Source organism: Dermacentor andersoni, chromosome 3 (assembly GCF_023375885.2).
Source record: "Dermacentor andersoni chromosome 3, qqDerAnde1_hic_scaffold, whole genome shotgun sequence".
In the NCBI taxonomy this organism is placed as follows: Eukaryota; Metazoa; Arthropoda; class Arachnida; order Ixodida; family Ixodidae; genus Dermacentor; species Dermacentor andersoni.
In genome coordinates, this window is record NC_092816.1 from 139,803,119 (window position 1) to 139,875,207 (window position 72,089).

The 72,089-nt window shown below is 46.1% G+C and overlaps 1 protein-coding gene across 1 annotated transcript; it reads left to right on the plus strand.

Annotated features, from left to right (window-relative positions):
- Window positions 1–10,440: 10,440 nt before the first annotated feature.
- On the plus strand, window positions 10,441–26,928 carry LOC140216548 (uncharacterized). The gene is made up of 6 exons (XM_072286918.1): window positions 10,441–10,504; window positions 12,631–12,866; window positions 13,206–13,386; window positions 18,506–18,643; window positions 25,913–26,022; window positions 26,441–26,928. Exons 1-6 carry the CDS (start codon window positions 10,441–10,443, stop codon window positions 26,684–26,686), a joined length of 975 nt encoding a protein of 324 aa, XP_072143019.1. The 3' UTR covers window positions 26,687–26,928.
- The last annotated feature ends 45,161 nt before the right edge of the window (window positions 26,929–72,089 follow it).

Below are 72,089 nucleotides of genomic sequence, written 5' to 3' on the forward strand. Positions count from 1 at the left end.
CTAGACGCATGACAACCCCATTCTTGCATTCTTCAGACTTCGTAACAAAGCACCCCGCGAGAGAAACTTCGATAACGACACTATAGCGGGATCAGAATTTGCGCGAAAGCCATCTCACGCATTGGCGTTCGCAGCGCAGTACGGTACCTACCAACAAGCGTCATGGCACCGACGCAACTAAAAACGAAAAAATAGGGACGCGAACACCTTATCACTTGCCCTCGCTGGAGGGCTCTGGCAGAAAGATAAGAGAATGTGGCTGCCTTTAGTTTTATTTAGGTGGCTTAGTGGCAGCAGTATCAGCTTCAGAAGTGGAGTTCAGCCAAAGTTCGTAGTTTCGCACAGTGATGTTGCGATAGCAGTACCTTGTATCTGAAGATACACAATACATTCTTTCATGTATATTAAATCCAGATAAGGATACATGTCTTACCAGACGTATCGTAATATAGATACAAGATGTCCGAAGAGTTTCTAAGATAGTGTCACGTGGTAGTGACGTTGAAGAACACAGTAGCACTACTGTGAAAGACAAAACTAACTTTTATTGGGCGAACCTGTGCCCACAAAAACAGGCTACACTTATAGCACAACGATAGCGGCGAACACGGTCGGTGATCGTCGAAAATCTGATCAGCGGGTCAAGCGCGTCGGCTTTTATAGATTAGTCGTCGAATGTTTCAGAGTAACCGCAGGGACCCGCGTGTCTTCCACAAAGTTCTACACTATTCGCGTTGCGCATACATGCAATCAGATTACACAAGTTGCGGTGAAAGACAGTGGACGGAACCATCGATAACATTCCACAAACTTCTTTTACATGCAGGCGCGTCCTGCGCTGTGCGATAACATTTGTCGGGCGGTGAGAAGTGGTCGCCCGACAAAGATAAAGAAGTACACGTGTCCATAGTATCTAAGATACGTGTATCTTCGGTACTGCCAAGCGCTACGTACCGACTGTGCGAAACGGGCCACGAAACAAGGAAGTCATTGTTTTTGTTTTCACTTAGCAATCTATCACGGTCAACGTGTGGCATTACGTTTATACATTATATAATAACACAATATATTATTAATTTTATGCGCGAATAAACAGCTAGTGGAAAAACTGAGTATTTCACCTGACGTCGATTACTTTCGCCTGCGAAAATCACTAATGTCGCACATGATTCATGTTTACCGAGAAATCGCTCGACCTTAATTAATGAAAGCAACCAAGAGATGCCTAACTAGGTCAGTGGCAATGGCACGTAACTACAATTATACAGTCGATTGTGCGTGCGAAAGTTATTCCACGGCTATCGAATTAAAAACAAAAAAAGTGCGACCTGTCGCGTGCATCGAAAACGGTGACCTCCGCCGCGGCGCCTCCAGCCGGCACTGTTTGTCTGGGATCGGCACAGAAAATGCGTTAGGAACGCGCTTGGAACGCCGTCGCCCGACGCGTCCTGTGCCGCGCAAGTAGCGCCGTTCGGCCCGGCCATGCGGTTGAGAATGCAACTGTCACGGCTGTCACGTTCACTCCCATCGCAGCCCTATCCAGCGGCGGCGGTTATTCAGTGTCAGTAGCAATCAGTAAAAGCGAATTCTGCCACGAACAAGCAAAATGTGCAGATTCAGGCCTAATGGTCAGAGCATCGTGCTGTATTGCTCAATCAAGAAAAATTGGCAGTGGCTTAGCTCGGCTATGCCAGGATATACGTAGCGAAAGCTAAGGCATAGCATGGTTAGGTTTGGTTAATCTTGATGGCAAGTCCAGGTTAGTCTGGCTGTCTAGCTATGTTGCGGCGTTTGGCCAGTCGTTCGGCGCGCATTTCGTCTGTTTCCTGGGCGATTCGTTTGCTCTTCATCTCGTTCCGATGTCGATTCCAGGCATCCTCCTGCTTATCTGAATTGTCGCCGTCCATACTGCCGCCTCAACTGTGGCTGCGGCGCACGCGAGCTCTCCTTTTCAATCCTCCGACATGTTATCAGGCATACGACGCAGCTGGCGAAGCGAGCAGAGGCGAACACAACGACGAGGAACGCGGTGTGACGTCATGTGCCTCCTCGGAGCACGGCCACGGCGAAATCGCAAGTTCACGGCCAGTAAAGCTATCGCTTAAAAAAAAAAAAGGCATAGGGTTGTATTGTTGCGAGACAGAGGTTCGATCCCACCATTCAGCATGTAACTTTTTTAATTCTTGAAAAGGCTCCAATTAACGCGTGTCGTGAAGTGTCTGCTATGAGGTCAAGAATGCTTCACACTAACAAAAGTCGGATAGGCTGCATCAGAGACGCAGCCGCAGGGGAGTACGTGAGACATATTGCATTTGCTCCAGACAGCGTAAGGGTACTAAGGTACAGTAATCACATAACTTTTACACAAGTTACGTTTATTTGGGTATTGGAAGGGTTACATGACCAAACTGCTACAGCTACAGTGGCTTGTCTTACGATCTAATTTTGCGATGGTGCTCGCTCCCTATTCCTAGTGGGCCAGTTTGTTTTGCAGGGGAGTTTGGGCGGGAGCATATACAGGAACACTACCCTGCGCCGATCGGACCCGCCGCACCCGCAGTCGAGGCTCCGCCACTTGCTCAATATCCTGTGCATGCGCTCCCTTTGAATCCGGGCACGTTCCGCCGTGCACGGTCAAAACGGTTGGATAGCCCTCCCTTTTGCTGCCCGAGTATCTTCACACCATTTCTGTACCTGTCAAGCGCGCGGGAGGGGGGGGCATAGCCCAGCAATGGCGCAGCTTCTGCAACAAATTGCACACTCCTATAGGCCCTGTGAATCCTGATGAGCACTAGTATGAGTTTGATCAGTTATACCTACTATGGCATGGTGAGCGCTCGTAAACGCGAGCATTCCTGCTCGGATAGAAAAACGCACTGCCGAGCTACACCTCTCTGAAAGCCGCGCGCGAGGCTAAATTTAGCATCGATTGCGTCATGCGTGTCTTATGACATGCATGACATAGTAATGGCTTCTTTCCTCTACACAACGATACCAAAGTAATTTGCGTGGGTTGCAAAGGTATAAGCGACGATGCTATGACGTTTTCGTTACATGCGGTTTTAGTAAGCGACCCACTGTGACCGGTTTTAGAAGACCGTTCACGTAAAAAAAGAAACTTTTCTCCGCGGTTATACGGATACGCATCCAAATTTCAAATGAATGCTCGGGAAACAAGCAGCGCATTTTTACCGCCTCTCTAACTGCGGTAGCCGTGGCCGTTTCAGGCAAGCACAAGCGCTCACGGGACCGGGAGTCTCTCCGATGTGGTCCGTTGTCTGGAAGGCACCCGTTTGTCGCATGGAGCGGCGCGGATGCTGGGTGCGTGACGGTCGGAAGTGGAAGCTCAGAAGGCGCCGGCCCGACTAGGAGTAAATCTGTTTCCATGGGCGGCTGTGGCCTGGCAAGATCGGGTTCACCATTGTGCGATCCCTGTCTGGTTTCGGCACTGTCCCAGGGCACGGCTGCTCCTGCTACCATTGCAACCGCGTCTGCACGCTCTGCTCGTCCCATCTGGGCGGCATCGGCTTGCGAGGTCTTGCCTGCGGGATTGCTTGAGCCCGTGCCCCTTGCTCGCGTGGCGGCAGTGGTCGTTTTGGGAGGCAGAGCGTCGGTCGAAGGCTTCGGCATCGGTTCCAGCGCCTTGGTTGTCTTTTGACGGCGCTTTCGGTTCCGGGTCGCGTCGCCGCGTGTTTTCTTCGCCTTTGAGTTGGACATACTACGTGGCGTTGCCTCGGTGAGAGCTTGCCAAAGGCCAGTAAGTTGGGTTGGTATCGGTGTCCGCGATAAAAATGCGATGTGCGCGAGGGTCGAGCTGCAGTGGGCGAGCGAACCTCTCCACGCGAATTCTTCTTTCTCTTCCGTCCAGTTCTTATCCCACCCAGAGGAGCAAATTTGTTACGGACCTTTTCGAAGAAGTCAAAGTGTTCTTCTTAGCAGAGGGTAAAAACAACTCAAATGTTCTTAAAGCGGAGCTTTCTTTGCCGACTATTCCATGGTTTCGCCTGGCTAGGTCGGTCGGTCGGCCGTGTAAAGTCGCATTCAGTTAGAAAAAAAAAAAGAACTATGCACATTCAACGCACATGGTTGCATTTTTTTGAAGCGAAGCTTTCGTGTAGCGGTTAATGAAGTGATATGTTTGCTCATTTCTTCCTGCGTCTTTTGAATAAAGTTGCGCGCACATGCGCTCTTACGTAACCGTGCTGCGCGACGTGGCAAATCTTATATAAGCTTCTATTTTGTCATTTCTTCTCATTTACTTTGAATGCGCCGCCTGCTTCTTGGACAGTCCCCTATTGTAGGTATGTTGCATTCTATGGATATCATCATCAACATGCGGCAATAATCTCAAAGCTGGTGCTCGCACGTGATGTACCTCTCGCTTCTTGGTCAGACCTCCGATGACCGCATGTGCTATTGCATGGAAATTCACTATAGTAAGTGGCACGCTCCTTGCCCGGTGCCACCTCGTGCTTATGCGCCATAGCATGGAAATCATAATCACCATCAATACACGGCCATTAAGTTACTAGTTGGTGTTGGCACCGTACGTACAACCTGCTTCTTGGGCAAAACGCTGTTCTAGGTACGTGCCACATATAGTATGAAAAGCATCATCATAATCAACACCATCTGAAAGTGCTAGTAGTTGGTGGCATAAGAGAATGTACCTGTGGCTGTGGCGCGCTACGCGTTCTGCATAACAAACCTTTCCTATATATTATACTGTTTTCGTTTAACGTTACCTTAGCGGAGTTGGGGGAAAGAGCGTTACCGTTCCGCAAACGAACTTTGCAGAAAGCGAGTTTTAGTATAGCGTAATAGCGTAGTTTACGCGCGGGACGCTATGCCATTACGCTTTGGATTTCGCATACGTAGTGAACCTAAGGTATTCTATCTATTCGCCAAGCTTTGCGAGAGCGTTCGGAAAGTGCGAGAGGTAGCGCAATGGTATCCGGGAGCTCGTTGTATTTGTACTTTGCATATCCGCCCATCGACAGCGAAATCAGTGGGTCTCTTCGATAATGGAGTCCCAGACTGTCTGCAAACCGTCTGCGGCTTCTGGTCTGCCTAGCCCTGAAAGAAGAGAGCGTGACAGCCACGTGGTCCAGCTGTCGGGGACTGTCCAAGGTTTCGTTCGAATGCACTGTGACCGGAAGTCGCTTTCCTGGCTGCCGTGGTCTGCACTTCGCTACTAAGAAGCGGGCGGTATAGCGAAACATTCCTACAACGCTAGGTTGACCAAGAAGTTGGCGGACATATTGTGAAAAGTGCAGCGGCGCAGCGGTGGCGTAGAGGTAGAGCATTCGCCTCACATGCAAGAGGACCATGGTTCGAATCTCGGTGCCGCAAAATTTTCCACCGAATAAAAAAAAAATCCGCGTGTTGATAAAATTGCATAAACAGGCCTGGAGTGCGGCCTGACCCCGGTGACCAGAACCGGTAACGCCCTCCTTCACCAGAGCAGGATTGGCCACCCTGGTGCAGTACGTGGCCACCACCTCCTATATGAAATACCAGAATCAAACCCCGGCCTTCAGTCCCCAGCGGCTGCGAAGCAACTGACCATGGCGGCGGTCAGACCTGTGACGCAGCAGAGGGTGCTAAGATTCCCTGGATCCGGACAGGCCACCATCGGAATCTGAACCTGGCAACGTTTAACGCTAGAACGTTATCTAGTGAGGCGAGTCTAGCAGTGCTACGGGAGGAATTAGAGGGCAGTACATGGGATAATAGGGCTCAGTGAAGTTAGGAGAACAAATGAAGCATATACAGTGCTAAAAAGCGGGCACGTCCTGTGCTACCGGGGCTTAGCGGAGAGATGAGAACTAGGAGTCCTGATAACTAGTCCTGATAAATAAGAATATACCTGGTAAAATACAGGAACTCTATAGCATTAACGAGAGTGTGGCTGGTCTTGATGTGAAACTTCACAAGAGATGCAATTTAGGTCGTACAGGTCTACGCGCCTACATCCAGTCATGATAACCAGACAGTCGAAAGCTTCTATGAAGATGTGGAATCGGCGATGGATAAAGTCAAAACGAAATACACTATATTGATGGGCGACTTCAATGCCAAGGTAGGCAAGAAGCAGGCTGGAGACAAGTCAGTGGGGGAATATGGCATACGCACTAGGCACAGCAGGGGAGAGTTATTTATAGACTTTGCAGAAACGAACATAATGCGGATAATGAATACCTTCTTCCGCAAGCGGAATAGCCGAAAGTGGACGTGGAGGAGCCCGAATGACGAGACTAGAAAAAAATTAAATTATGGGGGTTTTACGTACCAAAACCGCGCCAAAGATTTGAAAAATTATAGACCAATCAGCTTACTGTTCGCTGCCTACGAAGTATTTACTAAGGTAATCGCAAATAGAATCAGGAACACCTTAGACTTCTGTCAACCAAAGGACCAGGCAGGATTCCGTAAAGGCTACTCAACAAAAGACCATATTTACACTATCAATCAGGTGATAGAGAAATGTGCGGAATATAACCAACCGTTATATATAGCTTTCATTGACAACGAGAAAGCGTTTGATTCGGTCGAAACTACGGCAGTCACGGAGGCATTACGGATTCAAGGTGTAGACGAGCCGTATGTAAAAATACTGAAAGATATCTATAGCGGCTCCACAGCCACCGTAGTCCTCCATAAAGAAAGCAAACAATCCCAATAAAGAAAGGAGTCAGGCAGGGAGATACGATCTTTCCAATGCTATTCAATGCATGTTTACAGGAGGTATTCGGAGACCTCGATAGGGAAGAATTGGGGATAAGAGTTAGTGGAGAAAACCTTAGTAACTTGCGATTCGCTGATGATATTGCCTTGCTTAGTAACTCAGGGGGAAGCAGGCGTTAAGCACTCCCCTACATGGTCCCATCCTGAAGACAGTGCAATGCTGGGCCAACTCGCAGTGGAGGTGCAGTTCGCCATTATTAAGGGCCCCACATACACAGGTGCAGAAAACTAATGTTTAACAGTCTCGGAAGAGAACAGCAGTTTACGATAGCTAGCGAGACACTGGAAGTGGTAAGAGAAGTGGTAAGGACAGGCAGTGGCCGCGGATCCGGATCATGAGACTGAAATAATCAGAACAATAAGAATGGGCTGGGGTGCGCTTGGCAAGCATTCTCAGATCATGAACAGCAGGTTGGCATTATCCCTCAAGAGAAAAGTGCATAATAGCTGTGTTTTACCAGTACTCACCTACGAGGCTACGGGGTACTCACCTACGGACCTGGAGGCTTACGAAAAGGGTTCTACTTAAATTGAGGACGACGCAGCGAGCTATGGAAAGAAGAATGATGGGTGTAACGTTAAGGGATAAGAAAAGAGCAGATTGGGTGAGGGAACAAACGCGAGTTGATGACATCTTAGTTGAAATCAAGGAAAAGAAATGGACATGGGCAGGACATGTAATCAGGAGGGAAGATAACCGATGGTCATTCAGGGTTACGGACTGGATTTGAAGGGAAGGGAAGCGTAGCAGGGGGCGGAAGAAAGTTAGGTGGGCTGATGAGATTAGGAAGTGTGCAGGGGCGACATGGCCACAGCTAGTACATGACCGGAGGAGGAGTAGATTTTTTTAATGAAGAGAAAAGAGGAGAGGTCATCCTGGAGAGTGTGTCTCTAGCCTGCTACTCCTCCCTGGGGAAAGGGGAAGTGGGAAATACAGAGAAAGGTAGGAGGCGGGTGATTATGTTATGGTACAATGCGATACTATACACACGTTGTCCAATATGCGGATGCGCACTGAAGGCGCAATACATGTAAGAGTAATCTTGTCCATACAGAAAGTAATCTTGACACAAAAAGCACAGGGGCTCGGCCTCTCTGTACCGACGTGGGAGCGGCCCGCATCAGTCCCAGACTGATCCCTCAGGACCTAAATAAAGTTATTCATACCATACCATACAAAAAGTTATTGTGCAAACACATTTCGCACTAACTGCTCGTTTCAGAGCTTCTAGAGGCGATCGTCTAAACCAGTCTCACTTAAAAAGTTCAATAGTGATTTTATGGCACGTTGGGCGAAGTCAACACTCCTCCACGCGCCCAAAAGCTTTTCTTCTGAAAAGGGGCGGGAGTCCAAGGAGTCAACAGTAGATTTGAGTGTTCTTCGTTCGGCCGCATATTGAGGGCACATGCAAAGTACGTGAGCTATTGTCTCGAGAGTGTGACAGACGCTACATTCAGGGTCCCGTGCTTGTCCAATCTTGTGAAGGTATCGGTGGGTGTATGCCACACCCAACCGTAATCGATGAATGAGTGTTTCCTGGCTTCTCCGCAACCGAAGTGGAAGCCGGAATTGTAATCCAGCGTCGAGTCTATGGAGGCGCTCTTGTCGATGTTCGGGGTTGTCCCAATGTCGCGCCGTAGAAGATTTATTAGAGGTATGGAGCAAGGCGTTAATGTAATACCGGGAAAAATGAATTTTTATGATGGTTCCGTCAGTGTGCGCCTTTTTTGCTTCCGCGTCAGCCTGTTCGTTTCCAGCAATTCCGCAATGGCCAGGAATCCACTGCAGCACGATGGTATGCCCGGAATGAGACGCCTCAGCAAGCAAAGACATGATGTCATAAACCAGAGGACTATATGCGGTTCTATCATTGATATAATTGCTGATGAGTTGCAGTGCTGGTTTTGAGTCACAGAACACTGTCCACTTCTCGAGACTTTGTTGCAGTATGCAGTGAACTGCTTCTCGAACTCCGGTCAACTCAGCTGCTGTAGACGACGTCCTGTGTCCTATCTTGAACCGTTGTGCGATCCCCATTCCTGGTACCGTGTAGGCCGCCGCGGAAGAGGTCTGTGTCACAGAACCATATGTAAAAACACATTCGTAATATCCGCACATGTAAGCAATGTATGATAGCGCGAGATGCTTGAGGCCAGCAAGCGGCATTTTCGACTTCTTCGTTATTCCAGGGGATGAGAGTCTCCCCGTTGGCTTTGGCATCGTCCAAAGTAGAACTTCGGATATGTCATACGGTTCGAAGTCCGACGGCAATAAGTCTTGTTGCGACAACACGGCTTCTGAGTAGGCGGACACAGGCCGTACGCTTGTGACGTTCGTGAGTGGATGATTCCTGTGTCTAGTCAGTAGCCTCAGATGCACTCGCAATGGCTCATGTTGCAGAACTCGAGCTGGGCACGCACGTGCCTCTGCAATAGTGCCCCAAGTAGACGCACATCGTGGTAGTCCTAGGCAAATTCTCAGTGCGCGAGCCTGACCACTTTCAAGTGTGCGTACAGCAGTTGTACTAATCCGAGAAAGTACAGGCGCACTGTAGCGGTAGTAGCCAACAACAAGTGCCTGGTAGAGCTGCAGAAGAGATGATTTGGATGGCCCCCATGATTTTCCAGACATATGTCGAATGATCTGAGTAAAGCTGTCCAGCTTTTTTCTTAATCCAGAGAGGTGCTTCGACCAAGATAAGTCACGGTCGATGATGACTCCGAGAAAGTTGTAGTGGGTTACTGAAGGTATAATCTTCCCATCAATTATAACGGGGTAGCAGGCCATTGACTTCCGTGTAAATGCCATGGTTGCACTTTTTTCCGGTGAGAGCTGCAGTCCGCGACTGTTTAGGTATGTCGACGTTATTGACACCGCGCGCTGCAGCTTCGTTTGCACTTGCAAGCGCGTTAAGCTGACCGGGGTAGTTGGAGAAGTATGGGAGAGGCCTTTGCTCTGCAGTGGGCGTAACCAGGCTGATGATGATGATTGTGAAAAAAACAACTATTTCCTTGAGATGATCACCGCGTGTTGATGATTATGATTTCCGTGCTATGGCACATATCCACAATGAAGAAGCCAAGAAGCGTGCCCGCGTGTTGATTATGATGATCATTTCAATACTATGACACATAGCCACAACAGGCGATCGGCCAAGAAGCGGGCCATGTATATAAAATAAATGGGAAGAATAAGCCAATATAAGATTTCCCACATTACGTAGCAAGGGTGAGCGAGATCACATCCGCGCGCTGGTTTCCTTTACACCGAAGACGAAGGAAAGAAATGGGCTAATTTATGGCACTTCATCAAAACTTCGCTTCGCATAGATTCCAATATGCGCATTGGATCCGCAAAACGTCTTGCTTTATTTTTTACTTAAGACACAACTTAATTACATCATCCGCATCTGTTTAATCACGCTTTTAAATTTGTCTTCATCGTTTCTGTTACGGTGCTTGAAAAGTGGGCTAAATTATTGTATTTTGCCTGCGCCACACGGTCCTTGACTCGAGGTATATGTAGGCGTTGCCAGCGTTTATTAGTATCCATAAACGCTCCCTTGATCCATCTCCATAAGCGGGTATGCTCCATAGTTTGAGATCATCATCATCATCATCTTCTTCTTCTTCCCTTCTTCCGATGTGACCTTCCCACCAGACATGATTTTATGGCTATGCACTGCTTCTGCCATGATCATCACGGCCGCTGGAGGAACAATCATCAAACCCGAAGACCCCGGCGCATACAAAATTGGTGGGTCTTGCGTGCTTGTCTTGTCAGTTGCCTTGTTTCGAGAAACGCTTGGCACCATTCATTGTCACAAATTTGAAATGTGAGTCCCAGGCTCTCTCTTTCTTATCAGCTTGCAAGATCGCAAAGATAGTTGTAGAAAAGCCTCAGTTCGAGATTCACGGCGCGTTATTTGCAAGCTTGACTGCTATATACGCCATTGCATGCCTGATCTATGCCCATAGTTTAAAGCGCTATAATACCGCGTCGCTGGTGAGTGGAAAAGGAAGGTTGGCAAAGTTGAAGTCCCTTTATCATCCCCGGCCTGCGCTCTTTGAGATCTTTGTGGCAACACGTGTTAGCCGAGTGTTGTCTTTCCGTTGGTGGCTCAGGCACGAGTTGTAGTAGAAGGAGGTTGCTTAATCGAAGAATAATACGTTACATGGTAACACAGGCAGGCTACGCCACACACGCGAAATCACACAAGCATTGTCACACGTCTTCTTTCTTCACCGATCAGTCGACAACTACTACGTGGGTCCCGGACCTACTAGTGCAGTACATAACGAGCGCTTCCAGAGGGAGGGTGCTAGTGACATGCTAACACGAGGAACCCTCGCCAACGCCCCAGCTTCATACAGCACCGCAGCGATATCTGGTCAACTGATCCAGATCTAAAGTAGTGGTCAGTAGTTTGTTTCAATGGTTGAGATTTGGATGTGCCACCTGTATTCTAGTGTAGCGGTCCTGGAACAGAAAAGTGACTAATTGTGCGGCCCGGTGGCCTGGGTCTGGACAATGGACCAGTGATGCAACCCTATGGTCAAGGTCTGGAAAAGTGTCAGTCATATAGAAAAGTAGGGTCTTGACCTGGTCCAGATCTGGACAAGTTAGCAGTGGTGTGTGTCTGTAACCCAGTTCTGAACTAGTGAGCGATCTCGTTCAGTGGCCAAGATCTGGACAGCTGATCAGTGATGCGATCTGGTGCGTAGGTGTTGACCAAGGACCAGGTGATCTAGATATGTGGTTCCGGTCTGGACCGGTAACATACGTTCTAGCTGAACGATACACATCTTACAAAGGTTGATAGGCAGGTAAGGAACACAAAAAAAAGTCGCAGTTTCGCCTGAAAGGCGAAGCACTAATTGCGGTAGCAAATTAGTGGACAGCTGTACGAAGCAAGAATAGTAGTCTTATCGGCCGTGTAAACTCGTAAGCATAGGCATACTAAATAATTTAACAACCATGCCTGTCACGCACGCACAAGCAAACATGAACAAATATCACTCGATGACCGCGGAAACTCGCTGTCAATACGCTGGAGCGAGGAAGATCGGCAGCAGCAGCGAGCGAGTTGATCTTCGTGCTGCGTCTCGCATCAACGTGAACTAAGCTGCGGAAACACAGCGCGTGGTGGACTTGTCCCCGTCGCAGATGGCTTTCAAGATAAAGCGGCCCGGGCCGCCCGGAGTAGAACGGGCACCTGGAGCCTCGCGCGACGAAAGACGGCATGCTTCCTCCCCACTTCCCTCCCTTGCTTGTACGAGATAGAGCCGCGATCGCCCGCTCACCCTCGTGCGTTATCACTTGCGCATACGTTATACGGCGCGCGGCAGAGATTTTGTCGCCCTTAGGCTTTATACGGAACCTCACGGCGACGAATGCTCCTGGAGTGTCCATATAATTGCTATCGTAATAAAACGTAAAATTGTCTGGTTACATTTGCGCGCTTCCGATAGTGGGAAAAATTCATATCCATGCGTCAGAGTAATATGTGTCCCCGCGCTTCCGCAATGTCACGTGTTAAGAAAATTTGGGGTTTAACGTTCCGTAACGGCACAGTGGGTTATGAGGAACGACGTAGTGGAGAGCTCTGGGTTCTTTTTTACGCACCTGGGGTTCTTCAACGTGCTTACAAAGCACAGCAAACGAGGGTTTTTACATTCAGTTTGCATCGGAATGCGGTTGCCGCGGCCGGGAATTGAGCCCTCGACCTCGTACTCATCGACGCAATGCCATAGCCACTGAGCCACCAGGGCGGGTCACGTCCCGTGTGAACAAAGACGATACACATTCACATTCACGCCGCGCCTATATCGTGCCACTTAAGCGGCGGCAACGTCCCCGATTGCCTTGACCGGTCGTTGCAGTTTCCCTGAACGACCACTGCGACAGCAAGGACCACAAGCAGAGCCTGAACGACACATCGGCGACCCAATCGGCCGGCATCCTGACGGCGTCGCAGCTGCGAGACTTGCGAGGCACAGGCGAGAACGGGTGCAGCTTCGAGTTCTCCGCGCCGGGGAGCTCGGGCCTCATCGTGTCCGTGATCGAGATGAACCTGCGCATGGGCCTGCTCAACGAGTCTTGCATCGACTACATCTCCGTGAGTGCGCCCCCCTTCCTCGCGTGATCGAGGAACCAACGGTGCAGGATGTTTGCAGAAGTGTTCCTGATTTCGTGGAACAGTCGTGAGTGTCGACTTGGTTCTTTCGGACAGCCTGATGTCGGATTAGGTCCGTTGAGACTTTGGGCTGGCATCCTGCTACGTACACGCAAACAACTTAAGAGTTGCAGCCCCCTGAACGCTGTAAATCTGGTGAGGCTATCAAGTCGAGTAACATAATCTGCGACCTTGTCCTAACCTCCAGTACATATTGACGGGGTCAATCTGATCTCGTACTGCCGCCGGCAGTGTTGAACCTATAGTCCCTTCGTTTCGCAGGTGATAACCAAGTTCAACTTTGGCTCGGACAAGGACGAGCGCTGCGGCCGGATCACGAGCGAGCAAAACTACCACTTCGCCACGACGCACTCGCTGCAGCTCAAGCTCTTCTCCAAGACGCCCCTGACGAACTTCTTCGACGACTACATCCTCGCTGTGGTTGCAACCAGCTACACGGAATGTGAGTGGGCGCATGTCTCTTAAAGGGGCACGCGAACTGTGTAGCCCCTGGAGTATGCAGCTGTACAGAGTGCGATAGCATTTTACGCCGTCTACAGGTAGGCCGCGCAGTTTGAGTCGAATTGCTTTGAGCTTGCGTTGTCAGGTGCACTTGACGATTCTGTTCGTACTTTTCATTCTGCGGATGACTTCCAGGGTGCCATTTCATCAACGACTATATGAATGTTACCAGGTAAGCTGTAAAGCTCACTCAGTATACCGCTTGCACTAGTGCCGGCGATCCTATGTCCAGCAAAAGGAAGTCCTTAATTCAATTGAGTTCGAGAGATGCTTAGTGAAAGGAGTCGCTCGCTAGTAATCTATATTGAACCGTTCGGACGACGAGTGTGCGCGACTCCAGCCGACAGAGAAGGGAAGTGCTGGCAGGCGCTCGGTCAAATCTACGTCGCTTCGTGAACTCTCAAAGGGGCCTTGCTTCTCACGGCCCTTCTGCAGGGGCGAGTTTAGTCCATATGTGCTTGCGATCGTTGTTCGCAGGGTTCGCCTGTATTCATTTCCATAGCCAGCTCCCACAGCTCGGTATGAGTACCGCCACCGAGCAGATGCACTGAGGTTTTCATAACTATATTGTTGCTGATTTTGTGCCGGCTATCAGCATTACCATATACTGTTATCGTTTCACTATTATGCACACTGTGGTACCACTCGTCAACGTATTCTGCCCTTTGGGCTTTTTACTTCAGGCATGGGAGGCTGCCATATCCTCGTAGATAATTCGGTGTGCGGTGGTGGTGCCAATCTCTGTACGAGTATTCGTTGTAAAGCGACGAGTGAGGCGTTGAGGACGCCTAAATTGCTTCGTTATGTAGACGAATGTATTGTACTTGTCTTCCTTATAAGCGCAATGCATACGAAAGATAGAAATTCGGCCGGGACCTACCTATGCCTTCGTTATGCAGGTAATTTCGTTGTGGTGGCTTTTTTTTTTAGAGGCGTTCGAGTGTACGCAAATTAATTCCAGAGTGTTGCAGACTTTAATAAAAGTGAGCCTACGTGGTAGGATAATGCCATGTGTTTTTTATGCTGTCTTCACAATTTCAGAATAACTAAATAATGATTTAGTGAACAGTATTTCATTTCGCACTTCTGTCATTAAAAAAAATAACCTGCTCAAAGATGATGAACAAGTTAGTTAATTCCTGAAAACTTGCAAGGAAGAAAAAAATGATTATTTTTGTCACTGCTAACGGAACGATCAGCGCGTGGAACATGATGTCAACGTGGTACTACCTTCACGAAAGCGGCCATGCGTTGCACGATAGGCAGCATGCTGAACTAAAGTGCAGCAACTTTGTATATGCAGAGGCCTAATTTACCCGCAGATTCATTTCTGACGTTCTTGTTTGTTTTTTGCCCTTTGTCATCACTGACCAGAACTAGCAAAAAAAAGTCGCCTACAGAAATGTTTACACCCAGCTTGTCTGTAAGGATTGAACACTCGAAATTCAATGTCCAGACTCTGCTTTCATTCTTTTGATGGGAAAGGTTGACTACTGCGTAGCATATATAACCAAACTTTTTGAATTTAGGAAAGAAACCATAGCACCGTTACATCAGTGTGACGTCGCGAATTCTAACGTATTTTCTCGCATTTGGGCGGCTTTAGCAAAGTTTACAAACTTGCTAGGTTGAGTCTTTGCTGCCTCTACAGTTAAGTGCGGTCCTTATGTATCGGTAAAACCAGACCCACACCGACGCTGTGAAAATTCATGGCATCAGGGATGCGTGGTGCGGGAACTTCGAAGCAGCGTTGAAATGAATGAGCTGCCACGAGTGATGGGTTGCTCAGCTTACGTATATTATTATCAATTAACATAACAAGGGCCAAGGATCACTGTCGGACAATAACACTGAAGAACTTTCTTGTTTTATCCTCGGAAAGTTCTGGCAGCACTTGTCACAAAAGAAAATGCATCCAGGCTTTGTATCAATGATATCTTTGTAACTTGCGACGCAGAATTCGCAGATAGGCTCAACCACTGCTTCTGCTCATTATCCACACACGATGACGGTATAAGCCCACACTTCTCAAGTTACGAGCACATTCTGCCAATGGGTGACGTCAGTACGGCATTTCTCAAGAAGGTGTATTGGCATTTTTGGTTAACCTACACTCCAAGAAGTCACTTGGCGCTGAATGAATCCCGAATGCCTTACTTTTCCGGTATGCTGAGTGGTGCTCATACTACTTAAATAATATTCGAGAAATCACTGTCATGCGCATAAGTCCCAACCAGAACGTAAGTACGCAAAAGTCATCCCGATGCCAAAAACTGAAAACCGGTCCCTACTAACATCATATAGGCCCATATAGTTACTCAGCACATGCGCGAACGCGTTCGAATGCATAATTTTCAAGCACAGTTTCATAAATTTCTTTTTTCCTAAACGATAACGGCATAATTGACCCCAGAAAGTCTGGTTTCCGGCGAGGTTTCTAGACTGTAACTCAACTGGTATAAACGATTAATGAAACAGCCACGGCTCTAGGCAGGCAAAGTCAAGTTGACATAATATTCCTCGATTTTGAAAAGAAAAATGTTCGACCATTTGTCCTACTCCAAATTGTCGCTGAAGCTAAAATCCATTAAAAAAAAACAACTTAACCGAAAGAACCTTACTTAACTGGATTCACGCTTATCTTGTCTTTGCGGAAACAGTGTGTTCAGATGAACGATCGATGTCGCTTCGATCCCCTATAATGCATACTTAGGAATCCCACAGCCGCTTTTCTTTTTCGTCTTCGTCTTCATAAACGATATCGCCACCCTTGTTCGCATCAAAATCAAGCTTTTTGCAGATGATTGCATTGCGTACCATGAAATCCGCAATTCAAATGACCAAGCAGTTTTAAACGTCTCGCTATCCAGAATACAAACTTGGTGTTTGAGATGGCAGATGCCCATTAATCTCAAAACGTGGGTAGCGATGACTATACCACGCAAAAAAGAATCCTTTAATCTTCACCAATAGCATTAACAACCACTGTTTGTAAGTAGAATCCACTTACAAATACTCGTGAACAATAATTACGTCGGATCCTATGCGGAAGGAGCATGTAACATACATTTATAACAAAGCAATGTAGGAACTTTGATTTCTAAGGCGGACATTAGGAAAAGCTTGACGTGACCTGATCTGACATGTATGGCATACAAGACATTTATTCGACCTTTACCAGCGCACGCAGTTATTGTCTGGGATCCACACTCACAAAATAACATCATTAAACTTAACAAGGTAACAAAGAAAACCAACTAGGTTCATCTTTAACTCGTACAGCTGGCGCACGTCCCCATCATGCCTTCTAGAAGCCGTAGAACTTGAAAATCTTGCATTAGTGCGTTACCAGGATAGATTGAGGTTTCTTTTTCTATTTACTTTATAAACACCAATTAGGCATAGATAAAAGTGCGTACATTTCACCGACTAACCAGCGCTCCACACGCTCGTACCGCACAAAAAACGTTAGACATTTCATGCAGGACTAAAGTATTTAAAAATTCGTTCTTCCCGCATACAGTTTCTGAATCGAGCGCGTTGTTCATCAACAATGTTAAATGCGAAATGGCTTCAACATTCCTCTGCACACTAGCACATAAACCGTAACTCTGCTGTCTTGCCTCTACTCGCCAAAGCGAAAATAATTTTCTGTGTTGTTTATTGTGCAGCTTTGCAGCAACACAATATTGAGTGTGTGGTATCTCGTCTATTGTTTGTGGTAGTTCGAAATGCTCCCTCCTACCTAAGGCCTCGCATTGAGGCTGACAGTACCTTTATATAAATAAATAAATAAATAAATAAATAAATAAATAAATAAATAAATAAATAAATAAATAAATAAATAAATAAATAGTTGATTTGACTTGAGTGCGTCTAAACAGACCAAAGAATCACGTATTACACGGTAAAAAAGAGACAAGACAGTGCCCTTTCTTCCTGTGTAATACGTGATTTTTTTAGCTGTTTAGCCGCAATGAACTTCGAGGCAGCTAGAGTCACCCGCCAGTCTTCCGTATTCATGCATTTTTCTGGTTTACTAAACCAGAAGTGGTAGAGCGGTATTGCAGAAATGTAATCTTTCGATAGCCGAAATGGAGGCTTAACCAGGGAGACAACTCACATTTCTGTGTTCAAATGCATGTAAAACCCAGAAATGCTCCAGTTAGATAACCGCTGAACCGATTTCAATGAAATTTGTTGCGTTTAAGCTGGGAAACTGAATCATACCTGCTGTACGAAGCAAGAATCTGATTTAGAGCCTCGAACGCTTGATAAAATGTCGGAAAATAAATAAGGTAAAAAGATTATTGGGGCACAATATTCGCAAATGTGTAACTCCGTACCAGAAACAGATATCGCAGTCATAAAACAAAATCTGTTACATAAGGTAATGCGGGAAAGCGTGACATGTAAGGTTACAGTTTACGTCAAATCGTTACTATGCTTACGAGTGCTTTGCGCAAGTCTTGCTCAGAAATTAAGTACTTACATTAAAGTGGTGTATAAGACATACCCGCTTTAGATGTCTCAATTCGCGCAGTTTACAGAATTGTGGCATTCTTATCGCTTAGGTACTCTGGTGTAAAGTGATCAGCTGTCGTATTTTTTCTTGCAGTTTTGCAAGATATTTGTAAGAAAATATGGATGAGAAAGAAAAGAAAACGTGCTACCTACAGTTGGTAGACAATTACATTTACCTTTAAATCCAAAAAAAGTTTTGTTGAAATTAGTCAACCGGTTGCCGAGTAAAACGCCTTAACTTCTTATTGCGCTTCAGTGTCGTTTTAATCTTCTTGTGGCCTCGAACTGTTGGAGGGAAAGCTTAACAATAGTCCGCCTGTAACTGCGTACTGCTTTCTGTCTCGCACACACGTCACGTTTCACTAAGGCAAATACTAATTCGAGCTAAAGTGTTAGATTAGTGCTCGAGAATCTCTAAGGCGTCAATACTCACCGCGAACATAGCCTTTATAATCGAGAAATTGAGGTAAATGCAGGACATGGTTAGAGGCTCGCAATGGCGACTGACCGACGCGCACATTACCGTCGCCGCGCAGCCCAGGACGGCGCCTGCGGACCGGACGAGTTCCAGTGCACGGCCGGTGACCGTTGCATCTACAAGGGCTACAGGTGCGACAACGTCAACAACTGCGGCGACAACAGCGACGAAGCCAAGCTGGGCAACTCCATGTGCCGTGGGTGTCGCGTCGTAATATGTGTGCGCGAAAGTGTGGCCGTAATATCGTGTAGCGATTCTATTCCAATGGTATTCATTTACGCGCATCGTCAGTCGTTGGAGTGGCGCCCCGCTCACGTTATCGCCGGGATCGGCCGGCCGTGGACGGCGGACAATAAGAAAGGCATAGAATCAAGCCAAAGGAATCCTTACGTTCTACATGCCTATGTCAGCCGAATTATGCAACGATGCATTTTGCACAATACTCTTGTTTTCGTACTAGCATCCGTGGCGCCACATGTAAGGTACACCGCTGATAACGGCCGCGCGGTGGCGCCTGATTCCGTCATGATTAGGTGCGCAAGATTACGTGTAACCATACTTCCCGTTTATGAGGCAAGGAGTGGCCGGTGCCATATCTGTGCGCCAACATGGCCTCGTTCTCAAATGTCAATAAAGAAAAGATAGGGTACAAGAAGTGTGCAAATTGAAAGGAATCTTCACAAAATATGGCTCCAAGGCTGACCAAATGCACTCGCTAGGCCTCCCACCGCTAGCTTAAGTAAGTGACGTGGCTTGTGTATAAGTTATTCCAAAACGAGCCAAATAATTTATCCGAAAATCTTTTTTTAAAGCAGGCGAAAGTCTATCTTTAAAAGCAGGCTCTGTTCATTTTGGTAATATTTATTACTAAGGTAATGAGTATTTTGCTGTGTATTTGCTGCTAACGACAGCCACACGCGCACCATCCAAGGTATATGTAAACTGGTATAGCGAAGCTTCCATAGAAGCCCACATGTCAAGAAAATAGCGGCTCGTTGCAACCGTCGCCATCTACGTATCGAGGGGACCACTAACAGCAAGCAAAAATAAAAATAAAAAGTGATGTCACAACCGGAAATGGCAGTGACGTCAATATCTTATGCTGCTTGGCGCGAATCTTTGAATTTCTTTAGCGTCCGGCATTTCGACTGCTACGCCAGCAATTATTTTTCTTTTGAGGCTGAGGCAAGCTTGCGACGCCTCAACTGAAGCGCCAGCGTGTCATTAAACTATAGGGGTAGCGTACATCTTAATGTGAGCATAATTAGGCTGTTATTGACAACAATTGCTCCAGTAGGTTCCTTAGGGAGGTGAGCGATAGGATGGAAATAAATGACAGTGCCACAGAGGTTGTAAAAGCGACTTCACTTTTATTAGTCTAGAATAATTTAACCAATATAATTGACCAAACAACACACGTACGCTTCAATGGATGAAAAGTAGTACGACCAGCACACAGTCATAATGTATGTAGCAACATATGAGAAAGCTTTTCATAGAATCATTCACAATTTCGTGCGACGACATGCATTGATATCCATCAGTTATCAGACAAGGCAACAATGCCCCACATTATCTCTAAGACATTCGACTTAGTAATTCTGCTGCCCGTCGGACACTCAGTGCCTGATACGGAAAGCGAACGAACATAGCGCGACGTTTCTTCGCGGAGCGTTCCGCATTTACCGTCACGACGAGCCTCACAGCGCGTCGCATGCCGCAGCGTGAACTTGCACGATAACAAAAAAAAAAAAAAAAAAACCTGCACTTACACCTTTCGCCAATGAATGCCCTGTGCTAGGTCGGGGAAAAGTTGAAGTGAAGCGTACGCTACACTTTGAACAAACACGCAGGCAAATAAAAAGAACTCGGATGCAACCGCCGCGTTCAAGTGAGTAACGCCATTCCGCCTGGCATAATAGCTCGTTTGCACAGTTTTGCCAAGTATTGCGCCAGAATCACTGGTTGGTAGGGGTCACCAAGAACAAACTAATAAATGGTGACATAAAAGAAATTGACATTCGTTGTTTTAGTACAGCAAAAATATTTGAGACGGCACATTTACTAGTATGACAGTATCTTAATTAAACATTTTCGAACATTTTTTTTACACAGGTTTTCTAGTTTTACCCCTTCACATCGTGGCGGTTCAATGGTGCGCCACAAACTGATATATCTGGCGATAGGTTTCGGCACGCTTTTCACTCCAAGCTTCACAGCCTATTTCGATGTACCTTGCACCATCTTTCATCGTTCTTGAACTTTATGTTAAATAATCTCAAAGAGGGGGGGGGGGGGGGAGGGCGCTATAGCTGTTGCTGCAAGTGTAGGTAAGAGGCTTCAGCGGCCTTGAAAGATTGCGTATATCTGATGTTACGTCGGCTTGCGGAACCACCACTTCAGCATTCTAACAGCTATCTTTTGTTTGTCATTATGAGCACTAGTGACAATTGTGTTCCTTGTGTCATCGCATTCCATAAAAAAAAGAGGGACAACCGATTCTTCGCTGAAAGCAACCACCCCGTTTCGCTGACTTCCAAGTGTTGACAAATGCTTGGAAATATTACTGCTCGTTTTGTTAACTTGAACCTAACAACTTGATTAGTTTCCCAACGCGGTTCTCGCAATGGTCTAATACAAGTGTCTGTGTCACACTGGGAATCTTCGTTTGCGATCGGGCCCGATCGGGATTGAAAATGCATCATGTAACACACGCAAAAGCGTAAGGTCCGTAATCATCTACAAAACTTGTAACAACATTCATGAAATCGTTGCTGCACGAGGCTATTCCTCACTGACTATACTCAGGTTGGCCTCACGATTCTTGAATTTAGCAAAATTTTTAAGGGCTTTGTCCAATGTAAGCCAGTTACAAGGTGACATTATGTACGGCTCCCTTCATTTATTATTGTACGCATTGCGTCGTAAGAGGAAGCTTTAGCTCAGTGCTCCTATCTAAATACATGGGAACGGAGAAATAACTTTCTCGGCAACCACTTTAAATAGTTTAATGAGGTTACACGCATTTAAAAGAAAGAGTCAAAATCTAGTCACTGTTGGAAGCGAAGCTTTTATTTAGATTGTTTAATATTTATAAAGAATGTTGAACATAGTAAAATTTATAAAAACGAAGCTGTCGAGTAACTCAGCAATGAAAAACGCTATCATAATTGTCTAAACTGCAGCTAACAATAAATCTGAAGCGCTCACGTTTGACGCAGTATACTCCGCTTTGAAGCATACCACTAATATCTGAGTAGGATTCTCACGAAACTCTTGTAAACATTGTAACAAATTCACATAAACTGTAAATTGATGTATAAATTGGTCCATTATAGACACTCTAACAAGTGCAGTTTAAGTACTGCGATGTCTGTCTTTAGTGCAGAGTTACAGACTTGTAAACTTTATGCCTGTCTCTCTCTTCTTTCTTCCTTTCATTTTTTTTTAGAGTTATCGATTTCTAGCTGTTTCTTTTTAAAGAACAGGCCCCAGATAATTATTGTGCTTCCTGCAGTCACTAGATTTTAACTTTTTCTCTGCAATGCAAGAAATAGAATTGAAAACAGTCTCGCGGTTGTCTCAAGAGCGTTTGTGCGTTTTACATATATTTCATCAGGCGGTATCAGTGTTGGCCCCGAACTAAATGTTCCTCTTCAGAAACCTATACTGGTTCCTAAGGACCATTACATCACGGGGTTGCCAAAGTCATTCAGTGGGTACGAACTGAGAAATTGAGGAGAATAAAATAAATGTAAACAAAATAACAACAGTTGTTGATCCCCATATCAATGTCCTTTTCATTGCAGATAATTGTGCTTTATTTAAAAAGTCCCGTCTATCAAGCTAGTCTGAACAATAGGCCGAAAGGGACATATACAATGTCGAGCGTCATGCTGCGTCACCTTAAAAGTGGAATAATTAGTTTTTCTTCTCGTTATTAAAGAAGATCCGCCATTACACGTAGTACAACACGAAGGGTGCGGTGATAGGGGAGATAAGCTTTCATAGTTTATATGCACCGCGACAAAGCTTGCTCATCTACAAATCCGTTTGCTAGTTATAGAAGCGAAAACAATTTCTTCGTGTTTAGGTATCTGGACGGGCAACTGAGGCTAAGGCCCAAGGTGAATTTCCTACTCTTTCACGCCACACCTTTGGTTATTTGTTACGATATGCTAATATTCCGCAGCGTGTGGTGGAGGAAAAAAATCAGGCAATGAAGAAAAACGAAGATCGTACTGCAGCCTCGTCCAGACTAGCCTTTGTAAATAAACCCTTACCGTGAACGTTAAAATATGGTTGTCTCATATATGGTTCCATGTATAGCCTGACCCTGACTTGAAATGTGATTTCGGCAACGCATAGCATACTTTTATGTTGCATGCCATATCAGCGTGTAAGCACGTAGCACCTTTTTGCTGCAACATCTACTGGGCGTCCCAGTTATCTTGTACGAAGATTAAAGAAAAAAAAAAACAGGAGCTCTAGACAAATCGCACCGACTGCGTAGTAGCGGAAGTCGTGTGTACTTACAGCTGGTATTTTTTCATCACGAAGTAAAAATTAATTAATCTTATTGAGCGAGATTCTTTTATTGTGTGAATCACAAATATGTCAATTACAAAGTTGTAGGGCGCCTTAAGTAACCTTCGAATGAAGCATTTATTTCGTGCTGAAGTGTGCCTGGTAAAAATCCCGCGATATACGCGAAATATGTAATAGATGCGCGCTCGCCCGCCGCTACTCCAGCGCGTCCCAGCGAGCTTTGAAAGGTATACGGCCGCATTCGTTTATCGCCGCGTCGTACGAGGCTTCGCCATGTAGGATGACTCGAGAGGTTTCGCGACCTAACTAGCGTGGTGCAATCGGCGTCAGCATCTGCGGACGCGAGAGTGTTGTGCTCGATCATGAGGCACTCGGGATAGCTTGAACCTTCGCGTATCATGAAACGAAGCTACAAAATAATTTCAACCAATGCTAAAAGAACAGTGCGCAAAAGAACACGAAAGAAGAAAAGATGCAGATCTCGGAAGAACATGTAAGAGCTACTCAGCAGTTTGTTTCATTAAAAAATAAACCGAAAGCCCGTAAGGCGTCTCAGCCGCCCACAAAGAAACATCCAACGGTGCAACGGGTTTAGCCATTTACCCCTTCTATCTCCTGAATTCCGGAAAAGAGGCAAAACAAAGCAGTTTTTTACCTATTTCTATTTTTGTCACAAGCTTTTTTATGTAAGGATAGGGTGACATCATGAAGGTGTGTTAAACAGTCACGTTTTTCGCCAGTTTTGAGCTGTCATTTCCCATCCCCACTTATAGCATGTGCTCAAACGGGTCACCGTCTGAAGCAATATAATACTTGTTTCTTACCAACACTTGTGCTGTTTCAGCTTTAACCAACGACGTTGGAATCTCGCGGCAGACTCGGCGTATTTTTGCATCTAGGGCGTCCGGTGTGCTAGTTTCGCTGCTATTCACGCTATCTTTCACGTAGCCCAACAAGAAGTCCAGCAGTGTCATGTCCGGCGACTTTTCAAGCCAGGGTACGCGTCCGTGCCGGCCAATCCAATCTTCAGGAGAAAGCTTGTCGAGCCATTCTCGAGACTAAGTACTATTATGTGGAAGGGCACCATCGTGTTCAAACCAGATGTTCCGAAGATGTGCAAGTGGAACGCTGCAACTGACGTCGTTCACGGGGCCCTCGAGGATGTCGTTGACGTAGCGTGGCGTCGTCAGTGTGTCGTCAAAAAAAGATGGGTCTGATGATGTTGCCATCAAAAATGCCGCACCGCTCATTAAACGATCACTAGTATTGGCGTCACGTTTGTGCCAGCCAGTGGGGATTCCTGTCACTCCAGTAGTGCGCGTTGTGAAGATTAACTTGTGCGTTTCTGGAGAAATTAGCCTCGTCTGTCCAAAGCGTGCGAGTGAGAAAGTCCGGTTCTTCTTCACATTTCGTGAAAATCCAATTGGCAAAGTCAAGAGTGTTTTCAAAATCTCGGTTTTCAAGTCTTTGATAAAGATGTAGTACATGGTACGGGTGCGCATGACCTTTATTTAAATTATCCTCCCCTCTGATGACCTTGAATTTCCGGCCTCTGCACTGGCGTCGCGCACACTACCGTGAGGGTTAGCAGCAAACAATGTCAAAACATCCGTTCCCGCTTCTTGAACTACCGTCGCAGTCCTGTGCCGCTTCTTCTTGTGAAGCTACTCGTCTCGCAAGGGACTTCGTACGTTCTAAGTATTACTGACGGACTAGGGCTTCATCCACAATGCCACATCCGGAATAGCTTGGCTACCTTCCTCTTGTCGCCGTTGCCGCCCCCAGAGCCATGATCATTTTAGCCTTCTGATCATTCGTGGAGGGCATGACCGTCTTCTTGAAGAGCAGGCCATTGGCGTGGTACGGTTGAGATCTCCCGTTATTAACTACGCACTGACACGTCAAGCAAGAATGATTTACATCTTTACAGCTTATCCTGGCCGTACAGATCAGTGAAAATAGCCTGCGCAAGGTTTGTTTCTATTGCTCAAGGGAACAAAACGAACATACGTTCCGGGCCCGTCTATCGACAGAACAAGATGAGTGCGCGAAATTACACTCACAAGAGCGCCGTCACGGCTTCACGACTTCGAAATACCCCCCCCCCCCCCCCCCCCACTCCACCCCCTACGGCTCCGCTACGCTTGTCAAGTGCCTGCGGCGTGTTCTCATGATGCCGTGAATATCACATAGTGTGAAGCCCTGTATCGAGCTGCCGCCGCTAATAAATCCGTGTATCCGTGGCTATTCGCTTGGGAGCGCTTGTGCAGAGGCGCGCGAGCGCGTATCTATTTCGTATTTTGGATGTTTCGCGCGCTTTTGTTCTTTCTCGGAAAAACCAACGAGGCAAAGCTGAGAACGAGACAAATGCTTGATTCGGCAGTTATTTGAGGTGCCCTAGAACTTGTCATGGATATGTTCGCCATTCAAGCAGTCATTAAAAAGTTCACTAATTAAAAACAAATAATACTACGTGATGAAATAAATACTGCCTGTAAGTACACGCGACGACGGCTACTATGCAGCCGGTACAATTTCTCGAAATCTCCTGAGTTTTTTAAAAATCTCGGTACAAGTTTCCTGGGACACCCGGTATATTGTTGCCCTCGTATGAATTAAACAGGCAGTGAAGTCGGCCGAGTCATAATAAAAATAATTGCTATGTTTAATTCAAATGTAGAAGTATATAACAAAGAAAAGGGACAGGAGAGTTGACTAAAAAAACAACTTGCCAACTTGCCGTAGGTGGGAGCCAAGCCCACATGTTCCGCGAAGTGTTAGCCAGCGCCACTGGCTAAGTGCTAAATAGGCCCTGCATGTAAGGAAACAAATAAATTGCTTCACAGAATGCACGTTTCACGTTCACGTTATGACAGCACTTTAGCTCTCCTTTTTATTTATTTCTTTTTGTTTCCAGTGATGCCACTCAGCTCCTTGGTCCTGATTATAGCTGGCTTGGCCGATTTGTTGCTCACTTGGTGCATTGTACTCTGCTGCTGCCTCCGATCGGCCCTCACCAAGCAAAAGGTAAACTACATCGGATTTAGTCGTACAGTGTTTAATGAACCTCTTCGCTTCACAAAGGTTCCAATATGTTTGTCGGATCTGTACAATTTCTTACATTTTGTAACTTATTTATCTTCCCTGAAGCGAAAAACATTTGTGAAATTTCTTCCAGTAATACGCTTAACCCGGTTGCCAGATATTTATTTGGCAGTGTTCCAGCAGAATGATTACTTAAGGAGAGATGACTTAAGTAATTTTCTTACTGCGACCGACGGCGACGTTAAGTGCGCCTGCGCTTCCTACCGGTCCTCTTGTTGATTCAGCCAGTTAGTTCGCGGTGCCGTAACGGCGACGATCGAAACGGTAACGGGAACCCTGAATCGACAGGCAGACGTGTAACAACGCGGTGACACTTGGCTTCCTCTGCACTGGCGCGCAGGTGATGCAGGAGGACCGCTGGGGTGCCCTGGCCCCCGAGAGCGGTGCAAGCCCCTCGGAAGGAGAAGACGAGAGCACCGACGCCGACGACGAAGACGACGGCGGCGGCAGCGGCGACGCCGACGCGTCCACCACCTCGAAGCAAGAGAAGACCTTTCGCAACCCGCTGGCCGCCTCTTTGCGCAGCAAGGAGGACGACGAGCACGAATCGCCCTCTGTGGCGGCCGCCGCCGAGGGCGATTTGTGACTGCCGTTCGAATGGCTTTTCCCGCCTGTTTCACGCACCGAGCACAGAAGCTCGCAAACGTGAACTTTCTTTTCTGGTTAATTCGTACTATGACGCAGTATGCTGTCGTGAAGCCCGATTCGGTAGCGATATGGAAACTCTATATGAAATACTTTTTTTTTGGCCAATCTCATTGCGCCTCAATTTTCGTTGTATCTCTGTATTTTGTACTGCCACGAAATATAACGGTGTTCCCTCTCGCATGGATTCATTGACTGTGTTCACTGCACCAAGATCGCCGTGTTCGGCACTCAATTCAATATGTTGTGTTGCTATACGTATAGCGCTGCCTACATTTTAACGTGAGAGCGTTAAGAGGAAGCTTTAGCTCGGGTGCTCCTATCTAAATGCATGTAAAAGGAGAATTCGTTTTTCTCGGCGACCACCGCATCGAATTTGACGAGGTTTGTTGCATTTAAAATAAAAACATAACATCTAGTGACTGTTTGTAATGTTTGATTTAGGTCGTCAACCTTTTATTAAAATCGGCAAATATCGCAAATTTTCAAGTTTAGAGATCTGTAACTCAGCAATGAAAAATTATATCGCAATTCTGGGAATTGAATCTAATAGCACATGTAAAGCTGACACGCTTCATATGTTACACTTGAATCCGAAAAAAAATCTCGTAATATGAAAATGCAACTTTTGCAGAACCCTTGTATACAACGTAACAAATTCCCGTAAGATATAAACTGACATACCGAATTTCTCCGCTTTGAATGATCTAATGGATGCCGTTTACAGAACCGTTATATCTATTCATGATGCAGAGCTATTAATTTGTAAACTTCGTGCTTCTATTTTTTTCGAACTTTCGAATATTTGAATATTCTTTTAACAAAATTCAAGCTCTAAATCGAAATTCTGCTTCCAACTGTCCCTAGAACTTAACGTTCTCTCTCAAATGCAACACATTTCATTAAAATAGGTCCAGGGGTTATCTCAGAAAAACGTCTTTGCATTTTACATGTATTAATAGGCCCCATTGGAGTTGGGTCCGAGCCACGGTGTAAGACGTAACTTCTTACACAGTGGCGCACAACCTACAGACATGATAGCGTGGGATTGTACGAGAATATACGAGAAAACATAATGCTGTTACGCGAAAACTAAAAAAAAAAACTACAAAGCCCTTTTTCAGCGTTTCTATTTTTCACAGAGCGGCCATGGCCTCCCTCACTTGCGCGCGCAAATGTCAAAGGCCATAAAGCTGTGCGCCCGGTTCCTCGCAGCACCTCCACATAGCGCTCGCCCCCACCGCATCGGAGGAAAAACATTGATTCACAGTGGAGGAAAAGAACTAGGAAGCTTACCAAAAAGTATGCTTCCTGTATGGTGAGCAACATGGCAACAAATAACGTCAAGCGAAAGGTCAGAGAGGTCAGAAATGCCGGGCTGACCCTCACCGGAGGTGAAGCAGGCGTTAAGCACTATCCATACGTGGACCGATCCCGAAGATAGTGCCATGCCGGGCCGACCCGTGGCGGAGGTGCCGTTCGCCATTAAGGCGACCAGATACACAACTTCGCTAGCCATCCTTCACAGAGTGGAAAAGCTAGCACCGAGATTTTTATTGCTTCGCTAATACTTCGGCAAGCAAAAGTGTGCTGCTGCCCTTTTATTGATGAACATGCTCTTTTTTTTTTTGTCAACAGCGAACACCTAAAACGTAGAAAGTGTGCTCGAGACAACCCTACGTAAGCGGCGCCACCGCCATAGTTGAACCGACGACCGCTCCTCCTTGGTTCGCTGGTGATCCGGCAGGCACAGAAGTAATATAGGAGGCTACAGGAGGCTATGTATCGACTTTTTACATCACCATGCCCATGGGTGCCACTATATTCGATCACATGACAGCGCCCGCCATTGAGCGCCTTGTGTTCAGCATTTGCTCGCTTGTTTACAATGACCATGCACGGCTGCAGCAGGCATAGGACAACTGCTATTTCGGCCACCATTGTGAGCAGTGAGTGGGTAGAGGACACAAAACCGACATGCCATGGTTTCTTAGTGGCTTTGGTGTTGCGCTGCTAAACGCCAGGTGGCAGGATCAAATCCCGGCCACGGCGGCCGCATTTCAATGGGGGCGGAACGCAAAAACGCCTGTTTACTTAGATTTAGGTGTGCGTTAGAGAACCCCAGGTGGTCAAAATTAATCCGTAGTCCCCCAATACGGCGTGCCTCATAATCAGATCGTGGTTTTGGTACGCAAAACCCCATAATTTAATTTTTAAAGTCACATAACTTTGGCCAAAGGTACACAGGTAGTGTAGCTATACCTTTGATTTATCCATTCTGTCTACACTGCAGTCTTAATAGTGTGAAAGCTTATCGCCTGAAGGCCACGATGTAGAAGCCTGATATTTGCGCTTATACTTCATTTCTAGCCTTTACAGCGGCAGATTGGTAGGGCTGTTATGGCCATGCGCCTGCTGTCGTTGTTAACTGTATGTGCAACAACTTCGTTCTGGAATAGGAATGTGTGCGCGCGCCGAAAATCCCAGTTTTCAAGCTGCTCCGCCCGCGTAGATTGGTTCCGACGGCGTCATTCTTGTCGCCATTGCTGATCGGATAACTTGAGGGTGGTTCTCTGATTACTTACAGCGCAAATTAAGATGCATTCGCGTAAACGGGGACAAAAATGTTGCAAGTGGCCAATTGATCGCTCGCCCTTAGTTCGATTTCTGGTGCCGAACTAAAACTCGCGGCGCCCGCCGATTATTCCACGTTTTAGTTTTGCCGTTGTGGACAATGCAGTTTCTCGAGTACGTCGGTCACGCTTGCGTGGTGAGGACGAAAGCGCAGGCTTGCATGATCGTCGGAATTCAATATTCCGTGATATTACACGCCAGCGGTGGAGGGTAACGCTGTGTTCTGCAAGTATACTGTTATAGTCTGGCAGTCATTGCCGAGCCTATACTGCGCTGGCAGTAGGGCTCGTTGTTCTCGCCTTTCGGAAAGGTGTGCTTGACGAGCTGAGTAAACACGGTGACTTCTTGGCCAGCTAAGGCGGACCATCTACCTGAGAACGTTACAGTTCATCAGTCTAACATGGCTGCAAGAGGAATGCACACGTTAACGGGCCCGTTCCAGTGAACTTCAAGCTTATTCTTTCTTGAAAGTTTCAGGATCATTACCTGGTCTCCGGCGTTAAACGTACGAAGCCTCGCATTCTTGTCGTAATAGAACTTGGCGTTCTTTTGAGCTACTCCCATGTTCCTTTAGACTAGTTCTTGGGTTGCCCTTAGCCATTCGAGCAGATTTAGCACGTATTCTGCCACTGTTGAACTCTCTCCTCTTTCCTGCCACATCTCTCTTAACGTTCTCAGTGAAGAACGGAGTGTCCTCCCATACTCTAGTTCTGCTTGCGAGAACCCTGTAGCCTCATGAGGAACCGTTCGCAAAGCAAACGAAGTGGCCGGAAGGCAATTCTCCCAGTCCTCCTTATGCTCGTAACAGAGCGCCCGCAAAACTCACTTAAGCACTGAATGACACCTCTCTACACTATTTGACTGAGGGTGATAGAAGGAACTGTGTATCAGCTTTACCCAGCACTTTTGTAAGAACGTGGAAGTCAGTGCGCTGGTGAATACTTACCCTTGGTCCACCTGAATTTCAGCTGGAAACCCCACTCGTGCGAATACTGTCAAAAGCGCGTCCACTACTTGGGTGGAGCTGAGCTCTTTCAGAGGGATTGCTTCTGGAAACTTTGTAGCCGGACACAGCATGGTAAACAAGTACCTGCAACCCGACTTTGTCTTTGGTAGAGGCCCTACCGAGTCTATTACAAGTCATCTCAATTGTCGGCGATCGTCGACAATCCGATCTGCGTGTCAAGCGCGTCGGCGTTTATACGTGACTCGTCGAAGGTTTCAGCTGATCACTGGTGCCTGCACATCTTCCAGAAAGTATTACACAATTCGCATCGCGCATAAATTCAGATGACGCAATGTTCAGTAACAGACAATGGAATAGAACCATGGGTGACATTCTAGAAGCTTCCGATAAATGAAGGCACGTCCTGCGCTGAGCGATATACGCTTAACATTTGTTGGCCGGTGACAAGCGGTCACCGGACTGAGGTAAAAAAGTATACGTGTCAATACATCCTCTGAAAAATCATGCAACAAACACATGATGCCGCAAACAGAGATGTTGCAAACAAACACAAAAGCGAGAAACGAAAGCACCTTTAATAAACAGGCCAAGGAATGTGCGCACTCCCTTCTTATCGGCTAGCTGTGAAAAGTCAGCGATGACATGTAGAGGAGTTCAACGTTGTTTGTGGGTGTGGCTGCATGTATAAGGGTCACGCGGGGCGGTCAGAAGAGACACGTGGTTCGACACCAAGACGGCGGCGGTGAGTTATATAGCCATCGCGGGGTGGGGGAGCTGCGGTTTACGGAGGGCGCGTAAGCGAGTTGACTGCGAGTCGGGGCTTCCGCCTGCCGGTTCGCAGAAGTAGTGCCGAGGCTTTGAAGCCTACCGCTCGCCGCTGAACAGCACTATGCCGAGACATTCGGCAAACGGGCCAGATGCGCCAACAGGGCGTGGAAATATTTTTTTGCGGAAGTGTGTCTTGCGAGGTGGTGAGACAAGAGACTCGTTGCACTGCAAAGCATTTGTGGTAACCGCCTTGACGTCTTGGAACTCCGGATAGTGTCACCCTGGTGCCCTGTTGTGTGTGCACTGCGTGCACCACAGTGTGATCGCAAGAACGACGGGGTGAGAGGATGTTGGGGATGCTTTTAGGTACGTGCAGGGCAGTTGGAAGATGATTCGATAGTGATTCGGCTAAGAGAAAGAAGACCAAAATTGTAACGTGATTAACTTTTGACTCCTAGCCTGATGTCTGTGTATATAGTGTCAGACACGCATCGTAGGGCGGTGATAAAGGGAATCCCCGTTTATTCCGATGATGTGCAATATATACAGAAGCGCTAGTCACATGACTTTTGTGATAAGTTCGGGATGACAGCCAAAGAAGTGTGCTCGTGTTTTATCTGCAGGCTGACGTCACATCTTTCCCTTTTTGCAAGCTAAGTACATTCACAATAACTCAACAACACAGTTCATAGTTAATCATTAACTCCAAGTCGTTTCGGCGTCTTGATTATGCGACCGCAGCGGGTGGTTCTACGATGTCCGGTGGTTTCGCTGGCGTGACCATCCGACGGCTGCTGCACACCGGCATACTTCACTGGCGTTGTAGCCGGTAATTTGGCGGGCAGTTCGGGAACTTGTGGCTTCGGTGTTACGTCGGTCTCTTCTTGATGGTGATCCCGTTGAACCGCCGATGGAACACTGTCATCGTCTCCCGTCTCTGGCAGTAGGAGCAGATGGCGTCTGTTCCGGCGAACGGCGCCTTGGTCGGTCCCCACCCAGTAGGACCGTGGCGTTTGGGACGGCCGCAGGATAGTTCCGGGAGCACCCTTGTCTTTCAGCCACACTCGATTTCCTGCAGAAAGTCTGGGCAAAGACCTGGCAGCATGACGCTTGTCAAAGTATCTTTTCTGCCTGTTTCTGTATTCCTCATCCATTTTCTGCCACGAAGAGCTAACGACACAGGGTTGCCAAATACAGCCTCTTTGCATGCAGTAACAGTGACATACGTCCTGTCTACCACAAAGTTATCTGGAATTGCGGTTGATGTCGTACGCACGAAGCGCCTGCAGCCGAGAGCTCAAGAAACTATGCATCTTATGAACCATAAACACACACTTTTTTTTTCTTAGTGAGATCGCTATAGTAGTGCGACATTCGCTATATTTCATATAGTAAGACTTTCGCCATGGTGCACTTTTAAACATTTGGCGGTTTCGAAAGTCTGTCGGGCGTTACCTACACGCCCGGAAAAGCATAACTAAACCAAGTCTTGATTAAAACAATTAGCAACTGATTTGGTTGATTGATTATTGGGTTTTTATGGCGCAAGGACCATGCTCTAGCAGAACAGCGCCAAACAATCTGCAACTGATGCAGCACAATAGAGTTTATATATACTCCTTGCAAAACTACGATTGCGAACGTAAACAATATGACCGGCAAATGAAGCTGAAAACGATGACTGACTAGTACAGAATGATTGACGAAACCACTGCAACGAAACTTGAGGGCTTGAACTGTACAGCGTTTCCTGGTCTAAATGTGTTAAGCTAAGGTACTATGCATTCATGAGGAATAGTCCGCAGCCCGTGAAAAAGTGTCATGTGCCCGCAACGCTTGGCCACGAGAACGGCAGTAGCTGGTGCAGACGTGTCAAAAGAAAGTGAACAGCTCACCTTTGAGACATGTAGTGGTCAATAAGCCAAACCACAATTGGCAAGTTTTCTCTCTCCTTGTATGTAGGTAATAAGATGCTGTACTTGTCGGCGCCCATTTTCGCACTTAAAGCTTGCCACGAAAGCAGGTCAACTCGGGTAAAACACTGATGTCGTGAGATGCGACCGCCACGGCCGCTACAGAGCAAGCGTCAGCTTCCTACCATCATACGGATACGGCTAGCCATGGATTCTGGATTGTTTACGCAAATGAAAGTGTCTGCGTTCGCCCGGTCGACAGAACGCAGGCGTTAGGTTCACCCCAACGTCACATCCGGGATGTCGCATTCATTCTTTGTTTTTCGCGTCAGTGATGTCACATCCGTCTTTGGTTTTGGCGGCAGAATGGCAGGCTCAAGGGTGAGCTACGCTCAAACAACTGGACAACGATGTGGATCGTTTATTTTTGGGGGCTTGTGCTAGAGTAAGCTATCGTAAGTACTTCACTTTTCCATTCGATGTGCTTCTACTATGCAAACCTACGCTTTCGGCTGCCTGATACTTCATTTTCAGGTTCCTTGCCAGCTCATTTTCCTTGTGACGCATCCCGCGGACCGCCGCACCGATCAGCCGTACAGTGTACTAGCACCGAGAACGCATATTAGACGACACTGTTTATCTTAGGTTCCTTCAAACTTGTAAGAGCCTTTTTCACAATCCCCTTAAACGTAACATTACCTGGTTACTGTGCTGCTACACGGCAGAATGTGTAAATGGCAGATGACCCAAGTGCGGCATGTGCGCGCACTTGTTTAGAGAAAATAGAGTATTCATTTATCTCGCAACGTAAACGCACATTCCTGACACATGGTTCAGGTCTGCCATCCGCCGACTAAGGGCGGTAGTGAATGAAGTCGCTAAATGAGTGCTTTGCGGCGTCATTGCACGCGCGGGAAACAGCGTTCGTTTACATACTGTAGTAATATGAGCGTTTACATAGCAATATCGCTGCGCTGTCAACAGCCATTCTCTGGTAACCTTTCTCCGCAGCGTAACGCTCGAGTGCTCTGTGCAGATGTGACAGAGGTTGTGTGTGCGGTCGGTATTTGTGATTTTCTAGAAAGAAGCTTCATTACAAAGTGCATGATCAGGCTGCGTGGTCGTCCATTCTACTAGAGCGGGACAATCAATAAACGATACAAGCATGAACATACACATGCTGTTGCCGAATAACCCTTAAGGTGGCTCCATTTAATACTGGTGATTTAATCGTGGATGAAGCAGTGTTAGTGATAGCCAAGTATGCGGCAATTACACGAAGGAAGATTACACCAGCAAGGGGACTCGGGCTCTGAAATTGAACTGTCTCCTACCATGAGGTCTTGTATATACTTAGCGCCGTCACTTCAGTGCTCAAGTCTTCGAGGTCAAACGAAGTTTCTTGAAGTGCTAGAAATATATATATATATATATATATATATATATATATATGTGTATGTATCGTAAGGAACCACTTTATTCCAGCCAAACTCGGGCTACTACCTCGAGGATTAAACTGTGCTGCTGGTGATGATATATGCAGATGGAAAAGATGTGCAGATGATGAAGTTGAAAGTCAAGCATGTGTTGTGCCCACGCTAATTCTCTCTCGCTGTGGAAGCGGCCGCCTGGCTGCGCGTAAGTACCTTAAAATGCGTCAAGTATTTGGTTTTAAGCGGGAGACATACACTATCTCTGTGCCACAGCAACGGGAATCGGGTGGCGTTCTAGCAAACGAGACATGGTAATTGACAGGTGATGTCTGCTCAGTGACCGTGGAAAGTCAAATAAAACACGAGAAATTTTTTGCATAAGCCAGGAACGCACACAGGAGTCCAAAGAACTTCGTCACCAGGAGAAAAAGTCACAGCACCGTGCGTCGAGTCGTAACGAAACTTGCGAGCGTCCTGGGAGACGCCGGTGTTAAGCGGGGCGAGGTGACTGCACTCCGCGAGGCGAGACACAATCTGTTCCAAGAAAGGAACTGATGGGGGTACAGGAGTCGAAAGGAATGATACATCAAGAATGAAACTTGGTAAACAGCCATAGATGAAGAAAAAATGTTAAAAGCCAGTACTACGCTGCGTAGCCATGATATAGGCGAATACCATGAACGGCAGGATTGCATCCCCGTTCGTGTGGCCAGGGCGGATGTACATCGCAATCATGTCAGAGAGCGTACGGTGAAAACACTCTGTCAAGCTGTTGGTCTGCGGATGGTAACTGGAAGTCGTCTTGCGAATTGTGTTAGAGGCTCGCAGAACTTCGGTAAGGATAGAAGAGAGGAAGACTGCTGCGGTCACTGAGGAGAACGCGCGCAGCGCTGCGGTGTAAGATAATGTTGTGCAGAAAGAAATCGGCGACTTCAGCAGCACTCCCGGATGGTAGAGATGCTGTCTCCGCATAGCGTGTTGGATGGTCTATGGCTGTTACAATCCAACGATTGCCATGTAAGGTCGTGAGAAGAGGACCGTACAAGTCTATTCCAACTACTTCAAAAGGCGAAGTGGGACAAGGCAGAGGTTGTAAAGAGCCAGAAGGAGCTGTTGGTCGTTTGCCGCTTTGACAATGAACGCAGGATGCAACTACTTCGCAACGGCTGAAGATGGGCCAGCCCAGGAGCAGCGACTTCATATTCTGTTGTAAGTCTTGTGGTAGCCTAGATGACCAGTCGTCGCATGATCGTGAAAGGCTTCAAGCACCTCACATTGCAGAGAACATGGTATGACTGGGACCCATTTGTTGCCATCAATGTGATATATGTTGCGATGTAAAACCCCATTGTGCAGCTTGAATTGATTAAGTTGTCGACGAAGTCAGGCGTTTGGAGGTGACGAAGAATCTTTCATGCGTTGGAGAATAGTTCAGCAGTACAGGTCGATGCGTTGGTGGGACACAAGGACAGATGGGTTGTCGTGTCTTACCCATTCGAGGGTTACAATGGGTAAAGCCGATGAAGAGGACTCAGGACGTACACAATCACGGAGAGGTTATGGTGAATCGTCATGATTCGGCAGAGGGTAGCAAGAGAGAGCATCGGTGTCTTGGTGCTTCTTTGCAGCCCTGTAGGTGACATTGAAATCGTACTCCTGTAGGTGAAGCACACAGCAACCCAGGTGACCTGATAAATTCTTTAGCGATGAAAGCCAGCACAGTGTGTTATGGTAGGTAACGACTGTGAAATGGCGGCCATGAAGATATGGGCGAAATTTTTGCACTGCCCAACAGCAAGGCACTCCTGCTTGGTTATGGTGTAGTAATTCTTCTCTGCACTGGTTAGTGCACGACTAGCATAAGCAATTACTCATTCGCGGAATGTGTTGTCACATTGCAGTAGAATGGCACCGAGACTGACTGCTAGCGTCGGTGTGAAAGATGGTGGGCGCGGTCGGATCAAAGTGGCACAGTACTGGGTCTGGCGTCAGGGCATGTTGCAAAAGCAGGAAAGCATGTTCACATTCGTCGGACGAAACAAAGGGCGCATTACTGGCGAGGAGTTGATGGAGCGGGGACGTAAGCGTAGCGAAGTTGCATATGAAGTGCCGGAAGAAGCAAGTCCAAGAAAACTGTGCATGTCTTTTTGACGCAGTGCACACAAAATTCGAGGATGGCAGCAAGCTTCTCGGGGTCCGGTCGAATAACTTCTTTGCTGACTATTTGCCCCAGAACTTTGATGGCCTTGCTGGCGAAACTGCATTTGTGTGTGTGTGTGTGCACACATGCGTGTGTGCGCGTGCGTGTGTGCGCGTGCGTGTGTGCGCGTGCGTGTGTACGCGTGCGTGTGTTGAGCTGAAAACCAGCATTTGCAAGACAGGCAAGGACTTCATCAAGACGTTGCAAATGTTGTGAGAACATGGTTGAAAACACAATGTCAATGAGATAGCACAGACAGGTTTTCCATTTCACGCCACACAAGACTTATCAATCATGCGTTCGAATGTGGCAGGCACATTGCAGAGTCCAAAAGGCATCGCACTGAACTCGTAGAGCCCATCAGGGGTAGCAAATGTCGTTTTTTCTTTGTCAGATTTGGACATCGGTATTTGCCATTAGCCTGGTCTAAGGTCAAGGCTAGAAAAATATTCAGCACCGTGGAGTGAATCTAGTGCATCATCCATCCGTGACACGGGGTAAACATCTTTGCGCACGATTTTGTTCAGCGCACGGTAATAGACGCAAGAACACACTGAGCTGTCTTCGTGACAATTGCAACGACATGAGTGTCAACAGCTCAAGTGACAGTTGATCCACGAGGCAACAGTTGGGGTTCGAGAGTTTGGTTTATTGCAGCAAGCAATGCAGACCCCTCAGAGAAGCGAAAAGGGCCAGGGGTAATCAGAATTGCTCGAGATAGGGTATGGTCATAGGGTAGAATAAGTACGCCGCCATCCACAATGTTACAGGAGTTGACACCTTTAATCTCTCCTCTAGGTGGCCAAAGAACGTAATCGGAAGAGGTGACGAGATGAATGCGTTCTTCGTGGTTAGGAAGAGAATTGCCAGTGGCATCCAGTTGTGTGAGGCGCTGACAACAAGAGATAGAAGCGGACGCCAAAGATAAGAGGTCCCACCCCAAGATGAGTTCATGGGTCACTCACGAAATACCGCAAAAACAATGTGGTGATGAATTTAGTCTATGGACACACGAACAGTACATGGTGCGATTGGACGAATAATAACGTTGGCCGCTGCACAAAGAGAAAGGCCGGAGTAAGGCAATAATCGCCAAGCGTCTTGTAACATGGAGCCACCTTAGAATTGCACCAAACAAAGATGATGGATGCAGCCAGTCTTGCCAGATAACTACATTTTGACTATTCAGTATTATTTGCATTTTTTGTGCAAAAGGAATTCTCGCAGAGAGTTTTATCTTCAGTGGCCTTCAGTTGACGTCATCTGCTACAACTAGCACATAAGTTAACTCCATAGCACCACTAGGATGGAGACATTGTGTCGTGGTATGCTTCCTTAAAAGTGGACAAGAAGAATCTAAAGGAATAGTGTGAGATGGTCACAGTAATAACCAAGGCATTTGACATGGGAATGACCCAGCTATGAAGGTATTATCAGATGTGGAGAAGCATATAATACTAAATGGCGCCTTGCACGAGTCCCAAGTTTCAAATGTAATGAGTATTGTGCATTGAATGGGCCAAGGATGTTTTGTGCATGCAAGGGAACACTATCGGCATTTGATAGCAGTTGCTTAGATGTACTACATTAACAGGAACCAAACGAACTCCCTTAGGCATAAGCATGCAGCAAATTCAAGGACTAGATGAAGCTTCAAAGAAGTAACTGCATTTCATGTAGGATAGGTGTGAATGACCTTTGTGCATGAGATCAGTGACAAAAACAGTAAATGAATGCAGTACAGTGTCTGTATCATATCTTGTGCAGACCAAACTAGCCTGGAGTTTCAGCGTTCCTTGTCAGTTCAGTTAAACAGGCACTACATTGTTCAAAGTGCAATATTGTTCTACAAAACATAATATGCAAGATGTAGCATGCTAACCCTCGTGGCTCAACAACTACTGAACCGAAATCTCCATGAGCAGTGAAGCTTCCTTGTAATTTTCATCGTAACCATACTTTTGCTCTTGAAAGTGAACCTCTTTAGTGAATTTGCTTGTGTATTAATTTTTCTTTAGGCAATTATTTTTTATACATGTTAATGTCTCAATCCTGCTTTCTCTTTCCGGAGCTAAAACAAAATGCCTCTTATTTCAATTTGATCTTTTGACTTAGGGAGCCATCATCTGGTGCTGTGTACAGCAAGCACATGCTTCGGGCAAGGAGGGAGCCAGCACCATATCTACATCAGCAAGAATCTCGGTGCTAAAAAGAAACATTTTCTGTGCAAATACCTGTCTTTTTATACTTCCAGCATGAATTAATAAGTTTCTTTTGCCTTCACATGCAGGAAGGTTTATAGGAATAAATAGTGACTGTTGAATGCCCAGGAAAAGCCTTGAAGCCATTCTACTTGTACAGTGATAAAGTACATGTGTACTTGAACTTGACAGTACAGAGACAAAAGGCAAAGTAACAGGCACAATGCTCGGGGCAGCAGTCGCATAAATGGTAGATGAACACAACTAATTGTGCTGTCCAGTTTCATTCAGTTTGACCAAGTGTTGCAAGAATTCCCTTCAAAATGAATCATTCAGTTTAGCCAGCTAAAGTCGAACTCGTACAAACTTTGGAATGTCTGCTGACAATTTTAGCATAAATGGCATGTGTGCATCCTTCAGCAGCACTACATGCCCAATGAGGTTTTTGCGTTACTGTCCCCCTCCCTTGGGGTTATTGCAGTGTCTACTTCAAGTGCTTGAGGGTATAATGGAGAACGACTCCAATTTGCTATAAATATGTGCAGTGTGGATGCAGAAATGAGAAGGCTATATAAATATGCAGGAGAAGAGCTGGTAGGCCTGGTTATAAGCATGAATTAGAAATTTATAGACCAAAGGCAATATGAATACAATTTGTTAAATGACTTCCATGTGTGGGAACTGCCCACATAAAAGGAAAGAAAGTGCAATACTTGCAACCTACCAACACAAACATCAGTCTAGGGAAGGATTCTGTAAGGATCCACTAAGTGGACTATTTCAGCACACACTGATTAGGTAGAGCTCTAAGCTGGTAGAGCAAGCGGCAATCGTCACTGTGGGCTCTCGTGCTCTATTCATTCAGCGTGTACTGGAATGGACAGTCCACTTAATCAACACTTACAGACTAGCCCCCTAGGGCTGTGGAAGCACGCAGTATATTAAGCTTTAGTCTGTGTGGAGTGCTACCTCCTGCTTATGTGGCAAGTCCTCCTGTTTACTTGTTCCTTTCAACTGAGAGCTGAGCACTGCCTAGGTTAAGTCATAAAAAGCAACCAGCATCCATAGAATTCAAACTATTACTATTTGCCCTATAAAAGGGGACAGTGAAGCCTAAAATGACACTTGACTTGGGCCATATTTTTCGCAATATGCCCGAGAATATTGGGATTTCCCATCAATTTTACCCTTCCTACATCACATAGTGAACAACCTGAAAACTTAACACTGTTGCGCAGAGCGATGAAGGGTCAGGATTTGAGCGAGAAAACAACACACGACACCTGAGCGCAAACTATGAACTGGTTTATTTTTTTGCAAGTGAAGCGTACATAAAGACTACACGCATGCACAGGAGTCCTCTTTCCGGTCTACCTACACCCTCTATTGTCAGCGGTTATGCTAATCTCTTCATTGGTGAGTGAAATAGACGGCGGGCTGACACATGAGCCCTGTGGGTCCATCTTGAGGTTGTATGCTTCCACAAGTTCTCTTTTCCTTTGGTTCCTACTTTTCAGCAGAATCATTGTTTTGTGATAATCACCAGTTGATAGTTTGTGCTCAGGTGTTGTGTGTTGTTTTCTCGCTCAAGTCCTGTCCCTTCGTCACTCCGCACAACAGTGTTAAGTATGTCGAACCGACTAGCCCACTGCACAATTTTCCTGAACTTGAAAACAGTTGTAAACTATAGTCCGTGAGAAACGAAGTGTTCTGTCATGACATACAGATGTATGCATGATCACTTTGCTATATAAAGATACAATTTTAGCCAATGTTAACGAAGAGCTTCACTTTTGGAGTTCACTTAAATAATGTCTGTGATGCATTGTGACAGTAGGAGGTCCTGGAGATGCTACTGTGGAGATATGTCAACATTGAGCCTATTCCTGTTTAATCTATGGATAGATGCCTTCATGAAGAGTTGGAGAAACTGCACAATAGAATGTTTTATATCACATGTAATAATTATGCTGTGATAAAGTGTACACGCTGAGCTTAACGTTTTAGACAAGCTCAAGAAAAGGCTCCAGAATAGGTATGATGGATAGGCAACCTTTTATTTGGCTCTCTTCATAGTGAAGTCTAGAGGCATCACCTCAGCCACACTTAGTAAAATTTGTGGGCTCGTACTGCCCATGCCTTTACTGCACAAGTTGCCTTGGTGCTCCCAGTCTTGACAGGTAAATCTTAAGCGCCCTCTCATGCACATGTTTGTTCCAAAGCTACAGTTGCTAACTAAAGTAACTCCCACATGCGATTCTGTAACTCTAGACCTAACTGAAAAAACGCATGCAGTACTACGAGTTTGGCATGGAGTCCACATGACATGTGCACAACTTCAAATTTCGTATAGGCAACAGATAACTGGTAACCTGTTAGAGTAACGAAATGGATGCCAAGGAAAATTCACCAAAGCCTTAGGCAGGAAAATGAGGTGTTGTGATGAGATAAATAGCAATCACATTTGATCGACTGACTAAAAGATGGCAGGTGCATTGCATTTGACATGATTGAAATGAGCTGCAGCATGGCATGGTAACTGTGGCAGCCTTTACAATGCCGCACTCTCTTAATTACACTTATGTGCATCCATATGCTGCAGCGACCAACTGTTTTTATCCAAGAAAGCCAGGTTTGTGGTTCAGCACACATCACACGCTGGCAAACTCACTGATGAGTCAACTCCCTCAGATCGTCCCATGAGTCTGAGTGAGCCCAGCTGAGCAGTATTTTGGCGAGTTTGAGCCCGAGTGAGCTCAGCTGAGTAGTATATTCTTATGAGTTCAAGTGAGCAGCTAAGTGTAATTTTGGCGAGTCTAAATAGTGAGTTCCGATTATTTTGCCAACATATATATGGTCCGTGTACTTTCGAAATTCAGGTATGGCACTTGCGCATAGGTTGGAAATTAAGCTTCTCGCCAAGTGACTACTGCAGAAATGATCATAGAGCTAGAGAAGAACGATACGCCTTAATGCTGCAGCGTGCCGCGCGGGATCCATGTGTGCAGGTGCCAGTGGATGGGTGCGTGTTTGGGAAATTAGGGGGTTTCGACCAATCCACAGATAATTCCTATAATATCTTTATCCATAGTGTATTATTGCGATAGCAATTTTTGGACACCCTCAGCGAATTTTCGCCATCGCCCTGATGTTTGGTTTAAAGTCCAAGTGTGACAAAAATTATAGTGCCCCGTTGCATCCCACATGCTGGGGTTAATTGCGAATGAAAGGGTTCGAGGGTGAGCCGAGAAGGATGGCAGCTTTATGCGCGCTGTCCACGTCCCGTGATCAAGCGCGCGCTAGGGTAGGAGAGCGCGCGACGTCTCTTGCCCGGCCGTGCCCGCGCATATCGCTGTCCGCGCACAGCAGAGTGCATATACACGGCCCGCGCGTGCCCCATCTTTTAAAAGTAATTTGCGGCCGGTGTAAAGGCGGCAAGCTGACGTGGCTTCTGGTTTCACGAGTGTTGGAAGTAGCGTTATCTAAGTTTCGGACGAAACTTAGAGAACAGTGACTTAAAACAGTGACTTCCTTAGAGGGGCCAAAATTTTGGGGCGCATGAGCGGCACGTATAGTAGAATGCAGTGTTCCATTGTAAAAAAAAAATGATGTAACAAAGTAGAGCGCTGAGTGTTACGTCTTTGTTACATCAAGGTTCAACAAAAATTAAGCGCTGGAAATCAGCACTGGACACATATGCAACTCCTTACTCCAGACTGAAAACATTTTTTAAATATACTCTGTACATTTGTATAAATCCCTACCTGCAGATATTCCTCTGGTTTAGCCTAATTATGTGCTGCCTACTTAGCTTACTGACGCAGCACACGAATCAGTGCGAAATTTGCTTTTAGAAAAAGCATTGAGTTATTGATGTTTGTGAACAGAAAAAAAATTTCAACTTCCAATATAGCGCGCTTCCTAGGCTATTTAATAGCTACAATGTTCAAGGAACGTACTGTTTCCATGAGTGGTTTACTCATGCAGTTAAGATGTACTGCTCCTACACCTTGTAATTAAAAAGCATATGCATCGGCACATAGCAGCTGATATTCTTGCTTATTTTCTCATCACAGAGGTAGATGGGGCACATGAACCTATATGCTCACACAAATCAACGTGACCAACTACTGCGGAGACTTGGCAACGAATTCTTTGTTTACCTTGTACACCACAAGTGCGAGGTTTACGCATTCATTTGACTTCATAAAACCCTATTTATACTACAGGCTTTACGGCAATGCTTGCATGCAGTGCGGTGAAGCGCTCGACAAAACTGCACATATTATATTGTCTGTTTGATATTAACTCGAGATGCAAACGTTTGTGCAGGCAGGCAAGCGATGTTTCCATTCACGCAGCGCACCAAAAGAGCGTGGTATATGCATTGATCTGATTTCATGACATCGTACTTTTGCCACTAGCTTTACGGCAGTGCTTGTGTATAGTGCTGCGAAGCACGAAGGAACTGCACATTATTATACGGTGTGCTCGAAATCCGCTCGAGATGCAAACGTTTGTGCAGGCAGGGAACGAATGATTTAATTCACGTAGCACAACACGAGAGCGCGCTCTATGCAGTCCTTTGAGTTAATAAAACTCTATTTCTGCCACAGGCTTCACAGCAATGCTTGTGTAGAGGGCTGTGAAGCTCGACGCAGCTGTAACAACATCCCACGGTACACCCGATTTTTGCCGAGTTTGTTTTAAAGGGCCCCTCACAGGCTACATAACAAATTTTGGTTATACGCTGAAAGTTGTTACGTGCCCTCTAAGAAGTGTTCTACCGCAAGAATTTTTCAAATTGGTTCATTAACAGCAGAGAGAGAATGATTGAAGTGCCGCGAACACATGATTTCAGGAGGCGAGCGTCGCCGCCTATATAAGCACTCTCTCGACTTTCCCCGTTTCGCCTGTGTAAGCGAATTTCCTTCACTGCGTTCTCCCATACCGGAGCCGAGGGGTCGCGCGGCGGGTATACCCTGCCGTCTTCTTTTTTTCACCGTCACCGGCACACTTCCGGTGACGGTGTCGCGCGAGCTCTTGCGCTTGTCTCGTTTCCTGTAGCGGACGATAATGCGCGCTCTACACGAGAACACGTGATTAGCGGTATAAGTCAGTGCCCCAGCACTGAGGCAAACGCGAGAGGATGAAAGAGCATGATCATAATGTTGGAACACAGTAGACAATGACGTATAGTTTCGTTCTCTGCGCGCGTGCAAACGTAGGAAAAAGGAGACGAAACGGAAATTCATCTCTCTTGCTACAGTGCGAAGTAAAACAAAAGCACCCAGACATTCGGGTTGTATTTTTCATTATTTCTCTAAACTTTAATTACACTGAAGCAGCAGATTCAACAAATAACTGATACTGCTTTGAATCTAAGTCACGTGTCACTCTGAATGACATCACAGCACAGCCTGTGGTCCTCCTATGCAGCAGCAAAGTTACGGGCATTCATCTGCTTGCTGCTGCGATAACATTATGACACTTGAACTCAGAGGTACGATTTTTGTTGTGTGAGGTTATAGATAGCCAGTAGACTACTTGTCTGATGTTAAATGCTATGACCCACTGGCAATCCACGATGCACTCAATGAAAACGTTTTTATGCTGTGTGCGGCGTGACTCACCAGTGACCCACACGCAAGAATTCTCACTCTTGTGTTGCCATCTGAGGTTTGAAATTGCAACTAATATATCTTTTTATTGCATTGGACATGGGGTGGCATGTTTGTTTCGGAGGGTGGAGTGGCGGCGCATTTCTCAGTTGGGTTTCTTGCAAACTATTGCCGCAGTTCTTGAAATACATGCTGTTGGAATAAGTACCTGCATTTTTCTTGCTACTCCCAAACTTTTCAGCATGTCTAATAGATAGATCCTCATGCCCCTTACGGATGCAAAAAAAAAGCACAATGCAGAGGAAACAAATAAACTTAGTTTTGGGCCAGAAGAATGCACCAGCAACTTCGCGATCACCAGCGGATGAGTCAAGTGCTTCAGTGTCACATGTTCAGCAGTGGACAGACAGTGAAATCAGTGACAAAGATAGTGCTTACGAACCATCACAGACCTCAGCCAGCATGTCGAATGGAGAATCAGACCTGACTGATGATTCTGAGGTGAATGATTCAGGATACGATGCTCTCATTTCTCTCAGCCCATCTCTAGAGAAATGGATACTGGCCACAACCACTTCGCCTAGTGTGACACCGCACTCTAGGCCGCCCACTATCATTCAGTTGCCATCTAGCCATTATGCCCCATCTTTATGTTCACTGTTTATTACGGATGACATTTGGCAAATGATGGTCAATGAAACAAACAGGTTCACACAACAAGTGTTGAAGTCAACTACTCCTAAATCTAAATCACGGTTGAAAAATTGGACGGAAACAAATGCCAAAGAAATTAAAGCATTTATTCGAATACTGATTTGTATTGGTCTCCTCTGTTTTCCTACTCCCAAATCTAAATCAAAGTTGAAAAATTGGGTGGAAACCAATCTCCAACAAACGAAAGCATTTGTTGGAATACCAATTTGTATTAATCTCGTCCATCTTCCTATCTGGGTCACTACTGGGCAAAAAGTAACCTGTATGGTGTTGAACTCATTCGTCAAAATATGAGCCATGACCGCCTTTTCCCTACTTTTGAGGTTCCGGCATTTTGCAGACAATTAACTGGTTGCAGAGTTGCAGGATCATGTCTTTAAGATCCATCCTCTGGTAGAGAAATTGAACCAAAATTTTTGCCACTGTGCTTGAGCCGGGAAAGGAGGTTGTAATAGATGAAACAATAGTGCCATGGCGTGGCAGACTTTCGTTCTTACAGAGTCAGGCTGTTCAAGGCATGTACCAAAGACGGTTACAGGCTAAAGGTTGATGTATATGCCGGAAAGTGTGACTGAACAGTTGGCATCGGACACGCCGAAGATGTATGCTTGAAACTCCTGTAAAATTACAAGGAAGTCGTGTGCCCGCTGTACGTAGACAACTTCTACATGAGCTTGCCGCTCACTCTTCGCCTTCTAAAGGATGACACTTTCATTTGTGGCACAGTTCGCTCAGTGAGGAAAGGGCTGCCAAAAGATCTCACTGAAGTAAGGTTGCAAATGGCAGTGTTACCAGACTTCAGTCCAAAAATGGAGTGAAGGCACTGAAGTGGATGGACAAGAGGCCTGTTCTGGTACTCAACATCTGTCGCCAAATATGAAGCAACTTTGGTGGACAGTGGGAAGAAAACAAGGGACAGTGCACCAATCATGAAACATCAGGCCGGTCTCGATTACAATGCAGCAAAAAAGGGCGTCGACTATAGTGACCAAATGACGTTATACGACAACTGCCTTAGAAAAGGACTCAAGTGGTACAGAAAGGTAGCTGTTGAGTTGCTTGTTGGAAGTGCCATCATAAATGCTTGGAACATTCGTGGCATGCTTGAAGGAAACGCTACGCCAATTATAAAATTTCAAGATGAACTGGCTCATTCACTGTTCGGCCCTCGTCAAGACAACATCGGAGAAACTCGTGGGAGGAGTGTCCACATGCTAAGAAAAACTGGCACATCGGCACACGACACACAGTGGCACCGCACTGGCTGCTATGCGGCCAACAGTACCAGCAGTAGCCCAAACACTATGGTGAGAGTGAGAAAAGTGACCACTTTCTGTGGATAACGCCCCGGCAGGCCATTCATCTGTTGGTTGTGCTTTAATTCTAAGCACAAGTAACCTGAGAAGCAAGCTAGCTTCAACTGTAAAATGAGTAGGATGAAAACTTCAAAACATGGCTAATGTTCATAGTAAATTTTAGCCTTTCTCTAAGTAATAAATATTTCTAACACAGGAACTGACTTCTTGTCTTTTCTAATGGCAAGCACTTTGTAGTTCAACATAGGTTTCTAGCATCTTGAATCCATTGCGAGGCTACAGAATGTATTAAAGAAAGATAAAGATGCATAATGTTGTGCTGAATGTGATCAAGACACATGTACAAGAAACTATAGTTATTAGTTCAATGAGGACAGTAATGTGCTTTAGAAAGTTAGAAATTTGTTACCAACTTGCCCACATTCACATCTTAACATATTTAACAATGTTTCCACTACGTGGAGAACCTTGATCTACAGTGCTTTTATCATCCTGAAGAAGGTTGGTGTTCCTATTATAACACGTGTATTTAAGAAGCTCAATCTCTCAGAATTTCATGTTGTTTTACTTGACATAAGCTTACGAGGCTTACAGATTACGTGCTCATATCTCAACGTAGACACTTACTTCCTTTTCAATGATTTCCATTTCTGTAAAAGCACAGTAAATTTCGTCAGACGAGAAGTGCAAACGCGTTTTTTATTCTTTCATACTTGGTGCTTGCTAGTATACAACTTACTTATATTACAACTTGCTTGTTTAGAAAACTCATAAAAAAACACTCCCCCCCACCTTTTTTTTTCTTCTTCTACTTTCCATTGACTCTGACTTTGATTATGTTAATAAACTTCAGAATAGCTTGCTCTCAGGTTAGTTTGTACACACTGCTAAGAATGAAAAAATGGAGAGAAAACGGGACAAGAAGGAAAGGCCTACAGAATGTCGATTTGCGCGCGGCAATTTATATCAAGGACGGGGTGCTGGACCGGGGAAGCTAAGAAGCCGCCACAACAAACTAGGGGAGCTAGGTGAATGGCTTCGATGTCCACACAGAAACATAAATATAGGAATGTTAGAGAATGCTGTGTCATTCAACAACCCCGTGAATGGTGAAAAGTGCGACAGTGATTAGCTGAAAAGAGTTTCGGAGAGCTCCAGGGAGTGGGGAGGTGGATACGGTAAGGGGGCTAGGGTGGTGACGCGCATTAAGGGCATCAAGAATGAAGTTAAGTGAAAAATTATGGAACATAGGGGGATTGTCTCATCACTTCTCGATCGCTCAACACCAGATGGCCGTGGCCAGTTGCCTTAGCTGAGATTCACCTACCCTGTCATAGCATGTGCTGTGCTTGCTGCTCTGCAGTCTTTAGAATAGCCAGGTGTCAGGGAAGCATGCTCATAATGCCTGCAATTAAGCAATAGGCGACTTGCAAAATAGTGCCCGCTCTCTTCCATACACAGCCATGGCTGAACCACTCACTAGCAAATCTGTTAAGAAAATAACGCTGACCTCCACTGTTACTTGGGCTGCAACAAGTCTGGGCTGCAAACAAGAAGACACAAGACAGAGCGCTGTCATGTTTTTAGCACAGTTCGCTTTCCTAAGTAATTTACCAACTAGGTCATAATATACATTATATAAATACATCAATTTGTAAACAAAATGTTATTTTTAATATAATCATCTTTAAAAACAGCACAAGGATGATACCATAATTTTAAGCGTAGTGGCTGCATGCCTTAGCAATGAAAAACTTTTGTCAGAAGTTAAGCAAAGTTGTTTTGGCAACGTGAAAATGAGCATCCTCATTGCTAAAGCATTCCTGTCCGGGGAGTGCTAGGAGTTTGTCTTGGTGTGATGTAAAACCCTCCACACATTTATATAGTGCGAGAGAGAGAGGTGATGGGGGAGTGGTCAGTGGAGAATCCTTCCCTGAAATAAATTTCTGGCTACGTCACTGAATGTCTGCTATGCCTTGTAATAGCAATAGGTCTTGGATAGAAACACTATAGATGATACCAGTGAACCTATTGAGCCTATTCCTGTTTAGTGAGGTGATGGATGTTTTCCCAAAGAATTATAGAAACTGTACAATGGAATGTTTTGTACCACCTGTAATAACCTTGCTGTAAGAAAACATAAAGGCTGAGCTTAAATGTTGTAGGAAATCTCTTAAGAGGCTCGAGGATAGGTAAAGATGACTAACTCCCGTATTCTCCACTCAACACTCCACCTGGATTCAAATGCACAGCAGCCCCGCTCCTTGACAGAGGCGGTTGCTTAGCTTTTTTTAAACTTCATGTCAATTACTGTGAAACACAGCGCCGTCGTTAGTCGAAGGGTGGCACTGCGCTCAGCTCAGTGGAATAAAGCTTCCAGTCATAGATGGTTTCGGAATACAGGGTAAGTGACCTCACATTTTACTCTCTTCTTCGTGAAGTCTAGACACCAAAGCCTCGGTTTGAACAAGTAATGCTTTAAGCGCTCTCTCATGCATATGTTTGCTTTAAGGCAGAGTCAGCTTACTATTTCCTGCTTCTGCCACATGCAAATGACACAAAAATATCTCAATAAAATGATTGTGATTTAAGTGGTACACACTCTCTGCAAGGTGATTAAATGTTTGTAATAAAAGAAGCACTACTCATGTGCTGGTCAGCATCTGCAGCAATATGTTCACCAAGATATTTTTTTTGCCTCAATATATTCGATATTGTTGCAAATTTAAGAGGTTTTGCAGCTAACATGTAGCTGTTTACTTGTGTCTCGAGAACATACAGCTTTAGGTTAGAGGAGCGCTATATTGCATGATACAAAGGAACATTTTTAGACTGCTTGTTTTATTTTTGTGTGAAAAACAATTGTGAAGGTTTTAATTGCAAAGTAATACAGTAGGTGTTGGCAACGCGAACAAGCCATGTAAAGTGTATGCAATAGAAATAAACTATCCAGATGAGGACCCCCCACCCCACTGATATATGCCAATGCTATAATATCAAATGCTGTGACATTTAACACATATGGTGACTAAAAACAAGGATTACTAAAGCAAGAGCAGCATTAATAAAACAACATCAACTGCAAAATTTATATAATTTTTCTCAAAACTTTTATCTTTGCATAAACTGTGGCCTCACACACTGTGGGCACCTTTGCCAACAACCTTCACATTTCACTAGTGCTAATTCTAGCTTCCAGCTTAACTGCAATGTTTTGAACGTCAGGGCATGTGCAAGTGAAAATTAGTTTGTGATGGCCATGTGGATCTGTTTCTCTGCCTGAATAATTGGGAGAGGAGGGCAATATAATTGCCTTGAGAACTATTAAGCAGAAGAAGCATGGTGGATGAGGAGCAGTGGCCGGGATAAAACATTTCAGGAGTTCAATGTAGTAAGGATACAGGAGTAATATGATTAACTTCGCAAGAATATGAGGCCATTATAACACTAAGGGAAACAGACTGGCCCATCACAATGAATTTTCAAATATTTTAACTGATCTAGAACACCTTGCACGGCTGCTGTAATTAGGAAAAAAAATGTAGCATTGTCTTAAAAAGACAGCTCTTTTGTTTGTTTACTCTGCTATGCCACTGTACACATTATTACTATTACTTTTTTTTCTTTTGGAACAGAAAGTCACCATATGCCTTGAAGTTTTAGATCACCTTCTTGGTGTGCTCCCGATATATGAACAGTTCGAAACATTAAAATTGTTGCTTGGTTTATTGCACAAGTAGACCGGCACGTAACGACTGATTAAGGAAGCAGGCGTGTGAATATGCACACCCTGTATCCAATCAACCCCTATATCAAACAATTTTGTACAATTAGACCTCCATATATTGAACTTTAATGTAACAAACCGTTTCACTTTGCGGAGCTTATTTGGTGTGCATATAGAAATCTTCAATTTATTGAATTCTGTTTATCTGCAATTTCAATTTACTGAAATCATAAATTCTTCTAAAATTTAAATGAGGATATGTGTTGCATTTGAACTGTAAATTCTATGGACGTACAAGCGCTTTTCGGGAGTAAAGCTTCACGATTTCCTTCCCAAGTTTATTCGACTTAAGGACAAAATTCTGCAGCAAAGTTATAAAACGACCACAGGTGACAAGCAGCTGAATGCGAGGTATCTGGTACAGACCAACGGGGGAAAACTTACAAATCACAATAGCACACATTCAGGCGAGTATGTAAACAGGCGAACTAAGCAGGGAACAAAAACAATACAGCACTGCTTTCATAGGTCCCGAATGATCAGAGTTTCGTCAGAGTTGGTGCAAGCACGCATCCGCAGATAAAACGGGCTCCCACCGTGCATTGCCCAATACTTCGAGAGCTGAAGCCTACACGACCACCGGGGGAGGTTATAGCACTTGTTTCTGCTCTGATCGTATAGTGTTCGAATGACGTCGCGACAACACAAGTACTTGCAATAGGGGCGACGACCTTCCACAACTCCAGAACATCACAAAAGACCGTTTGCACATGTACTAACTAACCAGCCAAACAAACTAACCACGGCAGCGAAGACCACTTAAATCAAAAATACAACGCAGAAACACCTCGAAAAGGTTTCACCATAGAGAAAGGTTACACCCTGTTTCACAGTCGCTCACAAGAAATCCAAGAAATGTCCAAAGCGCACTACCGCCGCCTTTTAAAAATCCAACGGGAGCCAAGCCAAATCAGTATTAGTTGCCTATTTGGGTGAACGCAACGCACCCGTTCAAACCACCGGGTACGCGCAATGCCGGCCCCCGCAAATAGTCACCGTACCGTAACGCAAATATCAGGAGGCCGGGAGTGGAGAATACGGGAGTTAGTCATCTATACCTATCCTCGAGCCTCTTAAGAGGATCTTGTGTGGCTTGAAATGAAAAACCTGTCTGTGCTATCTCGACGACATTGTGTTTTCAACCATGTTCTCACAACATTTGCAACATCTTGATGAAGTCCTTGCCTGTCTTGCAAATGCTGGTTTGCAGCTCAACACACACACACGTGCACGCGAACACACACACGCGCACACACACACAAATGCAGTTTGACCAGCAACCCCATCAAAGTTCTGGGGCACATAGTCAGCAAAGAAGGTATTCGACCGGACCCCGAGAAGCTTACTGCCATCCTCGAATTTTGTGTCCACTGCGTCAAAAAGACATGCACAGTTTTCTTGGACTTGCTTCTTCCGGCACTTCATATGCAACTTCGCTACGTTTACGTCCCCGCTCCATCCACTCCTCGCCAGTAATGCGCCCTTTGTTTCGTCCGACGAATGTGAACATGCTTTCCTGCTTTTGCAACATGCCCTGACGTAAGACCCAGTACTGTGCCAATTTGATCCGACCGCGCCCACCATCTTTCACACCGACGCTAGCAGTCAGTTTCGGTGCCATTCTACTGCAATGTGACAACACATTCCGCGAACGAGTAATTGCTTATGCTAGTCGTGCACTAACCAGTGCAGAGAAGAATTACTACACCATAACCAAGCAGGAGTGCCTTGCTGTTGGGCAGTGCAAAAATTTCGCCCATATCTTCATGGCCGCCATTTCACAGTCGTTACCTACCATAACACACTGTGCTGGCTTTCATCGCTAAAGAATTTATCAGGTCACCTGGGTTGCTGTGTGCTTCACCTACAGGAGTACGATTTCAATGTCACCTACAGGGCTGCAAAGAAGCACCAAGACACCGATGCTCTCTCTTGCTACCCTCTGCCGAATCATGACGATTCACCATAACCTCTCCGTGATTGTGTACGTCCCGAGTCCTCTTCATCGGCTTTACCCATTGTAACCCTCGAATGGGTAAGACACGAGAGCCCATCTGTCCTTGTGTGCCACTAACGCATCGACCCATACTGCTGAACTATTCTCAAATGCATGGAAGATTCTTCGTGGCCTCCAAATGCCTGACTTCGTCGACAACTTAATCAATTCAAGCTGCACAATGGGGTTTTACATCGCAACATTTATCAGATCGATGGCAACAAATGGGTCCCGGTCATACCATGTTCTCTGCAATGTGAGGTGCTTGAAGCGTTTCACGATCATGCGACGACTGCTCATCTAGGCTACCACAAGACTTAGAACAGAATATGAAGTCGCTGCTCCTAGCCTGGCCCATCTTCAGCCGTTGCGAAGTATGTTGCACCCTGCGTTCATTGTCAAAGCAAATCCAACAGCTCCTTCTGGCTCTTTACAACCTCTGCCTTGTCCCGCTTCGCCTTTTGAAGTAGTTGGAATAGACTTGTACGGTCCTCTTCCCATGACCTTACATGGAAATTGTTGGACTGCAACGGCCATAGACCATCCAACACGCTATGCGGAGACAGCATCTCTACCATCCAGGACTGCTGCTGGAATCGCCGATTTCTTTCTACACAACATTATCTTACACTGCAGCGCTCCGCGCGTTCTCCTCAGTGACCGCAGCAGTCTTCCTCTCTTCTATCCTTACCGAAGTTCTGTGCGCCTCTAACACAATTTGCAAGACTACTTCCAGTTACCATCCACAGACCAAAAGGGTTGACGGCGTGTTTTCACCATACCCTCTCTGACATGATTGCGATGTACTACATCCACCCTGGCTACACGAACGGGGATGCAATCCTGCCGTTCATGACATTCGCCTATAACATGGCTACGCAACGTACTACTGGCTTTTAACATTTTTCCTTCATCTATGGCTCTTCACCAAGTTTCATTCTTGATGTATCATTCCTTTCGACTCCTGTACCCCCATCAGTTCCTTTCTTGGAACAGCTTGTGTCTCGCCTCGCAGAGTGCAGACGCCTCGCCCCGCTTAACACCGGCGTCTCCCAGGACGCTCGCAAGTTTCGTTACGACTCGACCCACGGTGCTGTGACTTTTTCTCCTGGTGACGAAGTTCTTTGGACTCCTGTGTGCGTTCCTGGCTTATGCAAAAAATTTCTCGTGTTTTATTTGACTTTCCACGGTCACTGAGCAGACATCACCTGTCAATTACCATGTCTCGCTTGTTAGAACGCCACCCGATTCCCGTTGCTGTGGCACAGAGATAGTGCATGTCTCCCGCTTAAAACCAAATACTTGACGCATTTTATAGTACTTACGCGGTGCCAGGCGGCCGCTTCCACAGCGAGAGAGAATTAGCATGGGCACAACACATGCCTGACTTTCAACTTCATCATCTGCACATCTTTTCCATCTGCATATATCATCACCAGCAGCACAGTTTAATTAATCCTCGAGGTAGTAGTCCGAGCTTGGCTGGAATAAAGCAGTTCCTTACGATACACACACACACATACACACACACACACACACACACACACACACACACACACACACACACACATATATATATATATATATATATATATATATATATATATATATATATATATATATATATATATACTTCAAGAAACTTCGCTTGACCTCGAAGACTTGAGCACTGAAGTGACGGCGCTAAGTATATACAAGACCTCATAGTAGGAGACAGTTCAATTTCACAGCCTGAGTCCCCTTGCTGGTGTAATCTTCCTTCGTGTAACTGTCGCATACTTGGCTATCACTAACACTGCTTTGCCTTTCTGCAAAACTGCAGCCTTTCTCTTATTTTTCTGCTAGTCCGAGCATAAGTGCTGCCGCACATGACTGCTGTTGATTCTGATTTCGAGTGAATCTGGATTGGCTTCATTACGGTTACTGAGTGAATTATATAGAGAGAGAAATAGAAGAGAGGAAAGGCAGAGAGGTTAACCAGACGCATGTCTGTTTTTCTACCCTGCACTGGGGAAAGGGGTATAGGGATGAAGAGAGAGAGTGTTCCACAGCTATCATGCACTAAGATTTAAAAAAAAAGCAGTTCCGTTACTCGAAGAAAACCTAGTGCAGATTGTTTCCAGTAAAGTGGAGTAGTAGCCAGTAATTCTTTCGTTGCTGAGATTTAATTTGGTAATTACAATTATCTAACTCGAGAAGTACTCTCGTAATTTTCAAAGTGTCAATGAGGCATTTGTTGGCATCCCAAAATGACATGTAACTGTAGTGTTTTCAGCCACATACTAATTGCGTACAATTTTACCGACTGGAAAATAACCTCACGAACTATGAAAAACACCATGTGAGTGAACTCTCACCCGCATCATAAAGCAGTGCCCTCAAATAAGCTGATTGAAAGTAACTGCATTGCCTATCGCAAAACCGAAGAGACAGCGCACCACCTTGATAATGGTACGGAAGGAGCCCCAACAGCAGGTTTCGCAGCTTCGCAGCTACTCCTTTCTCTCTATGTCACACTTATTATCTCTCTCTCAAGGCCGACTGATAAATGATAGCAAAAGCACCTTGATAACGCAGCCAAAGTGCAGCTCTGACCACACACGAAATGTGAAGAGCAATGTAATAGGCACAGAATGTTTCAAAATCCAGACTTTGCTCGCACCGCATCGAAAGAGCGCGGGCGAAGTGATATTTCACACCAGAAACTTGCTTCGGACCAAAGCCAATATAAAGTGAGCGTCTTATTTTTCATGAAAGTGTATACGTGCTGCAAAAACAGGTTCGTGTCAACAAATAAAAGCGAAATAAACACACTGGAAAGCGACCAACTTGTAGAGAAAAGGCAAAACCAATGCGTTCACAAAATTAATATACCACTTCTATGAGCCGAACTGGCAGTCAGAATGTCGGCACACACACACACACAGACAAAAAAAAAACTGTGTGCTCTTACTATTTATTAATTCGTAAGCCCCGTTGAACATCAGCCTAGAGGACGTGTTCGAATAGGTCTCCTTTTGCAGCTACGCAGTACTGTCTATTTTATCACACCTTTAGTGGCTTTCTTGATGACCGATGCCGGAATTCTATGGCAGACATCCATTATCCTTACCTTGAACTAATCTGACACCCCTCTAATCTGACGTCCGGCACAATCTTTCACATAACCCCAAAGAAAGAAACTTAACGGAGAGAGGTCAGGTGACCTAGCCGGCCTATTTACAGGCTCGTGCCTTCCAATCTATTTGAAAAGTAGCACCCAACCAGTTTCGTGCTCGGCTGCTGCTGCATGCAGGTGGCCCATCTTGCTGATACAGCAGAAGTGGAAGATGTGACAGCGGGACTTTGCTGAGAAACTCATCAACTACTCCTTCAAGGATATCGTTCACATAACGCTGTCCAGTCAGTGCGCGATTGAAGATGGTACTGATTATTGCCCTGGCGTAAATTCCAAACCACACACTGAGCAACCACTGGTACTGGCGCCGATTACGCTGTACTTAATGTAGATTGGAGTCCCTCCAATAGTGTGCGTGAATGACAATGAATGTCTATATGATGGCACCTGCACTGTTCTTTTGCGCAAACTCATCATATGCCACAGGTTCTTAGTGTCAAGATGTAAAACTTACCAGACCCAGCTTGTCAGTTAACAATACACACTATAGAATTAACGTCTAAGGTTATCACTAAGATGAGTGCTAAAGCCCCTTAATGCTTACATTAGGACCAGAATTCACAAGTGGCTGTAATATCAACGTGTAAGCGCTCAGAGAGTTCCTGAAGCACTGTTGAGCACACGAACATAACTTCCAGCCGGGATATACACGTGCGATCGGAGACAATGTCACACTCTTAAAAGTCACTCGTTACAAAGCAATACACAACACCCCTTCTCACAAAACCTTATAACACTAGTAAAATTTGTTGGCCAACTTTCGATTTATCCTACTTTGAAGCAAGCACATAAAGAGAACATCCCAGTCTTCATCCACGATTAAATCACCAGTATTAAATGGACCCACTTTAAGGGTTATTTGGCAACAGCATGTGTATGTCCATGCTTGTATCGTTTATTTATTGTCCCGCTCTAGTAGAATGGACGACCACGCAGCCTGATCATGCACTTTGTAATGAAGCTTTTTTTCTAGAAAATCACAAATACCGACCGCACACACAACCTCTGTCACATCTGCACAGAGCACTCGAGCGTTACGCTGCGGAGAAAGGTTACCAGAGAATGGCTGTTGACAGCGCAGCGATATAGCTATGTAAAGGCTCATATTACTATGTAAACGAACACTGTTTCCCGCGCGTGCGACGCCGCAAAGCACTCATTTAGCGACTTCATTCACTACCGCCCTTAGTCGGCGGACGGCAGACCTGAACCATGTGTCAGGAATGTGTGAGGAATACTCTTTATTTTCTCTAAACAAGTGCGCGCACATGCCGCATTTGGGTCACCTGCCATTTACACATTCTGCCGTGTAGCAGCACCGTAACCAGGTAATGTTACGTATAAGTGATTGTGAAAAAGGCTCTTACAAGTTTGAAGGAACCTAAGATAAACGGTGTCGTCTAATATGCATTCTCGGCGCTAGTACACTGTAGCACTGGCTGATCGGTGCGGCGGTGCGCGGGATGCGTCACAAGGAAAATAAGCTGGTAAGGAACCTGGAAATGAAGTATCAGGCAGCCGAAAGCGTAGGTTTGCATAGTAGAGGTACATCGAATGGACAAGCGAAGTACTTACGATAGCTTACGCTAGCACAAGCCCCAAAAAATAAACAATCCACATCTTTGTCCAGTTGTTTGGGCGTAGCTCCTCTTTGAGCTCCCCATTCTGCCGCCAAAACCAAAGACGGATGTGACATCACGGACGCGAAAAGCAAAGAATGAATGCGACATCCCGGACGTGACGTTTGGGTGAACCTAACGCCTGCGTTCCGTCGACCGGGTGAACGCAAACACTTTCAGCGCGTCTTCAAGGCGTCCTGTCTCTACGAGAACGATGCCAATCCGAATCCACAATATACCGGCATTCCCATGCATGCAGCAGCGCCAGATTTCCATCTAGGTAATGCAGTGAGAAACTCTATGGCGCTAGCTATGCACCATATTTGGCAGTTTCAATGAAAAACTGGGGCATTTAAAACCCTTGAATCTAAGCCGACCCTAGAGTTTGGAACACTATTATTTGAAAAAAAAAACTATCGGCCTATATTTGAATAAATACGGTATTTGAATTAACTATCGGCCTAGATTCGTACAAATACGGCATATACTTCACTATCACTAATACTCCTTCGCCTTTCTAGTGAAACTGCAGCCCTTCTTTTTTTTTCACTGCGACTCCGAGTATAAGCTCTGGTGTGCACGACTGCTATTAATAACGATTTGGAGTGAAACCGGCTCGGTCTCAATTCTGAGTAAATTTACTGAGTAAATTATATATATTTATGACCTCTGCACGGCGATGTTTTAATCCCTAATAAATGTTGTAAATTATTATATGGCTTGCTAGAAAGAGAAGCAATAATGAGGCATATAGCCTTCACGTGGATTTCAACTTCTGTTGGCAAGACTCTACCAAACGGTCACTCCAGGTTTTTTTCAGGGTCAGAAAAGCATGCAAAGCAATTTGAAGCGAGGTTAACATACACAACATGTTCATTCTCTAGGCATACGTTACTCCTACTATTAGAAATATTCAAGTTGGCTACCTCCTTCTCTTGAAGAATAAAATGAACTTCCTCGTGTATGTATGTTTAAATATATTGTGTGTGTGCAAGGTGTTCGAAGTGGAAGTTACCTCAACGCACGGGGACTGCTTCGTCCCCCCCTCCCCACCTGCGTGTAGGGCAAGAAGCGGGCACCCCAGCTCGGTGGAATAGTTTTCAATCGCAGTGGAAATTGAATAAAATATGTCTGTGGTGCTTCTAATGCGCTTGTCCTCCTAACGTCGCACGTATGCGACAACTTGCAACTAAGCTTTTAGCAACACACAATAAAATTTTATCTGAAGAGGTAGAGGCAACTAAAAAGAAATGCCAAATATGGGTAACTCTGGTAACGGCACTTTAGGTTGGGGAAGTTTACTTCGGTATCCCTCGAAGAGGTTCTGCGAGGAGTCCCCCCCCCCCCCCCCCCCCCACAGAGTTGGAGCCTATGGTGATGATGTTGATTTATTTACAATCATGAGCTGATGATGACGGCGCCAATGATGACTGTGCACGAATTAACTCAATTCGTGCATTAAGAGGTGCGCCAATTTCCTGGTCAACTCTAGTGTCAGCCCTCGGGTGGTTACCGTCAACACAGTGTCATACTTTTGTTCGTCAGTAGAACCCCCGGCTTTAGTCTTGAGCTGAAGCACAACTTTCAGTTCACCAGTTTTGAGGTCTGGAAAGACAAGAGTTTTTTTTTTTATTCGAGTGTTCTTATTCTACGGTGGTTGCTTGGGGTAGTTGATAATTCACGGTAAAAAACTACGTACAGCGCGAAAGACAAGGACTGCAAGAGACGACATACACAGCGCAGTGTATGTGGTCTCACAGTCCTTGTCCTTCACCTGTACGTAGTTTTTTTATCATGTTTTTATCATTAGGGTTGCAAACAACTTATCCTAGAAGGAAATGGATCAACAGTCAGTACACTCTTTTTCGGTGTAAGGAGACTCGGTTAAAGGGTCCATGAATCATGAACGGTCTTTTGCGCGTCTTCCTACTGTTACTGTGGTAAGTGAAAATCTGGTAGCGAATTTATAAGAATTGCGTACAATAATAATTACAGCAGACGCTCGGCCGCAAGGGTGAATAAGCAAGCAGCACGGCCTTAAAAAATTGTAAAATGCCCCTTTGTACAAGTTAAAAAAAATTGCAGTTAGTTACAGCGTGCAATTACGACTAAGAAAAAGAAAGAGCAAGTCTTCGAAAGTGTCGCACGGCCGCCATCAGCTTAGTTCCTAATGTCGCTAGCGAGTTCTATGGCAACGAAAATGCAATGTATATTAAGTGCAAGCCATGGCACAGTTAAGATTTATGGTGTAATTAGGACCGTTGCCAATAATTGTTGGGTTTTGTTTAAACATTAGGAAGTTTTGTAGAATGTTTCCCCTGAATCTTCGGTGGACTAAACATGAAGCCTTGCTTACAGTTGATTAAAATTAGGGGAAAGTTATGGAACACGTGTAGACGAAGATTCAAGAATGTGAAATAATTAGAGGCTCAGCAGTAGTAAATTACGTATGCAAGGGCTCTGGAGCATTCATCTAGAGCACCACTGCAGTGCGATGCGCCCAAGGCCATGCAGGCACTGGATTACCCACATTATGAGCTCCACTCGCTTCTATGTAGGCGCAGTTGCTCCTGCGTGCCTCTTGATGCAGAATGTCAAACTCTTCTATGGAATCGTATCATATATAGGGAATTCTATGGCATCATAGATATTGAGATACAGGGAATTAGTTACCCGATAGGCAGCTCCTTTCCTTGTGGCCAACAACATCGTAGGAGCTTGCTGCGGCCCTCGCTTTCGCTTCGTTTTGTACTTTAAGCAGCAGCCCCTTCTCATCCAACTTTTCCACAGTGAACTGCAGAAGGAATATTTCTTTCAGTCTTTCTGCTGTCTTACAACAAGATGCCATGAGTAAATGCACATCTTAGCAATATCTAACATACATGAGCATATTAAAGAATATAATGAAATCACAAAAATTATGGCTACTTTATTTCTGAACAAGATTTGGCGGTCGCGGAAGCTGACGCTTCCATAGCATTGGACGATCAATGAAAAGAACCATGAAGAGGCGTACGAGTAGCGCGTATCTGCCGATACTCCCAGGGCACCTACATCCCGGTGGCGTTCTTACATTCACTAGTAGGTACTGCGGTGCGGAGCGTTTCTTGTGGCGCTCGACATTTCTGCGCAGGTGTGAGCAAGAGCGATTGCGAGAGAGAAATTCTATCTGGGGGCCTTTGCTCCTTGAATATTTGACTGCCTAGGCACTACGGAGGAGGTTTCTTGGCACGTGTTGTAGAATTGCCCCCTAGACATGCCGGCATTGCGGAGTGCAGTCGAGTTTGTTTATGCTCTGCCAGCGGCTGCCCGCGCGGTGTGGCAGTGGGCATGGGGGCCCCGTTTGGTGATCACTGTGTCTGAAGGGGCAAGGTTCTGAATGATGTGGTATAAGCCACGGGTAGCTTTTTTTGTCGCAGCGATAGATTGCATTTTTTACAAGCACTGCTCCAGGAAGGCACATGTAACTGGCTAATGGAGGCCTCAGGAGGGCACCCGAGATTACATTAAAGCAGGCAGCGCAGGAGCTCTAAGGTACCCAAGGGGTAGTTGGGGGGCACCAAAGCTAGAAGCAGGGCGGCCCATGGGATGGGGCCGCACAGGCCTCGGCGAACCGGAGCAGTCCGGTTTGTAGCTTTGGTGTCCCCGTTGCCGCTTTGGTGTCCTGAAGGGGCCGCCAATAATGCGAAATAATGACACGTTATTACCATTACTAAAAAACACAGTTGAACAAATATAATTACGTCCAGCCGCCAACTTGCAACGCTAACTTCAGCACTACCGCGCTCCGTGACTTCTGCCGGCACGCCTAGGGACAAACGCATACAACACCCGCTGAGAAACTCCTTTGTTAGGCCTCGGCCACCAAGGCAGAGCATATTCAAGGAGCAATAGTCCCCACCTTTCCTCTCTCGCACCCACTCCTACTCGCGCATGCGCGCTAATGTCCTCCGTCTCCGCAAGTGCCACGACCCGCTGTACCTCACGCGGTAGGCACTCCGCTGAGCCAGCGCGCTTACATCGATTGCTGCTAGGTTTTCGCAGGTGCATGTGTGATTCATAGGCTTACAGCGAAGGAAGAGCAGTACGCTGACAGCATTGTGGTGGATAGCGCCTAACATCACAAGGGGCTGAAGCTTTCGTTTTCACTGGCTGTCTGTTCATGAAAGCCGTCACAACTAATGGGCTGCCGTGGTAAAAGGCGAAAGTTAAGATTCCGTCCAGCTCATCGAACATGCGCCAAACGTTTCATAACAGTTAAGCTTCTATGTTATTTGGCGAGGCATGCATTAGCCAACAAGTTGCTTAGGATCGTCAATACCCTCTTGTTCAAATTTCTTACTCCTCTGTGGGGGAGCTAAATAGGATTAGCTTTCAACGTAGGTACAGCGAACAGAACGTCACATTTGCCGTGTAGATATGAAACAGATTCACATACACAGGCTGCGTAGCCACTACGGTGTGAATATCACAACCGCGTCCAAATGCTTTCCCAAATGTGAAATGTAATGTGCAGAGTTGGCCATTCACGCCAGCACCAATGAAAGCGTGATTTCTGCTATGCTTTAAACGCAGGAGCAGGATACACGTGGTATGATCCCACGTCTGACTTGTCCCAACAACCACGCAAACAATTTCTAAACCATTGTGACAAGATAGGACTTCATATCAGACTCCTCCTGTATCCTTGTACGACGGCTGCCGCCAAAATCGCAGATGGTTTACGTTCACATTCGTTATTGGCAACTCCACAAGCCGTTAGTAGAGCTGGCAATACTGTCTAAATAAACAAAGATGGCTACGTTATCCAAGGGCGCTATAACTTAAAGCTATTCAAAGCTTTTCTATTCCAAATCGGCAATCAGCCCTCCGCGATTGGTGAACAACTTTTTGGGTAACCCCCACTTCGCCTGTCAGCCACACGACGTCACGTAAACCGCGTTAGCTCCCCATCTGATATGGTGTGTACGCTCTGATTATACATGATGAGACCGAGGAAAAGAAAAATAGCCATTTTTGGTTCGACACCATTAGCCCTCGGCTATTGGTCAAAAGTTTTCGGGCTGCAACTACTTCACCTGCCTGTCACGCGGCGTCCCAACACCGTGAAAATTCACCGCGTCAAAGTGATGTGTCCGCGTTAAAGATGCATTAATATGCCGAACCAAACTGAATTTTTCTCTGAATAGCCGCAGGCTGCCCCGTGCGGAAAGGAATAGAAGATGACTGCCGCCGATAACTCAGGCACTGGCTACACGCACCTGCCATAGAGCATGGTTTATTTGTGTACAATAAAACTTTTTGCATGGCATTGTAACGTTTTCGAGCAGTTCCGGCACATTTACGGCCTCACTCAGCCAACTTTTCGTTGCTGAGGATCCTTTTTAGTGGAATTCTTAAACTTCTGTTGCATGTGGCCGCCATTTTTGACCAGCCACCGCAATATACGTAAGGGAAAACGGACCAATCCCAAACACTTGAACCATCCTCTTCATATGGTGATCGATTTTCAGTGCATTGGCTCGGCCCCATTCAATCCCTCTCCACATGAGTGTGCTCCTCGCCTCCTATCAGCCAATTAGATGAGACAAGTCGCTCAGTGCAGGCAATGTTATTCGTTTTTGAAGCAAACAATAGTGACCTCTATAAATGAGGAGAGCGTTTGATTGTCTGTTTAGACCACCTTGCGGGTCCCCGGTCTCCGACCGATGCTTGCGTCGGCAGTTATGCACATTTGATGTCAGGAAATTGGAACAAAAACATATTGGAATAGTTTGACGTTATAGGGCCGCAGGTTCACGGCGGCTCTTTCACATGGTGGTGTACTCATCACGTGTTTCTCGTTCGTGACGTCGAATCGATGTGTTCCAGCGAAGCCTAAAGGGTCCTTGCTGTCGATTACCTTATTTTGGTTGGTCTCAAGCATCCCAGGCAAACTCTGGGCATACATGCGCGGCTTCTGATTTGACCGCGAATATCAGCTTACCGTAGGGCAGACTTTCCGCACCGAAGAAATCACGGGTGGGAGTGCCGCAAGGCGCAGTCCTCTCGCCATTACTGCTCAACTTGGTGATGCCACCACTCTGCTATTGCCTGGTTGAGATACCTGGACTTCCCTTCAGTGTGTATATGGACAATGTCACAATACGGACCAACGAGGCTCCGACGTCGACTAGTCCGATGCCATTTAAGCCGGAATTGACACCACCGCAACATTTCTAAAGCAGGTCGGACTCATGTCTTCTGTTGACAGAACTAACTTGTACTGGGCACAAACCCAGCCCATTTAGCCTCGCGATTTTCTTTCACTTTTGATGGCGAACAAATATCTCAGCAAGACAGTGTTTGAGTTCTAGGCATCCACATCAACGGAGCCAGTGGTGCAGAAACATGGCACCACAACATCACTCGAACCTGGCATCAGATACTCCGCCTAATCCGCTGCATTGCATACAAAAACTGGGGAAGTGAGGAGCCTTATGGCTGCTCAACCAATTTCACGTGCCGTATACGGCCTATAAAATCTACAGTCTGACCCAAAAGCAACGAAAAGAACTGCAATCGCTCAACCACGAAGCCATGGGGGTTGTCACCAGCCTGCTGTGTTTCATTCCCTTACACCGTCTTGCTCAAATGGCCCACATGAATCGGAACCAGGCATTAACCGAGGCTGCCAAGGATTCACATCAGTTCCAACTAAGATCCACGATATCCGATCGCAGCATCATCTTGCTTCTTCATTTTCCAGTCCCCTCAACGCCTCTGCCCTCTTCCCGTGCTCCGTGACATTGTCCCATGACCTGCACCGATTCCCCAAAACGTGAATGCCGATCACGCAGAGAGGCAGATGTCTTACACAAGGTGGCATCAAGCAGACATTCGCACTTCTCCTCCCTGTCACCATGCTTTCTACACCGACAGGGCCCTCAGTGACCTAGTGGCCCTCAGTGCACTACTGCCCACGTACCGTCGCGGCCTACTCTTCCTGCCGGCCTGCCTGCAACGACCCATTAACGTCGGAAGTAACTGCGATACCCACTTCATGCAATGCCATTCTCAAGCCTGCTTTTGCAACCTTTACTCGCACTGTTTACACAGACTTGCAGGCCTCCATAAAGGCCTGTGCCCGACTGGACTCTCGCAATGGTGCTGTTAACTTACACAGGGCGATGCGAATCGCCGACGAGGCTGGCCACACTGTGTGTCTCGCATGGATAGCTGGTCATGCTGGTGTCGCTGGCAACCGAATGACCGACCCTCTGTAAAGGGAGCTTCTTTCCCGCCCCTCAGAGACGGGGCCACAAGTGCCTGATGACCCATACCCCATCCACCTGGACATATAGTCCTGGCGAAGGCGGCGTTCCGGAAACATCCTCCCAGAAAATCCTGCGCTTCTTCCAGGGAAGTTTACCCGTGCTGAAGCCACGCCTCCGACGCATCGTCAGGGAGACAGCAGTGACGCCAGCCCGCCGCACCAGGATGCGTCTCCAGCCACTTACCGATCCTGTCCAAGGAACCAACTGCTGGATCAGCAACATATACTCTAGCACTGCAGGAGAGCGATAGACACTCTCCCCGCTACTGTGAGGCCCGAGGATTTAGATGCCTGGCAATAGCCAGCACTTTATATTCCAGTCATTACTTCGATTTTTACAATACTCAAAAATGGTCAATAATACCTGAACTGACCTCCTGTTCTCTCCCTCCCTCCGCCCCGATGGATCCACTTCCTGGGTGCGGAAACCTTTTATGGTTATTTTAATAAACTTTAACAAGAAAGACATAGTACCACAACAACAATAACATTAAGCGACAAAAAGGCAGAAATTGTTGCACTGCGCATGCCAACGCCAGGCCGGTAAATTCCTAAATTCCTCTTTAGAAAACAAGGGGAAGGTGGGAGATGGAAATTCAAGACGATGAGCAAAACGAGAACAAGGTGAAAGCAGGAGCCAACGTTTCGACAAGTGACCTTTTCTTCAAGGCGACATATGCTTTCCTCACCACAGTATATATAGGTGGGGTTCCTTTTAAAGGAGAGAGGGTTGCCGCACCCACCCACCTAACCCCCTCTCCGTCGAAATGTTGTCTCCTGCTTTCACCTTGTTCTCGTTTTGCTCATCCTCTCAAGTTCCTCTTTGGCGTTCCATAATGCTCCCCGAAGGGGCGCGGTATCAGTGCGTCACAAGTTGGCACGTGGGCGTGATCCTTTTTTTTTATATATATAGTTTTTATTTACCAGTTGCAGCAACGGGCCTTTAGTATTATTTGGGGCACCTCCATTACACCAAAGCGGCAACGGGAATAACAAAGCTTGAATCCGGACTGGTTCTTAGGTTGGGCCTAACCGAGGCCTACGCGTGCCAAGGAAGATCAGCTGTCCGCTATCGTGGACAGCTAGAAAAATAATTTGGAGTTACCGCACCGGCTACTTTATTATAATCTCGGGTGCTCTCCTGAGACCTCATTTTGCCGGTTACATGTGTCCTACTGGAGCAGTACTTGCAAAAAAAAAAAGAATATATCATCAAGACGAGAAAAGCACCCCGCAACGATAACAGTGCCCCGCGACTTCTGCAACATACTGTGCCCATGCGAGGAGAACATGGAACGCCACCGAGGAGTCCGTCCGTCCGGCCTGTCCAGCGAGCCGCACCAGATTTTTTGAAAAGTACATTCTTTTACGCGAGCCGAAGGTTGAAAAATTCGTCTGCGGTCTCGTGCGGCACTTTGCGAACGGAGCAAAGCGTGGCGCGACTGCCTCACTAATCGTGATGTGTGGGTGGAATTCGCAGCAGCCGCCACAGACGTCCATTTATGCAGCACTACGTCCATACAAACGACGCGCATGCGGCACGATGGCTGCGAGATGGCGCCATCGTTGCCACAAAGCCCGCGTCATGCAGGGCACTATGCTTTTCTTCTCACGTTTTCGCCGCACCCTCCCCCCTCCCCCCCCCCCTCCCCCCCCCTCCGCTTTCGTCCTCGCGATCTCTTCACTATCGCCACATTTCATTTTCCGCTGCATTGCGTGTCGCTCTTTGATCCTTCGCCGTTGTGCTCATTCGCTCGGTTACGCCGACACTCGCGCTACGAGGCCATAAAAATCACGTTTATGGATACCGAGTTAATTGTGGGAGCAGCATTCATTGACCGAACTACAGCATTTGGTACTCTGAACCATTCTATTCTTTTGTATCAACTACAGTGACCTACGGCATCACTGGTACTTCATGGCTAGCTAACTAATGGGTCTCAAGTTGTACTTGACAACGACGACCTTTCACTGGTTAACTTTATCATATTTGGTGTTCCTCAAGCTTGTATTATTAGGTCCCTTACTGTTCCTGTTGTTCACCAACAATCTACCCGATTCGCTTACCAGTTACAAGTTCCTCTTGTATGCCGATGACACAACCATTTATTCATCTCACTAGTGATTGACAGTAATGCAAGATCAGCTGAATCCTGATCTTGGCAATATCGACAGGCAGTGCTCACTAAAGCACCAAATTATCTTCCAATCAGTCCTTCAAAAACATCTTTTGATTGATAACCTTCAAACAACAATTCCACCTCGTGAGGTGTATCATTAACTAATCATATCGTACCAATATCTGACAGCGCTACAATTTTGGGTGTCATTTTAGATGAGCTATTAAATACGCATGGTTAACTCGCTTCTAAAATAAATTTCATTTTGTATTCACTTTATCATCAAAACACGCTGCTATTTTCAACCTCATATTCTTCGCTCATTGCGTCATTCTTACATACATTGCCATTTATCATACTGTAAGCAGACGCTGCGCAGACAACGCTAAGACAACGAAATTGTGCAGCTTCCACAGTGCTGCAACAAGCCAGTTACTTTAATTCTAAGAGCCAACGTTACATCCTTTGTTCATTTATTTATTTACACAATACTGCAGGAAGCAATGCTGCCCAAGCAGGAGAGGGAATACAAAAGATGCTCTTTCAACATATTTTCAAATGAAACATGAGATGTGCATTGAACAACACATTCTGGTAAATGATTCCATTCTTCGCTCGTAAGTGGAAAAAATGATTTCTCAAAGATTTTATTGTGGGTCAAGTAAGACTGGACTACATTATAATGGAAAATATGCAACGACCTTTGTAGAGCATGGGTATTATATGTGGCATCCTTTACAGGAAGCACCCCGGCATAAAACAGGCGTTACAATGCACTTGTTGTATGTGGCGACTATTCGCCAGTTATGCAGGCGGAGGACAAAGCCAGTCCGCACCACGCAGCATGGTCAGACTAGATCGTATGAGCGCGAGGACGCACACGGGCCCTGTCGGGCACAAAGCAAACGCTGCGCAATATGCACTACATCTGCATGTAGCTGCGATCTGCTACGTAGTGCAGATACGGCAGGGTACCCGGACGAGTCCACTGGCTCAGTGCAGTGCTGCTCGCTCATGGCAACCGCATTTGGCTTACGTTTGGCGCGTTGCAGGCACCAAAATCGGGGGTAGTGGCGTCTACGTTAACATCCAAATTCAAATGTGAACTGCGCGCCACGGTGACATATAGAAGGCGGTGCCTTGTGGTACCTCGCTCTGTGGTAACCTTGGCAGTGAAAGGCATTGAAGGAGGAGCGGAAGCACCGTGAACGCCACGTTTGATTGCCAATAAATCCGCTTCTGGTGAACGCATCGAAGTACTTTTCGTGACAAAGTGTTTATTAAATAGCCTATTTTAACTTCGAATGCTTTTCTCCACTTCGATAAACATGTAAGCGGATCAGGGCTCGCTCAGGTGCTTCCGAATTCGTAAACATTACGCAAAATTGGTAGAGTTGACATACACACTAACAGCTTGAGACAAAAACCAAGGAAGTGTATTTGAATTAACAGAAAGCAATCACTTACGCCTCGCTGTTGCGCATCTTCATTTATTTTTTCCACGTTGTTGTCTGTTATCCATAGCTGACCAGTGGTATGCACTTCAAATTCTGTACTTAAATTCATCTGTGCTGAAAAACATGGTGAGACATAATCAATGCGGGACATACCTAAAGGGTGCCCGAACCGCCCCTCGGGCTCGTTGAAAAAATAGTCCGCGGATAGCATACGTTTATGTGATCACCTCAGCCAAGTTTTGCAGTTTTGCACGACGCGCGGAGTTCACAAGCCGAGCGCGAAGTCGCCTTCCTCTCAAGCGCTCTCTTTTACAGCGATAGCTTTAGGGCCCCGTTACGCAGAAGATCCGGCGTTGGTCGTGCGCCGACCTCGAGCACAATTTCCATACATATTTAGGTATACTTATGCAATATGTCACGCCTTGCGATATGACATGCGGCACGTGCGGGTTGTATTGTCACATCATTCTAGCACTAAAGTTGCTCATACCATAAAGGGAAAATGGAAAAACGCAAGTGATCTTCAGTGTCAGATGTCAATAAACAAGGCAGCTCACGCACCTTTATTCCATGCTGCGACACGAAATAGCTATATGACCCCAATATATAGCGTTATTTAGGACAAAAAACTAGTATCAAGTGATGAAATTGTATAAAGCATTTAATATTCAGCAGCGTTCGTCCTTGAATACTGGAGCCAGCGCGGCACAAACACAACCAGTGCAGTTTCCAATGCGAACCAGCGCCTGTACGGCACAAACCAGTGCGCCCCAGCGTCATGGCACTGGAACCAGCGTCTCTTCCAGTGTAACCCAGCTCTCATCCAACGTTCTCACTGGTCTCGAGTGAGTCCCAGCTAGCGCCAGCGTAGCCAGTGCGATTCAGTGCCAAAAAAAAAAAAAAAACAACGCGCTGGTTTCACACTGGAAGGCACTGGAAGACGCTGGTTCTTGCAATCGGCATTTCAGAGGTTTTTTACTATCAAGCAAGAGCATCGTTAAAAAGACACCCATTGACGAAGGCGAACATCACACTAATCGAAATTAGGAAAACCAAAGAAATATAATGGAAGCGCGCATTGTGGTTTCTATCGCATATGCAGGTAAATTACAAAGATGTATACCAAGAAACACCAAGCAAAACTGCGCGTTAGCAGCCGCGTCATATCTATTTGCTGGCATGCAGTGACTGCAGCACTTGGGGCGGGAACACATCGAACGCCGCCGCACATTCCTGGCACACACCACTCAAATGCGACAAATGCACACTGCAGAAACAAAGTTTTCTCCTTTTTCTTTCTTTTTTTTTAAGGGATCCTCGTGGGTCACACAATGCACAGAGAAGGCACGGACCACATGAGCGCGATCCGCGCACGATAAGCACATCACCACGAAAGCAAGATACGGAACACATAAGCGCAACCTGTGCCTCACGGTTAAAATTAAAAATCATCGTATATTTGTTTCTGTGCGACGGATACAAGCGCACGGCCGGAAACATCACACACTGCACATGTGTACCTCCGAGGTTGTGTCGACAATTTCTGGGCTACATTTAAACGACAGCAGGAAGTTACTTCAATGAGAAACGAAGTGAGGGCGCAGGTAGTGCAGGTAACGGCTGCGCATAAAGTCGGTTAGGGCTTTAAGGCCAGTGACCGAGGTTGAAATCGTTAAAATCACACCCCAGCCATAGCTTACTCAGGGTAAACTGGTCAGATCTTGAAGGCCATGCTTTTTGCTGACTGCATGCGGGCATAGGCCGTGTCTGCTGTGCCCGGGGCACAGCAGACGAAAGGTGCCCGAAATGTCTACGTTCACCCATGACGTCACGTCCGCTATAACCCATGATGTCTCATCCGCTCATTTCCATGGCGGCCGTCTTACGGAGCCGGCTGCGCTGCGAAACGGTCCGTATTCCGTGCCCACTTAGAGCGTGAGTAATTCATTTTACCACGCTATATGCGTGTAATAAAGGATTGGGGCTGTGAGCAGTTCGATGCGTTACCATTAGGTACCTTGTGCGCATATTTTGCCTCCTGGCCGCGTCAAATTGCAGCCGGCATGTGGAATGGGCCGTGGCATCTTATATGGAGCTGCTCATGTGAGTGGTATTGCCTCCGTTAGGATCGTCAGTGCGTGCACAGAACTATTCAGTAGTCTGGTTCAGGGGAGGATGCGCGAAAGAACGAGGACGTAAGAAAACACTGGCATGACGAGCTGTTCCCTCAGATCGCGTTACATCGCGCTTTCTTTTAAGACCATCTCGCTCGAGCGAGAGGATCTTAGAACAGCATTACTACTGCTTTTTTACACCTTTGCTGCGGCTCATTTAATCATCACCTGCATTCTTGTAATAATACAAATTACATCGCTGCGCGGAAGAGCGTCTCTTGAAGTTTCCAAACAAGAGCCAATGCTGCCGTGCCTGCTGCATACACGCTTGCCTTTCCTAACGCAGTTAAGACGCGGCACTAGCTCTGCTACTGCGTGATACAGGGTCACTGTGATAAGAAAATTAAAAAGAACAAACGAAATTAAGGCAGAAAATGTCAAACGTTGCCAAGCGTGATAAACGGACCTGCCTCGCTAGATGAGTTGAAGAAGTCGGCGTCCTGAAGTCAGCTTTGCCGCAGTATACTAGTGTTACGCGCTGAAGCATGTCAGAACTGAAGAGTGACCGCTTTCACCGACATAAATAATATGTGTTCCTTAATGATGTACGCGTGCACCTGCCGTCTCCTGTTACATTACGCGCGCTGAGGCGCCTAAGTGTACTGGCCGGCCTTCAGCGCTATTTCGGACGTGGCTGTGATGCTTTGAACCGTTGGTTTGTCGACCTCGTAAGCCAGTTAATGTTTACACGGCCATTTTTTTCTGAGCTGTTGATTTCTTCCATAATAGCTACGTAATTTCCTAGTTTCCTGTTCAACTGCTTTGCGAGTCAAGGTTGTTCTCTTTAGCCGAGCGCAGTTTTCAAAATCGAAACGACGCTTTTGCATCAGCATATAGTGCCGTCGCCCATTTACAACACAGTCAATCAATGTAATTTTGTATGTCACTGGGAAACCGCCGAACGCAGGGAATTCACTCGCATGCGGGGAACTGCATAACTAGCCACGGGATTACCGTGCCTCTTGGGAAGTTGCATTGCATCAAAGGCCAGGTACCCTTGCTATGATTCACCGCAACATATTTTGTATGTCTAACCGCTTAACATATTTGTATTGCGGTGAAGCTAACCTTACGGAACCGAATTTCGCAACGCTTTTTAGACTCCTGCATCTCTACCAGCCACTACCAAACGCTTGTCGGTACGTCTCTTGGCAAAGGTCCAGGTAAATCTCCCCTGTTGGGAGTTGGGGGGACTCACGTATATGAAAACTGCCAAGGAAAGCAGTTGCCCTGATGAAGGCACGCTCCCCTGTCGAAACATTTGCACCAGCCTGTTCGACCACCGTTATCACCGCAACATATTTGTGTGTTGCGGTGAAGCATGCCGATATTGGGAAAGATTTACGTGAATCTGGAATGTATGGTTTCTGTCAGCGACTAACCTGATGTTCTACTCTCATCAAAGCAGATTTTCGTGGCAGGATGCACGATGTCTTGAGAACTTTTGTTGGCTAAAGCCATACGTGCCAGGTTAGCTCTTGTCACAATAATACGCTTTACCGCAATACACAAGAGGCCCCGCTGCAGGACACGCCCGCCTTAGTTAGCCAAAACCTTATGTGATGGTTCACTGCAAAACACCTCCTGTATTGCGGTGAATCGTAATAAAGCACATTTGTCAGTTTAGAATGTAAAGACCCTTGCCCTTCGCTTTTGTAATAATATGACTCACTTTAATGAGAACATGTATTCACTGCTGAAAACATCCACATTGAAATGGAGATATGAACACTGATGGGAGCCTGTGTGATGTTTTATCCCTTTACTTTTTTGTGTACCTGTGACGCTGCCATTATTAAATTTTCCTGTACTTCGTTAGGTGCTGACGTACATAACATTACATCACAAAGAGCCACTGTGTAATTAGTGTTCAAGGACCAGTGTGATGGCTTTACTCAAGAAAGGTTTGGGTTATGTTGTTGAAGGTTTTT

Excerpts from the sequence above, each read along its gene's own strand:
- LOC140216548 (XM_072286918.1), top strand. The coding sequence starts at position 10,441 with ATGATCATCACGGCCGCTGGAGGAACAATCATCAAACCCGAAGACCCC. Across the intron at positions 10,505-12,630 it reads CCCCGGCGCATACAAAATTG|TTTCCCTGAACGACCACTGC; the intron begins GTGGGTCTTGCG and ends CGGTCGTTGCAG. Across the intron at positions 12,867-13,205 it reads CTTGCATCGACTACATCTCC|GTGATAACCAAGTTCAACTT; the intron begins GTGAGTGCGCCC and ends TTCGTTTCGCAG.